Genomic DNA, 72,089 nt, shown 5'->3' on the forward strand with positions numbered 1-72,089 from the left:
AGTGAATCAGGTCCTGTGACAGAGTTGCTGTGTGCTTATTGGGACCTCTGGAAGAAAGAGGAGTCAGTACCCTTAACTACTCAGCCATCTCTCCAACAGGGAAATGGAGCCTAGGCCTGTGTATTAGGAAATTACAACCATTAGGCATCTGTATCCCCTTCTAATTAATTCATTCATTCATTCATTTGTTCTTTATTTTGACATCAACCAAAGTTTGGGTCTTAATGAAGGAAGCAAGCACACCAACCCTTCAGGATGGATGAATTTGGAAGGCTTACTCTACAGGGTTTACCTGAGGCTTAAAGGAATGACTGTCCAGGACTGTCCTGAGGGGGGATATAGATATAGATATAGATATAGATATAGATATAGATATAGATAATACAGATATTGACATAGACATTGACATAGTTTTAGATATATAGATGATGGTGTCACAGAACTATATAGGTGGTTCCCCTTTTTCTTAACCCCGGTAGCACAACTGGGACAGTATTACACACCAACTTAGCTGGAAGTGGTTGGATATTCAGACAAGGAACACTTGCAGTCGCTACAGTTTTGCTGCCAGAGATTTTTGGTGGTGGTGATGATGATGGTGGTGGGTTTTTTTTGGGGGGGGGGCTTATGGTAGAAAGAATCTGTATTTTCTACACTGTATTCCTATCAGAGTTTCCCATCCCAAAGCTCCTCCTAGATCCTTCTTCCTCATCCACACAATTCTACCCTGGGCCTGTAGTTGTCAGTTGGAGATGACTTCAATGCTAGTGACTTTGGACTTGTCTCTATTTTACCTTCTGAGAACTGGGTTTTCAAACAACAACAACAACAACTTTTAAAGAGGGCAAAAACTGACAACTGACTACTGACTACACACAAAGATGCTGTTGGCTTCTCTTTGGAGATAATACTGTTTGTGTGAAACTTCCTAAATAAACCAAAGTCTAATTCAAACTACACAAGGGGGACACTGTAGCAAATTACCATTGCTTGGGTATATAGAAAGCAGTTTTTTCTTTCCTTTCTTTTCTTTCTCTTCTGTTTTTTAGAAATTCAGCTGGTCCTGGTGGTGCATACACCCTCCCTTAATTCCAGCACTACTCATTAAATACAAGTTTTCATCTCACAAACCAGCTCTAATTAAATGTTACAATTACTCTCTCTCTCCTCTCTGTTCCCTGTCTCTCCTCTCTCTCTCCTCTCTCTTCTCTCTCTTCTCTCTCCTCTCTCCTCTCTTTCCCTTCTCTCTCTTTCTCCTCTCCTCTCTCCTCTCTCACTCCTCTCCTATCCTCTCTCTCCTCTCTCTCTCCTCTCTCTCTCCTCTCTCTTCTCTCTCTTCTCTCTCCTCTCTCCTCTCTTTCCCCTCTCTCTCTTTCTCCTCTCCTCTCTCCTCTCTCACTCCTCTCCTATCCTCTCTCCTCTCTCTCTCTCTCTCTCTCTCTCTCTCTCTCTCTCTCTCTTTCTCTCCCTCCTTCCTGGGATCAATCTAAACAATGGACTATTTTGTGTAATCTTAAGTAGCTCCTAGCTCAATATTTCAAAACAAATGCTTCTTGTGATTCACATTTCATTTTAAGGGTACTTTCTAGATCAGAAGACCTTCCTCAGAAAAGCTTCCTTACCATTCTCCACGAGTAAACTGGATTTCTTCCTCGAAAGAGGGCATTAAATTCCAATGGTAGGTGGTTGAGAGCCACCATCTGGTTGCTGGGAACTGAACTCAGGACCTCTGGAAAAGCAGTCAGTGCTCTTAACCACTGAGCCATCTCTCCAGCGGCCCCACCCCAGTCTAATTTTTAAAAGACAGAGATGTGAGGAAAATCAGAGGGCTCAGTTGGAGTAAGCGTGTGTCAGATGGTATGGGTGCCGACAATAGGATTTATCTTACTCAAGGTTACATGTGGCATGATGGCCATAAGGGTGGGGCAGACAACCACACGATTAGTGAAAAAATTAAACTATAGCCTGTGATACAATTCTCCCTGTCCCTCTCAGACATGAATAAATATTGAAATTAAGCTAAATGGACAATGACATGAAGCCAGGTGTGGTGCCGGAGGAAGGCAGGCCTGATCTAGGTACTGATTTCCAGATCTATGTGCAGAAGCCCCTGACTCAGCTTAAAAAAATGAAGAGGAAAATAAGACATGCGATTAACTTACAATAAACTGAACAGAATTTTTTAAAACACACTTAGAAAAAGAGGGAGGGAGAGGCAGTAGTGGGGTTGCCTGGCTTATAGAGAAGGGTCAAACACTGTTCTGCCATTGCCTCCTCAGTTGAACACACACACAGAGGAGACAGAGAGAGACAGAGAGAGAGAGAGAGAGAGAGACAGAGAGACAGATAGAGAGAGACACAGACAGAGAGACACAGAGAGAGACAGAGAGAGCGACAGAGAGAGACAGAGACAGAGAGACAAAGAGAGAGACAGAGAGAGACAGAGACAGACAGAGACAGACAGAGAGAGAGACAGAGAGACAGACAGAGAGAGACAGAGACAGAGAGACATAGAGAGAGACAGAGAGCGACAGAGAGAGACAGAGACAGAGAGAGAGACAAAGAGAGAGACAGAGAGAGACAGAGAGAGACAGAGAGAGACAGAGAGAGAGAGAGAAGCGGGAGAGAAAGAATAAAAAAATCAGGGGATTAGGGGGCTGGGTGGGGGCTGGGTGGGGGCTGGGACCTACTCGGCCTGCTCTGCCTGCACAGGCTCATGCTGCCACCTACTGTCCAGCTAGCCAACCTTCCTTTAGTCTGTCTTCCCAACCACCAGTCAGCCATCAGATGCATGGAGATTCTCAACTGAGACCTGGAGAGTGAAAAAGCCCAAAAGAGTCCATTAAGCAAGCACCTTAGAGCCTCCTGTAGCATCCAGTGCTGCAGTTGTAACTAAACTCTCCTCCAAAGTCTACTACAGAGACATGCCTGAAGAATGTTGAAATTGTTTCAAATGTACATGTGTCCTCTGAGGGGAATCCACTTTTTTTTTCTGTTTTTTTTTAAAGTTGTTCCAAAAATGCTGAGGGACACCACACTGTGTGTGTGTGTGTGTGTGTGTGTGTGTGTGTGTGTGTGTGTGTGTACTGAAGGGCATTTTTTTCTGTTTTTTGTTTGTTTGATTTTTGGAGACAGGGTTTCTCTGTGTAGTCGTGGCTGTCCTGGAACTCACTCTGTAGACCAGGCTGGCCTCGACCTCAGAAATCAGCCTGCCTCTGCCTTCCGAGTGCTGGGATTAAAGACATGCATGACCACTGCCCGGCCTCTTCCTTCCTTCCTTCCTTCCTTCCTTCCTTCCTTCCTTCCTTCCTCTCTCTCTCTCTCTCTCTCTCTCTCTCTCTCTCTCTCTCTTTCTTTCTTTCTTTCTTTTTTTTTTCAGAATATATCTCAAACAGGATGGATTCACTCCATGTAAGCCAATCTCCCTGGCAGATGTCTCACAGTTTTGTCGCCTCCAACATCTTGGAGTCCGTAGGGTGACCTAGGCTTCACTTTATCTCTCAGGGTCTTCATGCAGGGACTCAGGATTAGGGTTCCCTCTGAGGTCCTTTGTTGTGCATGCTTGTGATTTTCCCAAGAAAGGATCTTATGTTCTTTCTTGCTTGAGAAAGAGTACATACACAGCATAAAACATTTGGTTTTGCTGAAGAAGTCAGGAGAGGGCCATATTCTCAGACTGGAAAGGGTATCACTTAATTAACCCCTTTGTTTTTACTGTTTCTTCTACCAGTTCTATCTACTCTTCCTGGGTCTAATCTCTGCAGTGGTTGAGTAGTTTGTCTTGTGGGTTGGTGAAGATATCTGGAAATTTTAATTTATGTATAGTTTTATCTATGCACTTCCTGTCTGAAGACTTATCTATTGTGATGGTTTGAATAGGAATGGCCCCCATAGGTTCATGTGTTTGAATGCTTGTCCCATAGGGAGCTGCACTATGAGGAGGTGTGGCCTTATTGAAGTATGTGTGGCCATGTTGGAGAAAGTGTGTCACTGTGGAGTTGGGCCTTGAGGTTTTAATAGAAGTTCAAGCTACACCCAGTGTGGACACAGTCTCCTGGTGCTGCTTATAGATCAAGATGTAGAACTCTCGCTGGGCGGTGGTGGCATACACCTTTAATCCCAACACTTGGGAGGCAGAGGCAGGCAGCTTTCTGAGTTTGAGGCCAGCCTGGTCTACAGAGTGAGTTCCAGGACAGCCAGGGCTACACAGAGAAACCCTGTCTCAAAAAAGAAAAAAAAAAGATGTAGAACTCTCAGCTCCTTCAGCTCCATGTCTGCCTGGATGCTGCCATGCTTCCCACCATGATGATAATGGACTGAGACTCTGAAAATGTAAGTCAGCCCAATGAAATGTTTTCCTTATAAAAGTTTCCTTGGTCATGGTGTCTCTTCACAGCAATAAAACTCTAAGATACCTACTCACCCACTTTCTTTTGTACAGTGAAACTGTTCTATCAGTTTCTGTCCCCACCCCCAAATTATTTATTTAATTTTATTTTCTGTTTTCTAATTCCAAATAACCTCTTCCTGAGTTTTAATTCACCCAATCTAGATTCTTTCCTTCCTGATCATTTTAGCACTTGTCTATGTTTACTGGGTATTACTCCCCAATTTTTTCTTAATTTTGAGTCTTCTTATGGTCACATTTGTGTATGTTTATCCACACAGCAAATTGTTCTCAATATGTATGTCAGTATTACGTTTTTTTAAACCTGGGCAGCTGGCCGATACACATTTAGCATTTAAGATCTCTGTTCATACACCACTGCTCGATTGCCTGGTTTAGATGATTTCACTTTGTTTCTCTGGGGCCACGACTCTTAATGTATGTGCATATTAGCACTCTTCAGTCCTTTGTGTAGTTCTTTGTTATGTAGACAAAAGCAGGAGCTACATTTTCATTACTGTGGTATTGTACTGATGTCTCTGTGATGAATGAATCATTCAGGATAGGTTTGTTAACTTAAAATTAAGTACTAATGAATCAAAATATTTGCATTGCTTAATGAGGGCAGATCATACTGTTTGTTTGTTTATTTATTTATTTATGGTTTTTTTGAGACAGGGTTTCTTTATGTTGCCCTGGATATCCTGGAACTCACTCTATAGACCAGGCTGGCCTGAAACTCAGAAATCCCCCTGCCTCTGCCTCCCAAGTGCTGGGATTAAAGGCGTGCACCACCACTGTCTGGCTAGATTATACTGTTTATAATTACAAGTTTTGCTGGTAAATATTACTTTACAGTGGATCCTAGTACAGTTTTTAGAGTTAGTCTCTAGAATATGCAAAATTTTCTTCAAAGTATCTTTGCAAATTTAATTTCTTAAACTTTGGTCACATATACTCTGAGAAGCTAAGAATGTTGAAAAAACAAAACAAAGCAAAATCACTGCTTTTTAAATCACTTGTTAAGAAGCTTCTTAATTCTCTATAGCACCTTACTAAAATGGGAGGAAATGAAGGAGGAAAAGATTGCAGTATTTACTATTTTAATTTTCATTATTTCGTCTTATTATTTGGTGTCTTTGTTTTCCTCTGGTGTATGGCTTAGGACTTAGTGGTCCTTTCTGATACTTTTATTAGTAGGGAGGGGCTGACTGCACAAAGACCCTTGGCTTTTGTGGTTGTGAGCCCTCTGGGTCTTTTGTCTGGGCTATAGCCTGCAGCATGTGTATTGATCTCCAGGGTACAGCCCAGTGCAGCATTTCTCCAAGATGGAGCCAAATACAGCAGGGGGAACCACTGGCTCTATCACCTTGGTGGGACAGAATCAAGGTGAGACTTGAACATGACCTCCAGCAGTCACTGGAGTCCACGGATCCAGTGATGGCATGGGTAGAGTGATAGTGAGTGAGTGAGAAAGTGGGACAGAAAAAGAGGGGCCTGGTCCTGGGGCTGTTTAACTGAGAGCTGGCCAACCCAACCCAAGGGCTACATTTGCCTTAAGCACCTGCAGTCCTGCAGGACTGTAAGACTGGTTCCCTTGATGTGTTTCTCTCCCAGGTAGTCTATTGGCAAGCTGGCATGTGGGCAGGGTGTGTGTTTCCTCGTATCAGGTCAGTGTGGCATAGGTTAAGGACTTAGGTTTTGAAGCTAAAGAGATCCAGTACAGTATTGGCTTCATGTATTTGAATGATCTCTTTAAAATCTGAACCCCAGTTACTCCGTCTGCAAAGTGGCAAGACTAATACTTCCTCGAGCATTCTATGAAGTTTAAAAACTAGCATGGTCCTTGGACACATAGTAGGCTCCGAATGGCAGCTGCTGTTGTCAGGGCCAACCGAGAACTGTAGGTTTCCCGTGTCCTGAGATCACAGAGGACCAGCTGGACCTTGGCCCAAACCCCTCCACTCTCAGGCCTCCTTTCCCATCCTGTAGATAAGATCTGAGCTGGCAGACACTGGCAGGAGAACCTGCTGTCCAGGACGTGTCCATGCCTGGATGGTAAGTCACTGGCTGCATCCCTGCCTGCACTGTGATTATAGGGTACTGAGAGAGCTGTACCCCCTGATAAAAATGAGGCACCAAAAGGAACCAGAGGTTTTGTTCTCTGAGCCATTATATTGTGTCTCTTTCACCTCCCCCACTCCCCTTCTCTATCTCAAAAAAAAGAAAGAAAGAAAGAAGGAAAATGGAAGAGATGAAGGGCTGTCAGCATCAGATCACAGCAGGGGGTCCAGGAGTTGGCAGCTTTCCAGTGCCTGCACAGAATTCCCTCCTCTTGCTTTCCTCATCTCAACCTAATTAAGATAAATTGGAGTGCATCCCTAGAAACAGAGTTTTCTGCATCCCTGCCACCCATCAGAGCCCTCCCTCAGTGCAGTCTGTGAACACTCTCCCTGTCTGATGCTTCCCTCAGAAGATAACCACCGAAGTGACTACCCCATTGTCCACTGCTGTTGTTGGAGTCTCCTTCCCCAATCATCTCTTGGGTCATGTCATACTGCCACCCTGGAACCTTCAGAGGGTCCTTGTAGCTTGTTTTCAGGCTCCTCAGTGTAGCACAAGACTCTTCAGAATTTGACCTTGGCCTGCCTTTGCCTCCTAGACATATGTTTCCAAGTAGCAGTCAAGTCTCTGTTTCCTGCATGGGTCTATAAATTACCTGCCTTTGTGCCTTTAGTCACATGGCCTATTAGCTTGGAAAGCCTTTATCCTGGTGGGATTAGAGCCATTCTGCAGGTCTTAGTTGAAGTGCCAACTCTTCCAAATACTGCATCTTGCCAGGGAACATGCTCCTGCCTCACCTGGCACACAAAAGATTCAGAATTAATGTTGAATTTGCTCACAGACCCTCCTGTGTCACTGTGAGGGCCTGCGGAACTTAAAATAGCAGTATGAGCTGTCTGTCTTGCATGTGGGAAGCCAACCTGAGGCATGGTGGAACAGATGCTTGGCCCTAACCACTGGAGTAGACATCACTTTGGGGGTGGTTCTTCTTGGTTCAGAGTAGGGAATGGGGGATCAAAGTGGCTGGAGGCATGTAACTGGTGTCAGGGGGTTCAGAGGGCTTGTCTTCTCTGAACCTTTTGAGGAACACATCAATCCTCACCTCAGCTCTCTCACTGTAGCTCAGTGGAGGCCTTCAGGCTTGGCATCCTGTTTGGCCTCCTCCCTGGCACATTCTGCTGGTCCAGGTTAGCCATATAGGGCCTCATTACAGCCTAAATGAAGAAAGCAAGTGAAGTGCAGAGTTAGGACAAGGGACACCTATCCTACATCCCAGTGGAAGAGCCAGGGCATCTGGGGTCTCTGCTGAGCAGGGAATAACGTTCAGCCTAGCTATCCCCTCTAAGAAAATCAAGATGGTAGCTAAGGGAAACCACTTCCAGGCCTGCCTGCCTTCACTTACTGATGCAGAAAAATGTGCAGACCCCCTGCCGCTGTCCCCCCCCCACATACATGTAGAGTTCTGTTCTTGGCTGTGGAAATGTGGCAGGGAACCAGACAGATACACCTTTGCCCTTCTGAAGGTGGTTTCTAGTCAGTTGACATCATAAACAGTTTCTGTAGTAAAAAGACATGTTCCCTTGTGTTTGGGGAATAAGTGGGTTGGAGGAAGCAGAAGGTGGTGAGAGTGTGGTGGGGACATCCCAGAGAAGGAGACATCTGAATGACAGTTAAGAGGCAGGCGAATTGGTGGTGTGGAGATCTGAGGAAAGAATACTCAGGTAGACTGAACACCTAGGCTGAATTCAGGCTCTGAGGTAAGAGAACAGAATGGGTCCTGGCCAGAGTGAGTGGGGTAGAAAGGGAAGGAGGAAGAGATGGATGGATTTTTGTAAGAACTTCATCTTTTACTCTGGGGGCCGTGGGAAGCTGTAGGTTTTTTTGGTTTTTTGTTTGTTTTTGTTTTTCGAGACAGGGTTTCTCTGTGTAGCCCTGGCTGTCCTGGAACTCACTCTGTAGACCAGGCTGGCCTCGAACTCAGAAATCTGCCTGCCTCTGCCTCCCAAGTGCTGGGATAAAAGGCATGTGCCATCAATTATTGATCATTATTGGTTATCAATCAGTATTGATAATTATTGATTACTGTTCACTCTTTATAGATCGGCATTGATTATTGATCGTTATTCCATCACTGTAATCCCACCTGCGGTCTGCCTCCCAAGTGCTGGGATAAAAGGCGTGTGCCACCACCACCTGGCAATCTGTAGGGTTTTGCCCAGAGCACGGACTTGGCCTGCCTCATGGGACAGGATGACTGCAGTTGTCTTTCTGGAGTTCATGGTCTCTCTGAGGATGCCCCAGCAGACTGAAAAAGCTCCCTGCCCTATTTTCCCTGTGCCTTGTTCAGCCTCCATCACTAAGCCCCAAACTCTAACCACTGAGACTTTTACTGGGGGTTGGGGTGGGGGTGGAGGGCCCTGGATGGGGCTGGGTTTGTTACAGTGTTTTGCTGAAGTCTGCTTAGATGGCCAGTTGAGAGCTTCATAGGACTAAGTAATCAGGGAATTTGCCAGCTGGTGTTAATGGGTTGTTTGCAATTGGCCATGGTGGCCGACGCTAAGTATTGTGGCTCAGGGCTTTCCCCATGGGCTGGTTGAGAAGCAGTTAGTATCTATTGCTCTGTAGACCAGGCTGGCCTCAAACTCAGAAATCCGCCTGCCTCTGCCTCCCGAGTGCTGGGATTAAAGGCGTGTGCCATCAATTATTGATCATTATTGGTCATCAATTAGTATTGATTACCATTTATTGATTATTGATCAGCATTGATTATTGATCCTTATTCCATCACTGTCATCCACCTGCCTCTGCCTCCCAAGTGCTGGGATTAAAGGCGTGGGCCACCACTGCCCGGCCAGTTTTATTATTTCTACTCTGCTGGGCCATGGTTTTGGAAGACAGGGCACATCTTTGCTTTCCTTTGGCAAAGTGTCTGTGCTCATAGTCTGTGAAGTGTGCAAGAAAAAGAACGATCTGGACAGAGGTGATGAAGGTGGTATTCCGGGCAAGTAGTGTCTGTTATGTTTCCCAGGATAGATGGGCTGAGTATGTCCCCTGAGGTTGCAGTGGATGTGGAAATTCCATGATTGTCCTAGCTTGGTGATCCTGACAGAGGAGGATTGCTTCCTCTCACCCCAGCTTCTCTCCTTTCCTTTGTTTATCTCTGTGTGTGCAGGATGGTGTGAAGTACGGCTCCATGCAGAGGCTCACAGAGTCCAGGATGGACATTTGAGCTTTATTATAGTTTCTGGAGATGGCTGAATCTGGAGGTGGCTGTAGATGCATGGTCTGCAGAGGAGGCCAAGATGGTAGGGAGGCATCCATTGAGGTAAAGGCACACCAGGCAGGCAGGGGACAGTACTGTAGGTGTCACAGACATGGATGATGACTCTGCTCTGGGGCAATGATGCTCAGCACATGGCAGGGTGAGGAAAAGCCCAGGCAGAGGCAGTAACAGGGAGGGAGCTGGAGGCAGAGAGTGAGTGTGTGCCTGTGCCTTCAGAGTGGCATGTGTGTGTACAGAACGTGCATTCTGGGCACATGCAGAACAGTCGTAGCCTACTGGGTCATGGTTGGGCAAATGTCCAATTTGATTGGGCCACAACTGGGATAAATTTCTGTTGACTCAATCTAAAACTTTGGAAAGATTTTCTAGAATGGCTGGAGGTTTCAGGCACTGCTTGACCTGAGGAAAACTCTTTGGAGGTCTTGGGAGGACTGAGTGCTTTCAGGATAAACTTCCAGCTGGAGGCACCTTCACTGACTTGAGCCATCCTGAAGAGGGAGGAGAGAGAGAACCAAACGACAGTTCTCAGACATGCAACAGGGAGGCCCATGCTGATGGGCACTCCTCCAGAGGAGATGAAACACACATGGCGCGAGGCCAGCCTGGTCTACAGCGTGAGTTCCAGGACAGCCAGGGCTGCACAGAGAAACCCTGTCTCGAAAAAACAAAAAACAACAAAAAAAAAACCCCAAAACCCTGATGTTTTGGGAGGCAGAGGCAGGGGGATGACAGTGATGAAATAACTATCAATAATCAATACCAATCAGTAATCAATAAATATTAATCAATAATTATCAATAGTAATTGATAACCAACAATGATCAATAATTGATGGCACATGCCTTTTATCCCAGCACTTGGGAGGCAGAGGCAGGGGGATGACAGTGATGGAATAACGATCAATAATCAATGCTGATCAATAATTAATAAATGGTAATCAATACTAATTGATAACCAATAATGATCAATAATTGATGGCACACACCTTTAATCCCAGCACTCGGGAGGCAGACGCAGGCGGATTTCTGAGTTCCAGGCCAGCCTGGTCTACAGAGTGAGTTCCAGGACAGCCAGGGCTACACAGAGAAACCCTGTCTCAAAAAACCAAAAAAAAAAAAAAAAAAAAAACCAAAAAAACAAAACAACAAAAAAAACTTAGCTCCCACACTGATTCATTGCACAGAGGAGATTCGGTCCCTGCCCCCCCCCCCCCCGCAGTCTTTTAGATTTTATCGTTTGTCATGACCTGGTGGCCCCATGTCAGCGATGCAGACTCCTGCATAGCCCAGGGGAGGCTGTCTTCCTTGCAGTGCTTTACAAGAGCATCAAGGGCTGTTTTAGATGTTCCCCTGGCAGGCTTTTCTCCAGTCTTTTCTCTGACCTCGGCTCTGAGAGGACCCGGGTGTGACCAAAAGCATTGCTACCTTGCTCTACTGCTGGCACAAGCAGCACCCCACTTGAGCTGCCTGCCCCTTAAAGCCCGCCATCCCCCTTGGGAACACAGAGGCGGGGCTTGCGCAGCTGCGGGAGTCTCTCAGTGCGTGTGGGAGTGGAGGGGGCAGGGACGGTGGCACGCCCCGTGGAGGCCAGAGAGTGCTTTCTTACACCTTTCATCTCTGCTGCAGTTTCTCTACTGGTGCGCAGTAGGCATTCCCATGTGTGCAACAGCATGGTGTTTATGTGTGTGTGTATGTATGTGTGTATGTGTGTGTGTATAAGTGTGTGTATAAGTGTGTGTATGTGTGTGTGTGTATGTGTGTGTGTATGTGTGTGTATGTGTGTGTGTATGTGTGTGTGTATGTGTGTCTGTATGTGTGTGTGTATGTGTATGTGTGTGTCTGTATGTGTGTGTATGTGTGTGTGTATGTATCTATGTGTGTGTATGTGTTTGTGTGTGTATGTGTGTGTATGTGTGTGTCTGTGTGTGTGTATGTGTGTATGTGTGTGTATGTATGTATGTATGTGTGTGTATGTGTTTGTGTGTCTATGTGTGTATGTGTGTGTGTATGTGTGTCTGTGTGTGTGTCTGTGTGTGTGTCTGTGTGTATGTGTGTGTGTATGTGTGTATGTATGTATGTGTTTGTGTGTCTATGTGTGTGTATGTGTGTGTGTGTATGTGTGTGGGTGTGTGTGTGTGTATGTTTCCCTGGTGTCTCCGTCTACACGAGTGCTGTCATGTTTGTTGTTTGCTCCAACCTTCTCTTTCCTGTTTCACAGTTTCGTCCTACCGTTGTGGTTTGCCCACTGCACACATATTAATTATATAAAGACTCCTAAAAAAACAAAACAAAACAAAAAAAAGCCGGGCAGTGATGGCGCACGCCTTTAATCCCAGCACTTGGGAGGCAGAGTCAGGGGGATGACGGTGATGGAATAACGATCAATACTCAATGCCAATCTATAATCAATAAACAGTAATCAATAATTACCAATACTAATTGATGACCAATAATGATCAATAATTGATGGCACACGCCTTTAATCCCAGCACTCGGGAGGCAGAGGCATGCGGATTTCTGAGTTCCAGGCCAGCCTGGTCTACAGAGTGAGTTCCAGGACAGCCAGGGCTACACAGAGAAACTCTGTCTCGAAAAACCAAAACAAGAAAAATTATATAAAGACTCTGTGCGTAGATGTTCAGTGCCTTCTGAGCAGTGACTGTCACTCAGCAGCCTGGGCTCCTGGACACGCTCACGTCGCCACCTGCTGGCCACAGGTGGTATAACAGCCTGTGATGCCTTCAGAATGATTCTAGCTTGGTGTGGGGCAGGGGGATTCTTTGTAGGCCATGGTCTGTGTCGTGCACACAGCATGGATCTGGAATATGTTTACAATAAACCAAATACATTTATCTTTTCTGCAAGCACGGCGGCACTTTGTTGGTCCACCCGCCCTTTCTAGTGTGAGGTTAGAAGTTAGGGATCTTACAACCTGCTCCTAATTAGAACCCTTCCTTGGAAGAGAAGAGAATTTTATTACCCCACTACCTGACGTACTAATTACTTAGTATTTTCAGAATTCCTATGACAAACATCCAACTACAGCAAGTCGAGTTTCAATGACACATTTCTTTTCTTTCTTTCTTTCTTTCTTTCTTTCTTTCTTTCTTTCTTTCTTTCTTTCTTTTTTTTTTTTCAATACAGGGTTTCTCTGTGTAGCCCTGGCTGTCCTGGAACTCACTCTGTAAACCAGGGTGGCCTGGAACTCAGAAATCTGCCTGCCTCTGCCTCCTGAGTGCTGGGATTAAAGGTGTGCACCACCACTGCCTGCCCAAAATTGTCTTTATTTGCTGATGACACAAGTGGACCAAAACTTCCCAAATGTAATTCCTACAGCTGATAAGCCCTTTCAGCAACGTTGTTGTATACATGATCAACTAAATAATACAAAGAAAATGCAGTGGCATTACAAATGAGTTTACCAGTGCAAACAAAATAGAGAGACATCATAAAGTTTGCATTGATTGTTGACGCTTGTCACATTTTTCCTCATAATAAATAACCTTGAGTAACTCAGTGTACATGCATTAGGTACGATCTGACCAAATTATTTGTAGTCATAGATTACTTTTGCTATTCTTGAGGGTCCTCAAAGACGTCTGTGATACACAAAGGCTTTCATAGATTGCTTTCATGCTGAAGAGTTTACTCTTACATAAAGTTACCAGAAAGTACACAACTTTAACACATTGACTACATTTATGGTGTTTCTCTGCATTACGACTTTATCTCATGGTTTCTGGGACGACTGCCACATGCATAGGCTTTACCACATTGCTTATTCATAGTGTTTCTCTCCAGGATGTGTTCTTCTATGTTCATAGATGACTGTGTTGTGAAAAGGTTTTATCTCATTGATAAAATTTGTAAGATATGTAATCAATATGTGCTCTGTTATATATTCAAATATGTTTGTAATATACAAATGTTGGGAAGAAGCAAAGGAAACTTGCCCTAAGGACTGCCTTTTGTTACCACTCTTCATTTAATCACGAACTGAAACTAAATTTAAATTCCAGGTCATAGGGGACCTGTGTACTTAATATCTTACCAGCTTTCATTATTCATGGTTTGTTCCCTAAAACATAACAAGTGCTCCTAACCATAATTTCTGTTATTCATGTTTTATTCCTCAAAATATAATGCATGTTTCTAACCACAAAAGAACAAGTGGCTGTTATAGTGTAGACCATACAACCTACATTCTGTATCATTTGACATAGAGTAAAACAGAAAAAAAAAAACGTGATTGGGAGAAAAATGTAACCGTAACTTGACATAGGAGTTTGTGGTTTTGACTTTTGGAAGCTATATACATTTCTGGTTCAGGATGGTGGTGAGGCTGGGGTATTGCAGCTGAGCTTCTGAGTGTAATTTTGTGGCCCTGATTTATCAGCTGTGACTTGATTACAATGAATTCTTATCATTTGCCTTGTCCTATGGTTGAGTTGTGTTGGATCTCAGTAGACTCCATGATGTAAAGGCTTTAGCATAGTATGTAAGCACTGTCCAATATGAATAGTTTCATAATGATGAAGACTACAGAGGTGTGCAATGGCTTCATTATACTAAACATGTACTTTAGGACTCTGTGTGTGTATCCTGAGTCTCAGAGGGCGTGTTTAAGACTCAGGGGGTGTGTCCTGAGTCACAGGTTGCATGTTTAGCACTCAGGATGTGAGTCCAGAGTCACAGGTGGCATGTTTAAGATTGAAGGGGTATGTTCTGAGACACAGGGTGTGTGCTTAAGACTCAGGAGGCATGTCCTGAGTCACAGTGGGCAAGCTTAAGAATCAGGTCTTGTGTCCAGGGTCACAGAGAGTTTGCTTAAGACTCAGGGTTGTGTGTCCTGTGACACAGGGAGCCTGTTTAGAACTCTGTCCAGAGTCACAGGGGGTGTGTTAAAGACTGAGGGTGTGTGTCCTGAGACACAGAGGGCATGTTTAAGACTGAAGGGCATGTCCTGAGTCACAGGGAGGCTGTTTAGGACTCTGGGGGTGTGTTTAAGACTCAGTTGGTGTGCCAGGCAGTGGTGGCACACGCCTTTAATCCCAGCACTCGGGAGGCAGAGGCTGGGAGATTTCTGAGTTCGAGGCCAGCCTGGTCTACAGAGTGAGTTCCAGGATAGCCAGGACTGAACAGAGAAACCCTGTCTCAAAAAAAAAGAGTCAGTAGGTGTGTCCTGAGACACAGGGGGCATGCTTAATCTCTAGCACATATTCTTTCATGATAATGAATACTAGAGAATTGTGCAAAGGCTTGACTGTATTAAATACACTCATAGGGTGTCTTAGTGTTTCCATTGCTATGAAGATAAATCATGAACAAGGCAACTCCAATAAAAGCAACAGTTTAATTGGGATTGGCTTACAGTTTCAGAGATTTAGTTCTTTTTCATCATAGCAGGAAGCATGGCAGGCATGCAAGAAAACATGATGCTGGTGAAGTAGCTGAGAGTTCTGCATCTTGATCCAAAGGCAGCCAGGAAGAGACTGTCTGTGAGGGAGCTAGTACGAGGCCCATTCTGCACTGGGTGCAACTTCAAAGCCTTCAGTGATGCACTTCCTCCAAGGCCACATCTCATAATAACTTCCTCCCACTCCCTGAGACAAGCATATTTATACTACCACATTCCACTCCCTGGCCCCCATATGATTGTGCAACACATGAGACCATATTTTAAAATAGCATAATACAAAATATGTGAGGTTCAAATTAAAAAGTCCTCATCATCTATAAAAGTCTCAAAAATGTTAAAAGTTCAAAGTTCAAAGTCTCTTCTGAGATTCATCCAATCATGTAACTATAATTTCCTATACTTTCCAAAAAATAGCACCTCATATTCATTCAAATTCACAGGATATAGGTCACCATTCCTAATCACCATTGTGAGGAAATACTGGGCCAAAAGAAAACCAAAAGCCAGCAAGGCAATCTCAAAACTCTGCATCTCCATGTCTGATGTCAAAGCAAAAGTCTTTCTCTTTGGCTGATTTTCTTTCCTGAAAGGAGTTTTCTTGAGAATGTATCCCATAGCTCAGGAATCTAAAACTCTTGGGGTCTCCAAAGTAACTTCAAAATTACAGCTTCAAGTTCCAGTATCTGGGATCCACAGATGATCTTCTGTGCTCCTCAAAAAAAGCTGGGTGTCGTCTCCAGCTCTTCCCTCTATAGTAAACTAGGTTCTGCTTGACTCCACTCAACTGCTGCTGCTGTTCTTTCTGCTCATCCCATGGGACTGACATCTTTAATATGCTGGGTTCTTCTGTGGCAACGGTCTTGACTGCATTCCTCTCTTGTTCCCTTCATGGTGACAAGCCATAGCTGCACTGCATGAAACATTCATGCCTTAAAATTAGTGCCACCTGGGTGAGTCTTACACAGGCCTGAGTCAAGCTGCACCACAAAGTACAACCTCGGCTACCTCTGGAATACAACTTCTTTTTCCTCTCAGAAAATACTTACCATAAGTTGTCACCTCAGTGGTGCTGGTTTCTTCTTCATACCCACTAATTTTCTAACTACAGCCAACCAGCATCAATTGTCTCAGTCATCCCTTCTATTATTTCCTCTAAAAGCAGAACCACAAGGACAAACCAGCTGAGTTCCTCTGCTTGCTGGAGCTGGAACATGGCCCCTTCTATTATATCATCACCAGCTTTCTAGTTTTCAACAACTTCACTGCCTAAGCTCAGCTGTCATTGAACTTGCTGTGTAGATTAATCTTGAACTCAGATCTGCATGGCTCTGTCTTGTGAATGCTGGGTAATACATGTGTAACACTTTGCCAATACCTAAACTTTTTGTTCCCTAAAACGTGTTCTGTACCAGGATGACTTCAATCAGAAATCTACTTGACACTCATCTCCTGGGAGTTAAGGAATATACCACCATGCTCGTCCTTAAGTATTTTATTTTAGATCTTAAAATTAAAACCCAGAATAATAATCACAATCCATCAATTGTCAACTTCATACATACTGGTAATTCTTGTGTCCACATGAAAACAATAACTAGGTAATAATAATGTCTAACACAATATAGTTCTCCTTCATACAACTTCACATCCATAAGTTTAGTTGGATGGAATCTTGCACTAATGTCAACTTTTCTTTATTACCACTGTGTAGTTTTGATCACAGGATTTAGCTTCTTTCAACTTACTGGTGAGGCTTTCTCTTTTGACCTAACATTTTATTTTTTTCTTTCTAAGATTACTATGCTTGCTCAAAACAATCATCATAAGACTAAACATAGGTCAAAGGCTTTGCTTGGCTTTCCTGAGACTTGTTTTGTCAATGCAATTAACATCAACCTCTTTACAAAATCCCACAGAAAAGGGCAAAAGGCAGCAACATTCTTCCGCAAAACAGCATAAAAACTATACACAAAGTTCAAATTACCCTCAGTACATATGTGTTTCATATTCCTATTAGGACGGTCCTGTAAGTTCCACTTAATGCATATACAGATCCGTAAGTTCCACTTAATGCATATACAGATCCAAAGTCTAAAAATTCACATTGCTCCATAAAACAAAACAAAAAATCATGGTTGGGCCTATCATAGCAATACTTAAGTCTGGGGGACCAACTTCTGTCTTAGATAGAATTTGCATTGTTAAGGAGAGACATTGTAACCAAGGCAACTGTGTTAAAGGCAAATATTTAATTGGGCCTGGCTTGCACTTTCAAATGATTAGTCCATTGCCATCATAGCAGGAATGTCAGCATGCCGGCAGCCATGATGCTGGAGAAGGAACTGAGAGTTCTGCATTCTCATGAGAATCCATCCAGGAAGAGACTGTCTTCCAGCCAAGTTTTAGAAGGGTCTGTTTTGTACTGGCCTAAGATCCAGAGATAACCACCATAGTAATTCAATTCCTTCAAAAAAGTATCATCTCCCACAAGGCACATCTCTTAATATTGACACTTCTTAGGGTCAAACAAACTTAAGTCATCACAGTTTATTTCTACTATAAATTATTTCATGCTTTTAAAAATGATTAGGACATGCGGAGGCTTTAACATATTCATTACTTTCAGATGGTTTCTCTCTCATATGTGTTCATTTCTGTATCCAGAAACCACTGTGGCATGTAAACAATTTCCCAACTATAGTACAATAAAAAGATTTCTGCTCAGTATGTCTTTGGAGATGACAAAGATATGCACAGGCTTTACCACGTTCATTACATCTGTAAGGTTTCTCTAAAGCATGTGTTCCTTCAAGTGTTTGAAGAGTACAGTGACATGCAAAGGCTTTATCACATTGACTACATTCAAAAGGTTTCACTCTGCACATTTTCTTTTGCATATTCAGAGATGACTGTGTCCTGGAAAGCCTTTACTTCATTCATGACGTTCAGTTTCTCTCCAGTATATGTTCTATTATGATATTTGAGGCCACTCTTACATGAAAAGGCTTTACCACATTAATTACATTGATAAGGATTCTCTCCAGTATGTGTTCTTTTATGTCTTTGGAGATGACTGTGCCATGAAAAGGCTTTACCACATGGATTACATTCATAAGGTTTCTCTCCAGTGTGTGTTCTTTTATGATATTGGAGACCACTGTGACTTGAAAAGGCTTTACCACATTGATTACATTCATAAGGTTTCTCTCCAGTATGTGTTCTTTTATGATTTTGGAAACTACTGTGACCTGAAAATGCTTTACCACATTGATTACATTCATAAGGTCTCTCTCCAGTATGTATTCTTTTATGATATCTGAGAGTACTTTGGTCTGAAAAGGCTTTACCACATTGATTACATTCATAAGGTTTCTCTCCAGTATGTGATCTTTTATGAGATTGAAGATGACTGTGCCTTGTAAAGGCTTTGCCACATTGATTACATTCATAAGGTTTCTCTCCAGTATGTGTTCTTTTATGTTTTTGGAGACTACTGTGACATGAAAAGGCTTTACCACATTGATTGCATTCATAAGGTTTCTCTCCAGTATGTGTTCTTTTATGTCTTTGGAGATGACTGTGCCATGAATAGCCTTTACCACATGGATTACATTCATAAGGTTTCTCTCCAGTGTGTGTTCTTTTATGTCTTTGGAGATGACTGTGACATGAAAAGGCTTTACCACATTGATTATATTCATAAGATTTCTCTCCAGTATAACTTCTTTCGTGCCTACAACAATAATGGGCACATGTGAAAGCTTTACCACATTCATTATCTGATCAATCATTTTACCAATATGAATAAATTTTGCAGTTGGTGTAATAATAAAGAACACTCAGATCTTAAGGTTTTATAACTTTGATGTTCACAGTTTCTATATTTCTATATGATGTATTTCACATGCCTGAAGATATCAGGGTATTAAAACACTGATTGTTTTCTTAGTTTTTCCTTTAGTGTGAATCACACCACAGCAGCACTATGAGCCAGGACTAACAGAAGAATTTCCAAACTTCTAGTACCCTTAGAGATTTTCTGCAGTGTGACTTGGGGATGTCCCCAGTAAAGTCAGAAAACCAATTATTTGCAAACACCTATCATATTCAGAAAGTCTACCAGAGGCAGAATGCTACATATCTTCTCATTTTTGGAGTGAAAAGAGGTATGTTGCTTCTTTCAACATCCCTATGCTCAAAAGGTTTTATCCATTCTGACACTTGATATACCCATTAATAGAAGAACAAGTGAAAGGTTTACATATTGAATTCACACCATTCAACATTTTGTTCTTTGTAGACATGTGGTATATGGATTAAGGTTTCTCCACGACTTTCTTCACTCTCACTAACTGACCACTCAATAAACTTAGAAATGTCACTACAGGAATATGAGTATCACCAAATTTACTATTTGCTTATTGGATGGCTTTGGATATATATTTATCACTACTCAAAGTGCAACATCTAAATATTATGAGACTATTCAAATTGGTTGTTCCACAACATAACTCTAATGGAGATACAAGTCAAATAAAATAAAATAAAAACTTGCTTTACTTTAGAGCTTCCAGAACACATTATAATTTCCTCACAGGCATATTTGTATCAGCTTTCAAATGAAAACTACCTTTTACATCTTCTAGAACTTTGACGTTGTTCTTCAATATGATGAACTTCCCAACTGTAACCTAAGACACAGTTCCAAAAATGAATGATATAGTATTGGAAATTAGGTAAAATTCAAGTTACTGTGAATTTTGACAGCACTGAACCTGATTTATTCAGCTCAATCTTCCTTGTTCTCAATTGAAATTACAGAGGCTCATCAATCACCAAGAATCACTTGTTCCATTATTTTTAAAAGCAAAACAAAATTTACAGTGTTACCTATAGCACTGAGGTTTTGGTAGGTCTCCAGCATCACATCTTTGTAAAGATTCTTCTGGGAAGGATCCAGCAAATTCCACTCTTCTGCAGTGAAGTTCACATGCACATCATCATAAATCACTGCATCCTAAAATATCACACACATGTGTACAGCACAAAACATGATCGTGACATCACTGTAAATAAATGGATACTTTCTAGACAATATATTAATGTAATTCTTGTGCTTCCTCCACTTATTTTATGAAACAGAACTTATTATGTAATCAATATGTCATTTTAGAAGGAAATTGAATTATAAGTTTCACCTATGTCGCTTCTGATCCATTTGAATCGGATAAATCCTTGCAACACAAATGGCAACTGAGAGGGATATACAGGGGCAAACAGATCTACTGTACTGAGCAAACATCGGAAAAGCTGTATGAACAATTACTAACTACAAAAATGATGGGCAAGCTGCGAGTATTTGCTCATGTCTTTAATCACAGAGGTACAGGCAGGTGTATGTCATTGGTCTGGATGCCAGCTTGGTCTATGTGATGTGTTGCAGGACAGTAAAAGTTACATATTAAGATCCTCCCTCCCCAGCAAAAATGAACCAAGGAAACAAAAATGATAGAGAGCACTCACAGTTCTTTACTGAAGTACCTATAAAGAAATAAACATTCACTGCAGTTCTGTATTCATCTTGCAAAAACATGATGTGAACCAGTTTAAACAGCAACATTAATTAAAGTTTACTAGAGGGGAATGCATATTTAAACAGTTAAAAATGGACAGATGAAAATATTAGTAATGTATATGTTGATCAGAAATAAGAAACATGGAGCAGGAAAGATAGCGCAGGAGTGATATTCATGATATTCATATTCATCCACACAAGCACAATACTCTTATTCAAAAATTTTAGAACAAACACAAGAGTTAGGCAGAAGAGCATACACCTGGAATCCAATGAGTCTCATGCCTTAGGCAGTATTGATGTCACGAACATATGCCATCTGGAGGAATACTATATATATATTGCCAAATTTTAAAATTAAAGATGATGATTAAGAGCTGCAGAAAAGCATAGGCCTATTTTACAATAACATGTCAGGTGACTTTTGTGGTTTCTATATCTACTATCACCACAGGAAGGGCTTCACAGAGAAATTTAGTCTTGAGAGCAATAAACAAAATTTATAAAGTTAAAAATATAAAATTACCAGGCTTGCAAAATAGCTTAGCAGTGAATAGCAAATGTTTATACTGTATCTTACGTGATTTAGAGACTGAGAACAAATGGCAAATGTATGGGAGCATGAGAAGAAAGTGGAAGAATCAGTTTCAACCACAACACAGTAGACACACAGAATAAAATATGTCCTGTTTGAAAGAAATGCAGGGGTAAAGCTGGAGCAGAGACTGAGGGAATTGTTAATGAAAACTTGCCCAGCTGGAGACCCTCCTTATGGACAAACACCAATCCATGACATTATTAGGGATACGCTGTGATGCTCCCACACAGGAGCCTTGCATAATTGTCCATTAAGAGGCTCCACCAAGCAGCTGACTTGAAACAAATGCAGAGAACCACAGTCAAACATTGAATGGTCCTTGGGGACTGTTATGAAAGAGTTGGGGGAAGGATTGATGTCCTGAAGAGGATAGGAATCCATGAGAAGATCAACAGACTCAACTAACCTGGACCCTTGGGGACACTCAGAGCCTAATCTACAAACAAAATAATACACACAGTCTAGACTAAGGCCCCTGGAACATATATAACAGATGTGTAGCTCAGTCTTCATGAGGGTCCTCCAACAACTGTAGCAGGGGCTCTCCCTAAACCTGCTGTCTATCTGTGGAATCTGCTCCCTGAACTGGGCTGCCATGTCTGCCTTCAATAGAAAGGATAAACTTAACTCAGCAGAGACTTGATGCACCGTGGTGTTGAGATACCCAGGGGCCCACACCTTCTCAAAGAAGAAACAGGATATTGGAGAGAGGGACTCTGTGCGTGCAGAGGACCTAGAGTAGGGACTCCACTAGGTTCATAGCCATTTTATTTATAACAGCTTGAAACTGGAAAAATACCAGATGTCACTCAACCAAAATATGGATATAGAAAATGTGGTTCATTTACCAAAGGAAAAACTATTCAGCTATAAGATACAAGGACATCATGAATTTTGAAGGCAAATGGATACAACTAGAAACTATTATCCTGAGTGAGGTAACCCAGATCTAAAAGCACATGCATGTGTGTACTCACTTACAAGTGAATAATAATCATAAAATAGAGGAAACCCACACTACACTCCATAGACGCAAAGAAACTAAACAAGAAAGAAGGCCCAAATGAGCATGGTTGAATCTCACTTAGAATGGGGAGTAAAGCAATCATAGGAGACAGATGGAAGAACAGATAAGAAAGGGGAATCAAGGAGAACCAGCAACAGGTGTGGTGAGAGACAAGAGAGGGCCAGAGTGGGAATGTGAATCAAAATCTGCAGCTGGCTGAGGGGAGGGAGTACATTTAGGGTATGCCAGAGACCATAAATTGGTACCAAGGAGTCTAAGGTTGATCTTAGCTGAGATGCATAGCAGTTAGATATGGACACTGAAGAGGCCACATCCTGCATAAGGCAGGACCCTTAATGGAAAGTTAAAGACCGAACCAGTCCAAAAATCTTTCTACCCAAAATTTGTCCTGTCCACAGGAATACAATCTACAACGTAGATTCTGCACAGCAGCAAAATAACCTTGTTGTTGTTGTTCTAACTTGCTACTCTGCTGCTGTGATTGAATCCTCTAAGCAAAAGCATCTCAGGTAATAACTGGTTGTTGTACATGGTTCTCTCAGATCACAGTCTATCATTTTGGGAGCTTAGATTAGAAACTGAAAGCAAAAAACATGGACAATTAACTCAGCCATTCTGGATTTCTGACGGGGCTGAAAACTTATAGCCTCATAGCCAATCCTGGCTATTTACCTTGAGAGAAAATTTTTGAGTGGATGGTTTTCAGCTGACATTCATTCCAAAGCCAAGGAAAAATCCAGGTTCAGAACTGAGAGTTTTAGTTAGGATAGATGACAGAGGTTCTGGTTAGTCAACAAAATGATGGACTGGGTATTAGGACTATCTTGTACCTCACTGGTACAAATTGGCATAATTATGCTCTAATTGTATTTTGAGAGAAAAGTTGTATTTTAACAGGAAGGTTGATATGTAAGAGGAACTAAGGTGGGAAAGAGTACTGAGAGGAAGAGAAGAAGTAAGGAGAGGAGGAGAAAAAAGAGAGGAGAAGCTAGGTGATGAGAGAGAGAGAGAGAGAAAGAGAGAGAAAGGGGGGAACATGGAGGCAAATGTTCACGTGTCTCCACCAGTCAAAGATAGTGTATATATCTAGGTTGAATATTGGGGTACACTTCTGATTCAGCATTAACAAACTTATAATGCCTTTAATTAATATTTTTAAAAAGGTGTATAAAAGCAAAAAGGAAAAAAGGGCATGGGATAGGGGTTTTCTTGGGGGTGGGGGGTGGGGAAAGGGGATGGCATCTGAAATGAAAATAAAATATACAATGAAAAAAGCATGGACAAATACTGTCTCCTGGCTTGCTCTCTTGCTCACTATCTCATGCTCAGCCTGCTCTCTCATCCAGCCCAGGACCATGTGCTTAGGGATATTGCCACCCTCAGTGAAAGAGCCTTCCTAATAAATCATCAACACTACCTCTCACAGACATAGCACCCAGCCATTGTGATGAGGGCATGCCCTCAATTGAGGGTCCTTCAGATGACTGTAGCTCTGAAATGCCGAGAACTGAAAACTACTATGACACAGACACAATAATAAAGGAGGAACTTGTTACAACACAAACCAATGACTTAACCATATCAATTACAGGAGCTCCTGCCACCCCATCAGGAACTTGGAGTTGTGGCTGAACAAGGACAAAATAGGGAGGGCACCTGGCTCAGAGCAGGGAAGGATACACTGGAATGGGGAGCTCAGAGGCTGTGCTGACCAGGGGTGAGCATCTTTAACCCTGGGTTCTCAGGCCAGTGCTACCAAAGAGGAGGCTAAAACAGCTAGAAGGTGGACAGAAAAGCAGATTGTCACACACAACACAAACGACCACCAACAAAGAACAGGATCTCTGACCAAAGGAAGATATGCTAAATTTTTGACAATCAATGAAGAACAACCTCCCATCTTATGACAGCTCCAAGTTCAAAATTACAGAGTCACATATGAACTGGGCAAAGGGTAGTTCAGGAGGTGGGAAATGAGGTCTTTGTCTTTCTACCCTGTAAAATAAGGTAGGCAGAGCCTGATTTTGCCCTAGATGCTGTCTTGAAGAGCTCTCTGTCATGGACTAGTCAATGGGTCTAGGTCCTGTTGTTAAGAAGGATTTAACCTAAGGTGTGGGGCTAGTAACTAAATCGATTAGGATGGAGTCTGTCTCATTTCCTCAGTGAGAGAATGACAAACTTCCACAGCCAAAATAGACAGCCACAAGTGGGCTGTAAAGGCTACCCAGCAGATTCTTCCACTTGGACAAAGGAGAAAATGAAGACAGGATGGCAGCTGTGAGCCCTGTAGCAGGGTTTTAAGTCTGCTCTAACCTTCCCAGAAATTAAGACCAGAGAAACACCATCCACTCTACCAGGCTCTGGAACATCTTTGAAGCACTTTGGGGCTGCGACTCTCCAGCGTATCCACTGTAGCAGGGTTCCACGTTCAATTTAGTCATCTCCCTCCACAATACTCAAGAAAAACCTGAAAACCAAGGCACACTATCTCAAATCTGGCAGACAAGCCACTGACCCAAAAAGAATGGTGGATATTAACAATCGGCTTTTCAATCCTTTAGTTGGGAGTCCTGAGGGTCTTGGGTCAATGCACTAAGATGTTATGTCCAGGTCACAGAGACCCCAAAGACCAACAAGTAGCCTATTGTAATGCAAACACATGGAGGTCTTTATCATGAGCTCTGTAATAAGGATTCTCATCAGTCAGCCTCACATGAGATCAAAACTGAGAGTCTAGAGGTGGTGAGTATTGTAGTTACAGAAAGATTGGGGCATTAACATATAGGTCAGCAACTTAATATTTTAAAAGCTGCATGTCTGGCATAATCTGCAGGAACCAATCAAGGGGGCAAAATCATCTGACAAACATGATGGGTAGACTAACTTTTCCTCTGTAAGGTGTATTAATTATCTTATATGTAGCTTAACCCTGCAGTTGTACCTTGACTGGCTGTTGACAAGGGGGGATTGTCATAGGATGTTTGCTCAAGGGGACTTTGTGCACTCTCAGAAACAGAAGTGATTGGGGTTTACAAACTCATCTTTGGCCTGAGGTCCTGATTATTGAAAAACGTTCTTGTTCAACCACAAGCCATGCATGGCAATAGAAAGGGTACTTTGTCCAAAGACCTGCCTCACTATCTGTTACTGCAGATCCTAATATCAGTTGCACTTACTCTGAGACAGAATACCAGTGGAAGTTGCCTCTCCCCCTGAGCATCATCTTATAGATAAGATAGACAATGCCCACCTGCCCTTCCTTTCCTGCCTCATCCCTGTGTCTCAGCCCCACTTGGGCAGACAGTCCCTGTTCAACCACATGCTTTACCTGCCAGGACACAGGTAAGCTTTCTATAGATCTACCACACTGTCTGTTATCCCAGATGTAATGATCACAGTTTCCCCTAGCACTGTACTAAACACCAGAGGCAGCTTTACCTCTGTCCTGTCTATGTCTGCCTGTGGATGCTAAGATCATCTCTTCCTGCCCACCTTGTGTCCCTGCTCCCAACATTACCCAGCATTCCCTATTGAAATTTAAAAATTAAAAATTAAATTAGTTTCTTTCCTTCTTGATCATTAAACTAAATTCATTAAATTAATTTTAATTTAAAAAATTAAATTAAAGGGAATTAAATAGTTCTTCATCATTAAAAGATAGAATTATTTCTTCACGTACCTTTTATTTCCAGTAATGCCAACCTATGGTTAGAAAAGTATTTATAAGTATTTATATATTTATATATAATATACACATTGTATATATTTACATACTTGTATATATTATGCACATTACATATATTTACATATTAGTATATATTATGCACATATCTGAACATTCGTATCTCATCGACATATTTATATTACGGCACATGGATCTGAATATTTGTTTCTTATACACATATTTGAATATCTGTTTATTGTACACATTATAGGTATATAATATATATAAATACGTCTGTAATATATATAAATATGTCTAATATATATATATATATATGTCTATAATATATATAAGTATGTCTAACATATGTCTACAGCAATATATATAAATATGTAATATATATAAATATGGCAAATATATATATGTCTATAATATGTATAAGTATGTCTAACATATGTCTACAGCAATATATATAAATATGTAATATATATAAATATGTCTAATATATATGTCTATAATATGTATAAGTATGTCTAACATATGTCTACAGCAATATATATAAATATGTAATATATATAAATATGTCTAATATATATATGTCTATAATATGTATAAGTATGTCTAATGTATATGTCTGCAGGAAAATATATAAATATGTCTGTAATATATGTAAATATGTCTGCAATATATATATAAATATGTCTGTAATATATAAATATGTCTGTAATATATGTAAATACATCTGTAATATATATGGCTGTAATATATGTAAATGGCTGTAATATATATAAATGTCTAATATATATAAATATGTCTGAAATATATATTAATATGTCTGTAATATATATAAATATGTCTGTAATATATATAAATATGTCTGTAATATATATAATTATGTCTGTAATATATGTAAATATGTGTATAATATATATAAATATATCTGTAATATATAAATGTCTGTGATGTATAAATATGTCTGTAATATATATAAATATGTCTGTAATATATATAAATATGTCTGTAACATATATAAATATGTCTGTAATATATATGTGTCTGTAATATATATAAATATGTGTATAATAAACAAAAATTCAGATATGTGTATAAATTCGCTGGACCCCCCCCGAAATAATAACTAATTATTATTAATCAATAATTTCCAGTGCTTTCTTTGCCGCATGCCTTGGACAACCGTGTCCGCCAGGGTCTCAGGGCCTTACCTCGTCCCTTATGGTTTTGGCTCCGTGTTGTGTCGGCTGGGAAATAAATCATCGGAAAATTGATAGAGATGATGAAGCCGCATCTCCGAATTCATCAATCAGATGCATCAAGTATAAAACATAAAATATAAAAATAAAAATAAAATATAAAATACATCGAATATAAATTCTAAAATATAAAATTAAAAATTAAATTAAACTACAATAGAAAAAATATTAAATATAAAACATCGATAATAATTATAATGTAAGTGTAAATATAAGATATAAAATAAAAATAAAATAAAACGACACATAAAATTCGGTAATATATAATTTAAAATACAAAATTAAAAAGAGTAAACTAAAATGGAAAATAATATAAAATACAAACTAAAACATACAATATAATATAAATATTAATATGAAATAAATAATATAAAATATAAAAAGGAATAAAACAAAATTTAAAATTTCAAATATATGTAAAATATAAAACATAAATATAAAATATGAAATAAAATGAAATATAAAATAAATCAAATATAAAATATAAAATAAAAAATAAAAAAGTAAAGAAAAAAATATTAAATAATAGAAAATATGAAATTAAATGTAAATATATAAAAATTATAATTTAAAATTAAAATATATAATAAATATGAAATGTAACTTATAAACCATAAGTATAAAATATAATATAAATATAATGAAAATAAAATAAAACATAAAATACATCAAATATAAAATTAAAAAATGAAAGCAAAATAAAATAGAAAATAATATAAAATATAAAACATAAAACATAATATATAACATGTAAAATAAAATTTAAATATATAATAAAATATAAGATGCAAACTATAAATATATATGTAAATGAAAATAAAAAACACAATTTAAAACATAAAATAGAAAATAGAAAATAAAAAACTAAAAGTAAAGTAAAATATAAAATGATATAAAATATAACATTAAATATAAAATATAAAATATCATAAATTATATATATATGATATATTATATATATATAATAAGAAATAAATATTAAATAAAATATGAAATAAACTAAAATTTAAAATATAAAATGTAAAATACAAAACATAAATATAAAATATTAAATAAAAAATACAAAATATATCAAATATAAAATATAAAATAAAAAATAAAGTAAAATGTAAATTTAAATATAAAATATAAAAATTATATACATAAAATATAATGTAAATATAAAATATAAAATAGAAAATAAATATAAATTAAAACAAAATATAAAAGAAATAAATTTAATCTTTAAAACATATAATAAAATATAAAGTGTAAAATATAAAACAAGTATGAAACATACTATGAATATAAATATAAAATCAAAATAAAATATGAAACACATTAAATATAAAATATAAAATATAAAAATAAAAGTAAATTGTTTTAAAATGATGTAAAATATTATACTACATGCGTCACTTCCTGTCAGACGCTGTTTGACAAATTGTGCTTCACCGTACGTCATAATATTGATAATAAATAATAATAATTTGTCTCTCTATCGCTTGTTTTGTATTTTATATTTTATTTTATTTGTTATGTTATATTTTATATTTTATTTTATATTTTTATTTATTTTGTTTACTTAATTTTATATTTATACGTTATTTTATTCCATTTTTATTTATTTTACTACATTTTTATTCGTTATATTTTATATTCATATCTTATTTAGATTTTTTCGTATTTAATTTTATATTTTCATTCATTTTCTCATATTTTATACTTTGCATTTTACTTCATTATAATTTTATTTCCATATTTCGTTGCACATTTTATATTTATATTTATACTTATATTTATTAGGATCCTCCCAAGTTGACTATTGATTTGCATTGACTGCTGTCGTCGATTATGGATCCGTATTGGTTATTAATTATCGATAATGGATTATCGATTATTGATCGGTATTGATTACCGATTAGCAGTAGCTGCTGGTTATCGATCATTGGTTATCATGGTTACTGATCTTTTTAGCATCGATTATTCGTCATTGATTAGTACTGATTACCGATTATCAGGATGACTGACCGTCGTCATCCCATCACCGTCATGCCCCTGCCTCTGCCTTTCGAGTGCTGGAACAAAGGCCTGCGCCACGATTCATTGATTAGCACGATTATTGATAACTGATTAGTATTGACAGGGCCGAAGCCGCCGCGGGGAATCACGGGATCGATTGCCGCCGCCAGCGCAAAACCCCGTCGCCGGCTGTGACGTCAGCAGTGCGACGCCTCCCGGGTCCTCGGCGGTGGCGGCGACGACGATCCCGGTGCGGCCGCTGACAGGACGCGGTCGGGTTCGCGGGACTCAGTCGCGCTCCCTGTGACGTCAGAAGCCCGCGAACAGGTCGGCGGGCGCCGCGGGGCATCACGGGATCGCGCGCCGTCGCCACTGACCTCGGGGAATCGCGCGGCCGCTGCCGTGCGCCGGAGCCTGTCCTCGTCGCCGGCTGTGACGTCACGGTCTGCGCGACCGTGTAGGCGGGAACCGCAGGGAATCACGGGATCGACCGGCGCCACCAGGGTTTGGTGGAGACGCCGCCGTGGGCCGGAGCGTGTCCTCGTCGCCGGCTGTGACGTCACGGAGAGCGCGACGGGGCCGGCGGGAGCCGCGCTGCTTCCATCCCGCAGGGTCAGAGGTGAGCCTGACCGGAAGTGCCCTCGCGGGAGCCCGGGAACCGGAAGCAGCGCCGCGTCTCCGGGTGGAAGGGCCTCGCCTCCTTTCCGGAGGGCCAGCCCCGCCCTCCCCGGAAGCGGAAGTGCGTCACAGAGGCCCTCGGCAGTGGCGGCGGGGGCGGGATGACCGCGTGTGCGGCAGCAGCGGACAGAAGCGGTGGGTGGGGCCTAGCGACGGTGAGCCGAGGCCCCGCCCACCCCGGGCCGCCCGGATCCGGTTCTATCTGGCTTCGTGTCTCCTGCTGCTCCGAACTGGGCCGAGGCCGAGGCAGGAACGCGGCGCCCGCGGGAGACACGGCGGCCGGGGCGGGGCCAGCGCGGGGGGCGGGGTCACCGCGGGGGGCGGGGTCAGTGTAAATTCCAGTTTATTTATAGTTCCTGGGTGGGTGGGGTTTATGGGGGGTGGCTGTGGTGACCTGAGTGTGGGAGGAGTCAGGTCGATGTAAATGGGCGGGGTCAGGCACTGTGGGCGGGGCCAGGGAATCTGGTTAGTATTTACAGATTCTGAGATCTTTTTATGCGTGTGGGCGGGGTTTATGGAGTAGGCGTGGCCTGTTAAGTGTGGGAGGAGTCGGTGTGTGTGTTGTGGGTGGGGCCAGGCCTGTTTGGGTGGGGTCTTTTTACACTGTTTTCCTGTTGGCGTGTGTGGGTGGGGTTATGCAAAAGGCGTGGCCTTGGTGTGCATGTGTGAGGAGCCTGGATGAAGGAAGTGGGCGGAGTCAGGCTGTGGTGGGAGGTTTCAGCTACTATAGAGTTTACAGTTCCTGAGTTCTGTGAGCTTTATTGTAATTTATGCTAATTTATGCAAGTCAGCTTCTTTCAGCCCCATCCTTTGCCCTGTGCTGTATTATAATTTAACCTAATTTATTTAAACCAGCTCCTTTCAGCCCCATCCTTTGCTCTGAGCTGTATTATAATTTAACCTAATTTATGCAAATCAGCTCCTTTCAGTCCCATCCTTTGCCCTGAGCTGTATTATAATTTAACCTAATTTATTCAAATCAGCTCCTTTCAGCCCCATCCTTTGCCCTGTGCTGTATTATAATTCAACCTAATTAATTTAAGTCAGCTCCTTTCAGCCCCATCCTTTGCTCTGAGCTGTATTATAATTTAAGCTAGTTTATGCAAATCAGCTTTCAGCCCCATCCTTTGCCCTGTGCTGTATTATAATTTGAACTAATTTATGCAAATCAGCTCCTTTCAGCCCCATCCTTTGCCCTGAGCTGCCCTAAGACCTATGCTAAAGGCCTCCAGCTGACCTGTCACTCTGTGCGGTGATGTCATTATGGGCGTGGCCAGAGGACGGTGTGGGCGTGGCCTGAGTGTCCCTGTCCAGACTCTAATGCCTAATTCTCTGTTCTTCCTCCAAGTGCCAAGTACCTAATAACTGATAGTTCTTCTGAGTTCTCTAGTCCAAGTGTCTTCTTCCTCAATGCCTAATTCCTACTCTGCCGAATTCCTACCCATAACCTAACTCATAATTGTACTCCAAGTTGTACTCTCCTAATTCCTACTCTTAATAATAATTTCTTCTGTCTGCCTCTCGCCTTTTCTATGTCTCACTTCTAAGCCACGCCTCTAAGTCATACCTTTAAGTCATGCCCTTAGGTCTTGTCTCTAAATCTGATCTCTAAGTCACACCCTTAAGTCACACACCTTTAATCTCACACACCCAAGAAAAGATCCTGGGTATCTAAACCAAGATGTGATCAGAGTGTGCTCAGCTGTTGTAGGCTGTTGTAATGAAGCCTCTTGTCAGGGTAGATGGCTCAAGATGGCTGCAAGGATGATAGTCACCTTCTGTCGGCTCCCCACAAGCCAGCTGGTTTGTGGTTGAATACAGGACTTCAATCCTATATGTGGTGGTATAGGGTTTAATGTGTTAGAAAACGGCTTCTATAAAAAGCAAATGCAAAACCAGGAGCAGATGCTCAGGAAAAACGTATTGTTCATTTTATGAAAAACATATGTTATTCACATAGTAAATAAATGACAACTCCTATGTTAGAGATGATAGGTTCTAGTTAATCTTGTAGAGAAAGTTACAGAACACCAGTGGATGTGCCTTTGTGTTCTTGTAATTTCAGTGCTTGATAAATGTCAGTAGAAGGCCATAGAAGTAGTAGGAAATTTAGACCCTGTTTTGAAAATAGATGAAAAACAGGAAAACAAAGAAAATGTTCATGTCTTTAGTTTGGACAAGAATTATCCTTTGCTCAAACAAATATAATGTTTATGGTTTAGCTTTCTAGAACTTAGATGAGAAACAGTAAGTAACAGAGAATTTGTAGTTTAAGCTTTCAAGTCAGATACATTAACTTAAATTCTTTTATTCTTTAGAAATCACATAATTAAGAAGATTGAGACAGAAAATAAAGAAAAAGCAAATGGGCTGAGCATCTGGACTGTTTTCACCTGATATGTATAAAAGAAAACCCTTGAGTTTCGTTATAGTATATGAAATATTTACATACTTTGCGTATCTATGTGTGCGCATGGATGGATGTAGTGTATAGGTGAGATTATCTAGTTACACTGGCTTAGTTTCTGGATATGAGGAATAGGAAACCAAATTTTCTAAAAATGATTAGTAAGTTATTGTTTAATCAAATGGCCGGCAGAAAGTTGAAATTTCGGTAACATATTAGTTTTAAGTTCTATAGAAACTTCTTGTCTGTTCACTGTTTTCCTATTACAGTGAGCTGCATGCGTCTCCTAAGGCAAGGAGGACGGACTTGCAGGCGCTACAGATCATCCAGAAGGAGATTTGGCAATTCCTTGCAGGTGCCTACCAAGAGCAGGCGGACCAACTAACGATACCTCAACGGTTCCAAGTGGGAGATTCGGTTTGGGTTCGATGGCATCAATTAAAGAACCTGGAACCGCGGTGGAAGGGACCCTTTGTCGTGCTACTAACCACGCCAACGGCACTGAAAGTAGACAGCATCGCTCACTGGATTCATGCCGCCCACGTCAAATTTGATACCTCCGTTCCAGAATCAAACCAGGCCATGAGATGGAAAGCCCACCATACCCCAAACCCTTTAAAGATAAGACTTTCACGCTCCTAGTTTTCCTTTATTTTGCCAATAAGAGGACTTCTTCCAGTCCCCACGCTCCCAAGTCATTAACTTGGGAGGTCCTAAACAGTCAGGGGGACTTCGTCTGGTCTGTCTCCGGAACGCATGCCCTCTGGACTTGGTACCCGGAACTGTACTCAGACTTGTGTAAGCTGGCAACAGGAGCACCAGGGTGGGACTTTGAAGGGGGCTACCCCTGGTGCTGCTTCAGCCTCCGTGACTGCAGACAGAGGGTGGTTGAATCCTCTTCTGAGTCACAATTCGTTTGTAGAATTGCAGAACCATCTCCACTTATTTCCATCATCCCAGGGGCTAACTTTAGTCCCAGTTTATACAATGGATTGACCTTTGCAGTAGCTTCAAAGACACCAGTGATGGATCAAACGTATCAAAAATGTTAAATGGGGGCTCACAGGAGAGGTATGCTGTTTGATCGGATGCCACTTTTGTGCTAAATCTGAGCCAGCAGGAAAAAGACATTTCTCCAGCATCAATTCAAAAAGGTATATTTTTCTTTTATCGAAAAAGAGAGGCTTTGATTACTTACTGTAAGTTCTCATGGGAAAGCACAAACCCACAGTGTCCTGGAGCCTCTGCCTCAGAGAGCGGTTCCCTGTCCATGTCGTGCATGGATCTGACTCCATAGCGCCGCTCTTGCCTCTGAAGGCCGCTTCAAGTTCTACCAAACTTTTTCTCAGTATCCAAGGAACTCTGGCTGGCGCTGCTTCTGCGGCCCCGCAGGCATGCCCCGCTGAGGGATGACCGGTGCCCAAAGGAGGGCGAGCCGGGGTCTCCTAGGGGTGCTGCCGCAACCCCCAATCGGAGGAGCCAGCTCAAAGAAGTAACCTTTTATGTCTGTCCTGGATCACACCGACCCCAGGCATACCGCTACTGTGGGGGAGGTTCGGACTTCTATTTGCAAGTCCTGGGACTGTGAGACGATTGGCCAGGCCCATTGGAAGCCCTCCTCTGGCTGGGACTATATCACAGTAAGTGCCAATTACACCCTGTTCCAGGAATGCTGGCTGTGCTTGAGCTCAGCACCCCCTTACTATGAGGGGGTTGCTGTGATTAAAAACCTTTTCAACCACACCTCAGTTCCTCAACTTTGCTCACAGGGCACCCAAAACAAGCTGACCCTGTCCGAAGTATCAGGCAAGGGACTTTGTTTAGGGACAGTTCCTCTTACCCATCAGGCCCTTTATAATAAGACCCTCCGGGTACACCCTGGGAACTATTGGCTTACAGGCCCGAACGGGACCCAGTAGGCCTGCAACATGGGACTGACCCCTTGCATATCGGCTCAGGTCCTCAATCAAACCAGAGATTTTTGTGTCCTCATTGAGCCCTGGCCCAGGGTTATCTATCACAGTCCAGGCTATGGTTCTAACTCAACAGTATCACCAACTTAGACAGGAGACCGAGTTAAACTAAGACAATAGTGAATGGAAGATTCCATTCCATGTATAAAGAAAATGGGGGAATGAAAGACCCCAGCTTAGCCGAGTTGTTTTGTTCAGCAGAGTTGTTTTGTTCAGCAGAGTTATTTTGCTCAGCAGAGTTGTTTTGCACGGCTGGAAAAATACTGGGCCCCTGAGCAGGTCAAAGATAGTGCCAAAACAGTGCACCTGGCCCCAGGCGGGGCACAGAAAGTACCCAGAAAAACACTAGGTGATCCAAAGAACAATAGAGACTGCCCCAGCACCTCGTTCCTGGAACAGGGTGTTGACCCTAGGTTGAACCTGGCCTTATTTGAATTGTCCAATTAGAGCCCTGTAACCATTCTCGCTTCTGTAAACCTTGCTTCCTGCTCTGAACCCCTATAAAAACCCCAATCACTAGACCACTAGACGGCAGTCCTCCACGGAGACACTGTCGTCCAGGTACCTGTTTGGAAGAATAAAGCCTCTTGCTGTTGCATCCGAATACCTGGTCTCGGTGTCTTGGTGACGGGTGTCTCTCATAGCGAAAGACCTGAGGCCTAGGTCTTTCAAGTTCTGTCTGACAGATGACAGTTTCAGACTTTCCCAAGAAAGTAGGCAATCTGCATAATGTCTGTCTGTTGCTTAAATTCACACTTTAAGTATAGTGAAACACTTGTCACTTCCAATCTTGAAACTATGGGAATACTCTGAACATCAAAAGTAAATCTTTCATTGTACTTTCAGACCTAGTAATCTTACTCCCCAGAACAGTACAGTTGCCAAAAGTTCAGAGATCTATAAATCTATGAGCTGGTGCTGTCCTCACCTCCTCAGATCCCCAGGCCTTTCCCACACTCACCTTCTATCTTTGTGTAGTTACTATACTGTAGTGTATATGTCATATACCAAAATATCCACATTTGATAATGATGCAACTGTTGTAAGTCTAACTTCATGGACTGTGAAGAAGCCATGAGGTGAGACATAGAGGCTGTGGGCTTAGAAAATGACAGGGATTCAGCTGGGTATAGACTCGCAAGATCACATAGAAACTACCAGGACTACCTGTAGAACATTTCCTACAAAACAAATTTGAATGGTGAAAAAACTAATATTAATATTTTCAATTTTCTACAAAACAAATTTGAATTGTGAAAAAACTAATATTAATATTTTCAATTTTTTACAAGACAAATTTGAATTGTGAAAAAGCTAATATTAACATTTTAATGGGTATTAAGGGAGAGAGTCAACAGAGAGAGTTTTTTATAAAGGACAGTTTGGCCTCACATAGACTTGGTGCAGGCTTAGAGAATTTGCCAAGTAAAGTTACATAGGAAATCATTTTAGTGATACTGTAATACTTTGCCTGTTGTACCAAAGAAACTACAGTAGTGTGTTTATAACAGAGATCTCTCTTTTCTTGTCATCTTGTTTGTAGTTTATTGAATGCTTTGCTTCCAGCCCTAAAACAACAACAACAAAAAAACAAAAACAAACAAACAAAAAAAAAACAGTATTGGAGATTGAAAGAAACTGGCCTGTCAAATGCTGCTATTGATTCTTACTTCAAAGATATTAAAAGTTTACTAGAGAGAAAAAAGGTGGTGGCTTGGGCTGACCAAACTACCAAACATTCAAACCAAAGTGATCTTCCAGGGATGTCTCTTCTTGTGACCTTCCCACAGCTTGGACCAATTCAGTCTATTCCTTGTTGTAAGTATTTTTATTTTATTCTATAAATGGAAGCTTATTTCTAAGATTTTTTTTATATTCCAATATACAGAACAGTTGGTTTCTTTTAAATATACTTGGTTATTTGATTACCACTAACAAAGAATCTAGCTTCTAAGTATTTTAATTAACAAGAATCTCCCAGGACCTACCAGCATCTATATATTGATGTTCTGAATAACTAGCAGTTTCATTTTCTTCCCATTCTTATTTAAATTTTAACTTCAATTAAGGGCTAAAGTATATAAAAATATTGTGCAATTTATAATAACTTAATCTTAAAATCAATAAACACTATAGAATTCACTGTTTCTATTTACGTTTGTTATCTCTCATCTTTCTACAGATTGTGAATAAGATATTTTCATTGCAAAGCCGACATATAATCTTGGGTTAACATGATACTTTTTGCAGTGTAGAATGTAGCAATGTGGATAGCCCTGTCTTTGAGATAGCCTGTAGCAATGTGGATTGCCCTGTCTTTGAGATAGCTAATGTTCGAAATTTGTTATGCTTATGTGCCTTCTGACTTGCACAGTCTGTCTTCCCTTGAGTTCTCTGTGTTTGTTCATAAATAAATTTTATTGGTTAAGCCTAGTTTTTGTGAGGTTTCACTTGTAGATTGGCACATTTTGTTCTGCAATTGTTATCAGTTACTTAGTTTACTGTAAACAGATTAAATCTACCTATATCAGGAATGCGCTTCATTTAAAAGTTTAAGAACTTATGAAATAAATTTGTAGTGATGTAATCAGGATTTTGGTGAGTTTTTTTGTGAATCTGATTATTTTTGTGGGTGTTACTTATGAACTTATGAAATAAATTTGTAGTGATGTAATCAGGATTTTGGTGAGTTTTTTGGTGAATCTGATTATTTTTGTGGGTGTTACTTAGAATTTGCATTGCTGTTGCCGGATACCTAAGAATGGATTTATTTTGGCCAAAGATTTTGCAAAAGATCAGTCCATAGTCACAGGGGCAGATCATACTGTGATTTGAGGCCACATTCTGGAGGAGTTGACAGAGAGAGAACCAGGAAGGCCAGAAGACCTTGAAATTCATGTTACTGCCTTTTCCACTGATGCCACACATCCTCCCACAACAGCACATTCAGCTGGTTTAACACGTGAACCTGGGTGAGACATTTTTTATTTATGATTTATTTTATTATTATTTTATATTCACACCATAGCCATGTATATTTGCTTCCGTGCATTCATAGAACATGATTTGAAAAACCATGATTAGAAAACCAAAACTTTTTTTTTTTTCAATTTAAGTACTTTATTGATATTTTGGCTCCCCTCAAATTAATTTTCCTGTTGTAGATACTTACAATATCAGATGCCTCAAAACCAAAACTGGGGAGCCCATGTAACAGTCAGAAATGTTGACTGTTGGATCATTTTGTGTCTTCAAGATACACTTGTATCAAAACTTTCCAAAATAAAAAAGATAGTGGCTGAACAATCGTGACCTCTAGTGTTTATGATAAAGAATGCTGTACCTAGTGCTTAGGAGGGCATATGTTTAATTTTTTAGTAAACTAAAATAGTAACACATTCTTTTTTTTTCTTGGATATTTTTTTGGGGGGGGGGATTTTTTTTTTCGAGACAGGGTTTCTCTGTATAGCCCTGGTTATCCTGGAACTCACTCTGTAGACCAGTCTGGCCTGGAACTCAGAAATCTGCCTGCCTCTGCCTCCCAAGTGCTGTGATTAAAGGCATGTGCCATCAATTATTGATCATTATTGGTTATCAATTAGTATTGCTGATTATTGATTACCATTTATTGATTATAGATCAGCATTGATTATTGATCGTTATTCCATCACTGTGATCCTCCTGACTCTCTGCCTCCCAAGTGCTGGGATTAAGGGTGTGTGCCATCAATTATTGATTGCTATTAGTTATTGATTAGAATCGATTATTGATTAGCACTGAATGATTATTATCGATTATTGATTATCATGATAATCGATCACTTTTGGTTATTGACTAGTGTTGATTATTGGTCATTGATTAGTATTTATTATTGATTGGCATGATTATTGATCATTATTCCATCACCATCATCCCCCTGCCTCTGCCTCCCAAGTGCTGGGATTAAAGGCGTGCGCCACCACCGCCTGACCATAGTAACACATTCTAAAGTAACACATTTCTTTAGAATGTTACTACTTGGATTGCCAGTAGCACTGATACATCATCATCTCTTATGTATCTTTGTATTTGAGTTAGTTACTTGGGGGTTTTGTCCTTATTTTGGGTTTTCAAGGAAGTTTTGGTTTTTAAACAGGAATTTAACTATGTAATTCAGACTTGACTGAAACTTGAAGCCAAGGCTGTCCTCAAACCCGAAATCCTCCTATTTCTGTGTTCTGAGTGTTGGATTATGGGTATATACCATCATGCCCAATGATTTATTAGTACTTTAATTTTGCTGGGTTTTTACCTGGATGTAGTCCAGTATGGAGAATTGTCTAGTGTCTGGCAGCCTGAGGCTCTTTATTACTCCTGCCCTCGGTGGCCCAGTGTTGCTGAGCTGTCTTGACAATGTTCTCTGGCCATGGTGCGATGGATTTTGTTGGTTGTCAACTTGATGCACCTAAGAAGAGGGACTCACGACTGAAAAAACTGCCTCTATTGGATTGGCCAATGGATGACCCGACCCGCAGGTTTCAGGTATTCGTAGGTATCGAGGGGGATCTCACCTGAAAAGGAACATGGGCGAGAAAAAGAAGTGAGACCAAGCAAACAGAGACTTGTCGGGGTCTGATTTTAATGCGATAGCAACTCTCAACTCATACAGTTCCTAACAAGGAAATGGGGAGGGAGGACAATACGAGGAAAAAGGAGCATATCGAAGTCAGCCATACATTCCCAGAATCCACCTGGCTACCTCACCTTTACCTGGGAGAGGCTATGTCACCACCCATATAAAATACGCAGAACCCCCTGATCTTACTATCTTCATCCATCTAGGGGGACATCCTGTGGTCTTTTCTCATATCGATGTCAACCACCTGGAGGGACATCCTGTGGTTTTTCTCATTGTGGTACACTGCTGTTCCATTATCAGGAGCAGGCAGCAAGCTGCACTTAATGAACTGTCTTGGGCTGCACTTCCTCAAGCAAATATCCGTGGAAAGGTTTCTACAAGTCTCCAGCAAATGGACATGTCTATGAGACATTTTTCTTCCTTGCTAATTGTTGGAGGAGAACCAGGTCCACAGGAGGCTGTATAAGGAGTCTGGCTGAACAGAAGTAGGGAACAAACCAGTAAGCAGCATCCTTCCATGAGCTCTGCTTTAGCTCCTGCCTCTGGGTTCCTGCCTTGAGCTCTTCTCTAGGCATTGATAGATGATGGACTGTAAACTGTAGGCTAAAGTCAACCCTTTGCTCTCTAAATTGTTTTGACCAAGTGTTTATAACAGGAACAGGAACCAGACTTAAATAAGCAGCAAGCAGCCGTAGAGAAAAAATTGGCTGTTATTTTAGAAATCCTGAGTTTCCAGCTTCCACTTTCACTTGTGTCTCTTGACAGAATTTTTAGCAATCCAGTGCTTTAAAACTGATGTTTTGGGAGGCAGAGGCAAGGGGATGATGGTGATGGAATAACTATCAATAATCAATGCCAATCAATAATCAATTAATGCTAATCAATAATTATCAATACTAATTGAAAACCAATAATGATCAATATTTGATGGCACAGTCCTTTAATCCCAGCACTTGGGAGGCAGAGGCAGGCAGATTTCTGAGTTCGAGGCCAGCCTGGTGTACAGAGTAAGTTCCAGGACAGCCAGGGCTACACAGAGAAACCCTGTCTTGAAAAACCATCATCATCATCATCATCATCATCATCATCATCATTAAAAACAAATGAAAAAATATAAAAAAATATGTGCTAATCCAAACAAATACATGCAGATGGACATGGATACACTCATAAATAAACAATTTTTAATTGTTTATTTAATATATATATAAACACAATTAACCAGAAGTGCAATGGAAAGATTGCCAGGGCCAAAGGTTCAAGGAGTTTGCTGTGAAAGTGTGTCCCCTGTCACAAGACACATCCGTAAAGTCTCACCAGCAGACATTACCCAAAGGTGAGCTGAACAAAGATGATACCAGTGAACATGCCAAAGTGAATAGGGGAGAGCCTGTGAGGTCTCAGTCCTACACCAAGAACTATAGACAACTAAGAAATGGTAGAAGTAAAGGAGGTCCTCTTCCCTAGGGAATTGTCCACTGCCAAATGGTTAGCCCAGAAAACATACATACATGTAATATTATATGGCTGAGCAGGTCATATATACTATATATATATATATATATATATATATATATATATATATATATATGTTTTGTTTTTCTTTAACTTTGTTGTTTGGTCCTACTTTATTGAAATATATATATATATATATATATATATATATATATATATATATGTAATTATATTATATAATATATATTATAATTATATTTATATATTAGTTTGGTCTTACTTTATTGGAATATATATTATATATATTTATATAATATATATTTATATATAATATATTATATAATATATATTAATATATTATATATTATATTACATATAATATATTAATATGTATATATTATACATATATGTATTATATAATATATTATATTAATATGTATTAATATATAATATATTATATATTTATGTTATAAATATATATTATATATATATATATATATATATATATATATATATATATATATATATATATAAGTTTGGTCTTACTTTACTGGAATATACATATTCCAATATATATAATATATATATTATACTATAAATATATATAATATATATATTCCTATAAAGTAAGACCAAACTTAACAAAGTTAAGAAAAAAACAAAACAAACCCAATTAAATGTTTAAAGGGAGACTCGTCCTAGAAATGTCTGTGTGACTCACTCCTTTGGTACCAGTGTCTGTAAAATGGGTCAGTGTGCCATGGAGCCATGCACTGTCTATTTCCCCTCAGTGTCACATTCATGTTTTTTACCCTCGTGAAAATCGATGTAAAGACTTTGAGCATTTCCACTCTGCCTGACAGCACCTCACTGCTCGATTATATCTTGCATCTGCAAGTTAAATAAATGTTATTTTTATTTCTTTGTTTATTCATTTCTTTTATTCATTTTATTTAATTAATTTCATTTATTTATTTATTTCATTTATTTATTTATTTATTTGTTCTCTACTACATATCATGAAGGAGACAACAGGGTTCCTTCCTGCTCCTATTGTACCTGCACAATCTTCGCTATGGTATTACGAGGCTTCCCCTTGACATTCCTTTCTCATCCTAGAGGGAGGCGGCAGCCATTCCTTATACCATAAATGGACTTCATGGGGTTCTTTTTATTTCCTGCTACTCACTTACACACTTCAGGTTAATAATTCTCCACACTAAACGTTTTCTGATAGAATTACTGTGTGGTTTCTCAACTCTGATTGAAGTTTCACCACTCTATCATGGGAACATATTTGAATATCTGTTTATTATACACATGCGTGAACGCATAACAACACATACTGACTCCGCATCTCACGAATTAATCAGTGAGATAAAACCCCTTTCATAACACCATCATTGATGAATGTAGAACAACACATCCTGGAGAGAAATGGCATTCATATATAAATATGTCTGTAATATATATAAATATGTCTATAATATATATAAATACGTCTTTAATATCTATAAATATGTCTGTAATATATAAAAATATGTCTATAATATATATAAATATGTCTATAATATATGTCTATAATATATATAAATATCTCTATAACATATATACATATGTCTGTAATATATATAAATATGTGTATAATAAAAAATATTCAAATATGTCTAATATATATAAATATGTCTATAACATATATAAATATGTATGTCTATGATATATATAAATATGTCTGCAACATATAAATATATGTATAATAAACAAATATTCAGCCGGGCGGTGGTGGCGCACGCCTTTAATGCCAGAACTTGGGAGGCAGAGGCAGGCAGATTTCTGAGTTCGAGCCCAGCCTGGTGTACAGAGTGAGTTCCAGGACAGCCAGGGCTACACAGAGAAACCCTGTCTCAAAAAACCAATAAATAAATAAATAAATAAATAAATAAATAAATAAATAAAAAATAAATATTCAAATATGTCTGCAATACATATAAATATGTCTATAGTATATATAAATATGTCTGTAATATATATAAACATGTCTGTAATATATATAAATATGTCTAACCGGGCAGTGGTGGCACATACCTTTAATCCCAGAACTTTGGAGGCAGAGGCAGGGGGATTTCTGAGTTTGAGGCCAGCCTGGTCTTCAGAGTGAGTTCCAGGACAACCAGGGCTACACAGAGAAACCCTGTCTCAAAAAAACAAAAAAAAGAAATTATATAAGAAATTATATAAAAATTTTAACTTGGGCGTCTGTGTGTGTGTGTGTGTGTGTATTTCTTTAGGATACGCAGACTCTACTTGGAGAAATGAGACACTAGTGGAATGGGCCCTGGCTTGAACTCAGTAAAAACCTTCAACTAGCTTCCATAACACTAGGTAAGCTTTATTTTAGGGTGCCTACAAACCACATTCTTCTCTGACTTTAACATCAAAAGTCTCTTCCTATGTATAAATATTGCTCCTCTCACACACCCATGGCTGGTGACACCCCCATAGCCATACCTCCCAGACCTCAGGGAGCACATCACCCATAAATCATAGTTTTTCCAATATCCATGCAGCTGTCCTTTTCTTTTTACTAAGAAAGCTAATGCTGTGTAGAGGCCATATTCAAAGCAAGAAAAGGCATTTCTGGAGTTTGTTCTTAGCACAGATGCCTTTGGGAAGACCCTCACAAACGTTTTCTTCTTTCTCCTACAGCCATTTCCTGGCGCCTTTGCAAACCAATTCAGCACTGTGGGAAAACAAGTCAGCCAAAAAACTGCTTTAAAAACTGTGCTGTAAAGCTGGGTACAATGTCTCATACCTGCACTTGGGAAGCTGAGGCAGGAGGACTGCTAAGAGTCTCAGACCAGCTTGGGCTACAAGTGAAACTATATCCAAAAAAAAGAAAAGAAAAGAAAAAAAGAAAAGAGAAAGAACCCCCCCACACACACACACCAAGAAAAACCCAAAAGCAAAACAAGGAGGAAACAGAATAGCAGGATGTCCTGGTGTTTGTGGCTCTGGTTTCTTTACCTGGCCAAGGCACCGGTCATCAAAACCAGTGTTTGCCTCACATTCCTGCATAGCATACGGGACTCATCCGTTTGGAAGCAAGACATGTGTGAGGCATTTTGTTTAGGATCACATTTAACTGAAGCCTTCCCCACAAATCAAGTTTTTTATAAATAATATAATAATATTATATTATTAAATATTTTAAATATTATAAAATATACTATAATATAATAATATTATAATATGATAAAATAATAAATTATATTATATAATATATTATTAAGCATTACAAATATAAAATATAATAATATAACAATTCTATGATAATATAATATAATAATATAATATATAATATTATTAAACATAAATACTATAAAATATAATAATAATATAATAATAATATACGTTTTCTCTACTCTGACTATATCAACAAACAAATTCCTTAGAACTACCATGTGGAGCAGAGGCCACAGAAATGGCTACCGTCTGGCCACCCTGGAGAGGTTTATATGATTTTCTTCATGTCTGTACGTGCTTTTCTTCTTAATGCTCTGGCCTTGCCTACTCACTAGAAAGGTCCAATCACACACAGATGCTTTCTCTGTTCTTGTTGAGACCCACACTGCCGCCTGCTTGGGAGCCACTATGTTGAGGACCACACTGCCCAGCTTGGGGGCCACTGTGTCCCAGACCAAGCTGCTGCTCTGGTCGGCAGGTCAGCGTCTAGCAAGAGAGAGAGTGGGGATGGTGGGGCAAGAGATGCAAAGAACAGAGACAAGGCAGGGTGTGTGTTCAAGTCTCTAGTCTCTTTTATTGTCTCATCTATTGCAAGGAGATCCTGGGTATTTACACGCTTTGCCACGTGCCTTGCAGGCATGGACACCACGTGAGACTTGCTGGTGTGGATACCACGTGAGTCCTGTAGGCATGGATACCATGTGAGTCTTGCAGGCATGGATACCACGTGGCTCATAGGTTTTCTAGGCATGGATACCATGTGGCTTGCAGGCGTGGATATCACATGGCCTTGCAGCTGGGGGCACTGAACAGCAAAACCAGCTATGTGGGAAAACCAAAATGTTATCAGAGTGTGCTCGGCTGCTGTAGGCTGTTGTAATCAAGTCTCTTCTCAGGGTATACGGCTCAAGATGGCTGCACAGATGATAGCCACCTTCTGTTCCACAGGTACTGTCCTCACTCTGTCCAGTTCCTCATTTGATGTCCCCGTCTTCTCCAGATACTAACGTCACAGAGTGCCGATGTAGCCACAGCACACCTGTAGAAGATCCTTTCTCTCTTTTTTACTTTATTTTTTATTGGATATTTTATTTACATTTCAGATGCCACCCCTTTCCCCATTTCCCCCACCCCACCCATAGAAAACCCCTATCCCATGCTCCCTTCTCCTTTTTATTCAAGACTCAGATTAAAGTCACTTTTGGGGTTTTAGTTAATTCCAGATATAATAGAGTTAACCATCAAGACAACAATCTCAACTCTGCCCCATGTCAACTTTACACACAATCATATCTTCTTATGTCATGGTTAATTTCTAAATTGAGAAAAAAAGTCATAATAATGCCTAAATGTTACAATTTCAGCAAAAAAGAACACAATTTCAGCATTATGTATTGCACCAGGTTACAATTATGCCTAAAATGATTGAACAAGCACAGACACATAAAAATGTTATAATGCATTGTGGGAACATTTTTCAGTGTAGCAACATCAAGTATGATAACCATTGATATTCTCTTAATTAATTTCTAAAATTGAAGAAAGAAATCACAACTGTCTGTAGAAATACAACATTAACAAAATATGACAGGAACACTCACATCAGTTATAATCCTCATTTGTACAATTAGTCATGTGGCCTTTGTTTATATTTATAATGACCTTCCCTCACTACCCATGCAGTATTTTCTCCAACCTTGGTAATAACCTCAGCAGGAGGAGTGATTCATACATTCATTTCTGATGGTTCTGTGCCCTTTGTAACCCTGTCTGGAGAAGGCTGTTGTAGGCTTCCATTGATCTAAATTACAAGACGTTTAATTGCTTTTAATCATCAAGAGATACCATAAAACACAAGTTCTCAACTTGTGGGTCACAACCCCTGTGGGAATCTAAGAACCTTTTCTCAAGTGTTGCCTGTGACCAACTGCAAATCAAATATATTACTGTTCATCACAATTGCAATATTACAATTAGGAAGCAGCAATATAATTCATTTTATGCTTTGGGTGTCTCCATAATATGAGGAAATGTATTCAAGGGTCCCAGCATTAGGAAGGTTGAGAACCACCACTAGAGATTCTGCAGTCTAGACATAAGCCTTTGTAACTCCATTTGGAGAAGCAATTTAACTTCCCCATGGTGATTAATCAGCCTTTCTAACACTGTTATTGCTTTATTTTTTTAAATGTTATCCAAACTGCTTTTTATTAATTAATTAATTAATTTAATATATATGAGTACCATGTATCTGTCTTCAGACACACCAGAAGAGGGCATCAGTTCAAATTAAAGATGGTTGTGAGCCACCATGTGGTGGCTGGGAATTGAACTCAGGACCTCTGGAAGAGTAGCCAGTGCTCTTAACCACTGAGCCATCTCTTCAGCCTTCTGTTATTGCTTTCTTATCTTGTTGGGTTAAGGGCCTTAGATGCCCAAGTTGACCACTGGGAAGACTGAAGGTTTGTTGTAGTTCTTGGAAGGTGAGCTCACCTCTCTATAACTAATAGGAACAGGTGTGGTGAGAGACAAGAGAGGGCCAAAGGGGGAAAATGAATGAAAATCTGCAGCTTGCTGGGAGAAGGGGTTATACTTAGGATGTGCCAGAGACCACAAATTGGAGGGCACCAATGAGTCTATGGGGTTGATCTTAGCTGAAATGCATAGCAGTGAGAGATGGACTATGAAGAGGCCACATTTGCAGTCAGGCAGGACTCCCAGTGGATAGTCAAAGACACCAACCAATCCTAAAACCTTTCTACTCAAAATTTATCCTGTTCACAATCTACAACATGGACTGTGTCCAGCAACAAATAACCCTTTCATATCATTTTGTTGTTGTTGTTGCTCTAATTTGCTACTCTGCTGCTGTGATTGAAACCTCCAAGCGAAAGCCTCTCAGGTAATAAGTGGTTGTTGTACATGGTTCTGTCAGATCAGTCCATCATTCTGACAGTTTAGATTAGAAACTGAAAGCAAAAAGCATGGACAAACACTGTCTCCTGGCTTGGTCTCTTGCTTGCTCACTGTCTCATGTTCAGGCTGCTCTCTCATCCAGTCCATGACCACTTGATTAAGGATACTGCCACCCTCAGTGAAAGAGCCTTCCTAATCTCTAGGTAATTGTGTCTGGGAAACGCTGAGAGGGTTCCTCCAGGGTGAAGTTAAGTGCCACAGCTGTGGCTCATTAAAGACCTCTTCCAGGGTTCCTCATGGGTACAGTCCCAATGACACAAAAAAGTCCATGGGTTTTTACAGGCTTTAATGTCATAGCAGATGGTGGTTGGATCTGGATGCACCCCCCCCCAACTCAGGGCAGACCTTAGTTAAATAGGGAGGGAGAGAGGGGGGAGGGGCTGGGGAAGAATGCTTAATTGGCTCCACCCATGGCCTTCAGGTACCTCATTATTATGTAAATCTCTCTAGGACCTGAGTCCTGTTCCTCATGACTGATGGTCATAGACCTCTCTGTGGGAGAGGCTGTGGAGAGGTCTGAAACTAAAGGAAAAGAACCAGGGCCCTGGAGCAGAGCTGAACTCCTGCTGCCCAATAATGGTCCAGGGTTCCATGCTCATGCTCAACCAAGCAGCCAACTGCTTCTCACAGCCCACTGCCCCACTGTCCCATATTAATCAATCTTCAACACTATCTCTCACAGATATAGCAACCAGCCATTCTGATGAGGGTGCACCCTCGATTGAGGCTCATTCAGATGAGTGAATCTCTAAAATTTTGAGAACTTAAGACAACTCTGACCCAGACACAATAACAAATGAAGAAGTTGTAACAACCCAAAACCAATGAGCTAACCATATCAATACAGTAGGCCATGCCACCCCAGGAGAAAACCCACTACTACAGTTACTATAGTTGTTTTTTGGGGTTGAGATTGACTGGAGCAGGAACAGGGATTTCCTTACTTGTTTTCTTTAGATCAAAGCAATTTATTGTGTAGAAAGTTGTTCAGTATGTGGCCTTATGATGTTTTTTGTTATTATTGAAGTCTAGATTAGTCTAGTGATTTGATAGGATGCATGAGAATATTTCAGTCATCTTGTATCTGTTGAGGATTGATTTGTGACAGATTATATGGTCAAATTTAGAGAAGATACCATGAGTTTCTGATATATATATATATATATATATATATATATATATATATATATATATTCCTGTCCAGAAGGACATTAAACGGGGGTCTGGGGAGATCACCTGAAAAAGAGCAGGGGGTAGCAGGCAAAGATGCAAAGAATGGCGACCTGTGTATACCCTGATTAGATTGCAAATTTTACTATTTCACACAAGGGTTATATACACAAAAAGGCAGGATGTGGGGAGGGGGATGACACAGGAGTGAGGGTGTTCAGGGGGAGTACAGATATCTTCCAGAACAGAGTGTCAGTTGGGCGAAGGTTCAGAGGACAGGTCACTATAACTCTGCCTATGATTCACTTGTCCTTATCTAAATTGGTACTATCCATCAAGGCTGCCCAAGGTCTATGAATACTCAGGCTTCCACCAAAGATGCTTGTTTACAATAGCTTCTAGCCATCTGTTTCAGTGCTTTTCCACAGAGACCAAAGGCTTTGTCCTATCAGACATGCATGTTAGTCCTACCACTGTCTTCATGCCTATGGTTGATTTCAGGCCTTTAGTGTATAGGCAGAGATGCCCCTGATATATACGTGTGTGTGTGTGTGTGTGTGTGTGTGTGTGTGTACATTGTATGTCTCCCTTTTCATTTCTGATTTTAGTAAATAGGATATTGTCTCTGTCTTTTCATTAGTTTGGCTAAAATTTATATATATATATATATATATATATATATATATATATATATATATATATATATAATTGTAGGGTGAAATGTTCCATATGAAAGAGTCTGAGGAAGGACTTAAGGCAGTGAAGAGGATGGCAACCACATAGGAAGAACAACAATGTCAACTAACCTGGACACTTCAGGGCTTCCAGAGTCTAAGCCAAAAACCACACATCATACAGGGCATGGTTCATGGCACTGGGCATGTGTGCAGAACAGGACTGCCTTGTCTGGCCAAAATGGGAGAGGATGCACTTAACCTGTAGAAACTTGATGCCCCAGGGAAAAGGGAAGCTGGTGGAGGTGAGGTGCTGGTGAGTAGGTGGGTGGGAGAGAAACCTCTCAGAGGCAGCAGGGAAGAAGATGGGGAGAAGACCTCAAGGAAGAGGAACTAGAAAAGGAAGCAACTTTGGAATATTAATAATTTTTAAAATTTTAATTAAAAAAGAAAAAAGAAACACAATTGAAAACAAATATATACTTACATTCACATTGAAAAAGGGTAGGCAGTTTCCTGGCTGAGAAATTGGCATCAATTCAGTATTCTTTGAACTGGCTGTTATGTCCAATGTTAGCTTCTGTGATCTGTAACATGACATACACAGCTACAGCCAATGGGCTGTGTCTCAATCATCTGACCTGACTTAACACTGAAAGTGCATTGGCCGTATCTCCAAAGTTGGAAATTCAATATTCCTTCAATTATGCTAAAGTTCCAAAATTATATACCTATCAATCTAGTGTGTCTTCATTCACCTGCCATGAATAAATGCAGGCTGCCAAATTAGAAAACTATTACCCTGTCATCATCAGTTTTATTTTTATGTTTTTTTTTTTTTTGTAATGGTGACTCCAGTGTTAGGGATTGGAAGTGACCTTCCTTGAGTAACTCAGTGTACGTGTGTTGGGTAAGATCTGACCAAGTTTTTTGTAGTCACAGATTACTTTTGGTAATCTTGAGGGTCCTCAAAGACTACTGTGATACACAAAGGCTTTAATAGATTGATTTCATGTTGAAGAGTTTACTTTTATATAAAGATACCAGAAAGTACACAACTTTAACACATTGACTACTTGCATGGGGTTTCTCTACATTATGACTTTTTCTCATGGTTTCTAGGAGGACTGCCACATGCAAAGGCTTTACCACATTGCTTATTCATAGCGTTTCTCTCCAGGATGTGTTCTTCTATGTTCATAGATGACTGTGTTGTGAAAAGGGTTTATCTCATTGATTACATTTGTAAGATATGTCTTCAATATGTGTTCTGTTATATATTCTAATGTGTTTATGATATACCAATGTTGGGAAGAAGCAAAAGAAACTTGCCCTAAGGACTGCCTTTTTGTCACCACCCTTCATTTAATCATAAACTGAAACTAAGTTTAAGTCCCAGGTCATAGGGGACCTGTGTACTTAATAATATTTGACCAGCTTTTATTATTCATGGTTTGTTCCCTAAAACATAGTAACTGTTCCTAACCATAATTTCTGTTATTCATGTTTTATTCCTCAAAATATAATGCATGTTCCTAACCACAAAAGAACAAATGGCTGTGATAGTGTTGACCATACAACCTACATTCTGTATCATTTGACACAGAGTAACAATAGAAAAAAAAATGTGATTGGAGAAAAAATGTAACTGTAACTTGGCACAGGACTCCATGGTTTTGACTTTTGGATGCTATATAACTTTCTGGTTCAGGGTGGGGCTGAGGCTGGGGTATTGCAGCTAAGCTTCTGAGTGTAATTTTGTGGCCCTGATTTATCAGCAGTGACTTGATTACAATAAATTCTTATCATTTGCCTTGTCCTGTGGTTGAGTTGTGTTGGATCTCAGTGGACCCCATGATGTAAAGGCTTTAGCACAGTATGTAACCACTGTTCAGTATGAATAGTTTCATAATGATGAAGACTACAGAGGTGTGCAAAGGCTTCATTATACCAAACATGTTCATTAGGACTATGTGGGTATGACCTGAGTAACAGAGGGCATGTTTAAGACTCAGGGGTGTGTCCTGAGACACAGGGGGATGTGTGTAAAACTCAGTGGGTGTGTCCCGAGACACAGCATGCATGTTTAGCACTCAGGAGGCGAGTCCAGAGTCACAGGGGGCATGTTTAAGATTGAGGGGGCATGTCCTGAGTCATAGGGGCAAGATTAAGAATCAGGGGCCATGTCCAGCATCACAGAGAGTTTGCTTAAGACTGAGGCAGACTTGTCCTGTGAAACAGGGAGCCTGTTTAGAACTCTGTCCAGAGTCACAGGGGGTGTGTTTAGGACTCTGGGGGCATGTTTAAGACGCAGGAGACATGTCCTGAGACACAGGGGGCATGTCCTGAGTCACAAGGGGTGTGTTTAAGACTCAGGAGGTGTGTCCTGTGTCACAAGGGGGCATGCTTAGACTCTAGCATATATTCTTTCATGATAATGAAGACTAGAGAATTGTGCAAAGGCTTGACCTTATTAAATACAGTCATAGGGTTTAGGTCTTAGTGTTTCCATTGCTATGAAGAAAAATCATGAATGAGGCAACTCCTATAAAAGCAAAAGTTTAATTGGGACTGGCTTACAGTTTCAGAGATTTAGTCCTTTTTCATCATAGCAGGAAGCATGGCAGGCATGCAAGAAAACATGATGCTGGCAAAGAAGCTGAGAGTTCTGCATCTTGATCCAAAGGCAGCCAGGAAGAGACTGTCTGCCAGGGAGCTATTAGGAGGGTCCATTCAGCACTGGGTGGAACTTCAAACCCCACCCCCACAGTGATGCACTTCCTCCAACAAAGCCACATCTCATAATAACTTCCTTGTACTCCCTGAGCCAAGCATATTTATACTACCACATTCAACTGCCTGGCCCCCATATGATCGTGCAAACACATGAGTGTATGGGGACCATATTTAAAAATAACATAATATAAAATATGTGAGGTTCAAATTAAAAGGTTCCATCATCTATACCAGTCTCATAAATGTTAAAAGTCCAAAGTTCAAAGTCTCTTCTGAGGCCATTCTAATCATGTAACTCTAATCCTCTATATGTTCATAAATATAGCACATCATATCCATCCAAATTCACAGCATATAGGTCACCATTCTTAATCACCATTGTGAGGAAATACTGGGCCAAAAGAAGACCAAAAGCCAGCAAGGCAATCTCCAAACTCTGCATCTCCATGTCTGATGTCAAACTGTTCTTTAGATCTCCAACTCCTTCCTGCCCTGATCACTGCAGCACAATTCTTCCTCTATGGCTGATTATATTTCCTGAAAGTAGTTTTCCTGAGAAGGTATCCCACAGCTCTGGATCCTAAAACTCTTGAGGTCTGCAAAATCACTTCAAAATTACAGCTTCTTGTTCGAGTATCTGGGATCCACAGATGATCTTCTGAGCTCCTCAAAAGAAGCTGGGTCACTTTTCCAGCTCTTCCTTCTGTAGTACACTAGGTTCTGCTTGACTCCACTCAACTGCTGCTGTTGTTCTTTCTGCTCATCCCATGGGACTAACATCGTCAATATGCTGGGTTCCTCTGTGACAAAGAGTCTTGACTCTGTTCCTCTCATGCTTCCTTCATGGTGCCAAGCCTTAGCTGCACTGCATGAAACATTCATGCCTTAAAACCAGTGCCACCTGGGTGAGTCTTACACAGGACCGAGTCAAGCTGCACTACAAGGGACAACCTTGGCTACCTCTGGAATACAACTTCTTTCTCTTCTCAGAAAACACTTAGCAGAAGATGTCACCTCAGTGATGCTGGTTTCTTCTTCATCACCACTAATTTTCTAACTACAGCCAACCAGCATCAATTGTCTCAGTCTCAGTCGCCCCTTCTATTCTTTTTTCTAAAAGCAGTGCCACATGGACAAAGTTCCTGAATTCCTCTGCCTCCTGGGGCCCAAACATCACTCCTTCTATTACATCATCATCAGCTTTCTATTTTTCAACAACTTCACTACCAAAGCTCGGCTATCCTTGAACTTGCTCTGTAGATGAACCTTGAACTAAGAGATCTGCATGGCTCTGTCTTCTGAATGTTGAGTAATACCTGTGTAACACTTTGCCCATACCTAAGCTTTTTATTACCTAAAACTTGTTCTGTACCAGGAAAACTTGAATCAGAAATCTGCTTGATGTTCATCTTCTGGGATTTAAGGTGTGTACCACCATGCCTGGACCTAAGTATATCCTATATCCTTTTAGATTTTAAATTGAAAACCCAGTATAGTAATCACAATCCTTCAATTGTCAATTTGACACATACTTGTATCTTCTTATGTCCACATAAATACAATAATGAGTTAATAATAATGCCTAACATTATACAGTTCTCATCCATACAACTTCACATCCATATGTTTAGGTGGATAGTATCTTGCCATAATATCACCATTTCTTTAATACCATTGTGTGTCTTTGATCATAGGATTTAGCTTCATTCAACTTCCTGGTGAGATTTTCTCTTTGAAGCTAACATTTCATATTTTTCCTTTCTAAGATTACTAAGCATGAGCAAAACAATCACCATGAGAGTAAACACAGGCCAAAGGCTAGGCTTGGCTTTCCTGAGACTTCCTTTGTCAATTCAATTAACAAAATTAACCTCTTTACCTTCAGATGAGAGCAAAAGGCAGTAACATTCTTCATGAAAACATTATAAAAACTATATACAAATTTCAAACCACTCTTAGTACATATGTGTTCTACTAGCATGAGCTATGAAGTTCCACTTAATGCATGTACAAATCCAAAGTCTAAAAATACACATTGCTTCCAACAAATGCATGGTCAGGTCTACCAATAAGTATACATAAGTCTGGGATACCAACTTCAGTATCACATAGAATTTCCATCGCTAAGAATAGACACTGTGACCAAGGCAACTGTTTTAAAGGCAAATAGTTAATTGGGTCTGTCTTACACTTTCAAGTGTTTAGTTCATGACCAACATAGCAGGAAGAATGTCAGCATGCAGGCAGCCATGATGCTGGAGAAGGAGCTGAGGGTTCTGCATTTTCATGAGAGGTCAGTCAGGAAGAGACTGTCTTCCAGCCAGGTGGTAGGAGAGTCTGTATTTTACTGGCCAGAGCTCCAAAAAACAACACCCTAGGAGTTCACTTCCTTCAAAACAGTAACATCTACTCCCACAAGGCCAAATATACTAACATTGTCACTTCTTAGGAACAAGCCTATTCAAATCACCAAACTTTATTCTTACTACAAATTCTTTCATGCATTTATATACAGTTAGATCATGAAGATGCTTTACCACATTGATTACTCTCAGAAGGTTTTTCTCTAGTATGTGTTGATTTTTGTATTCAGTGAATATTGTGGCATGTAAAGGACTTTCCAACTTGAGTACATTCACAAGATTTCTGTCCAATTCGTGGTATTTTATGTCTTTGGAGACTACAGTGATAGGCACAGTTTTCTCCACGTCTGTTATATTTGTAAGGTTTCTCTAAAAAGTGTGTCACTTGAAGTATTTAGAGAGTACATTGTCATGCAAAGACTTTACCTCATTCATGGCATTCATGCAGTTTCTCTACAATATGTATCAGGTGATGCCTGTGACATGCAAGGGCTTAGCACCATGATGACACTGAGTCATTCTCTTGAATATGTTCTATTATGTAGTCACAGAATAAAGTGAATTGTCAGTTTTTCCACAGTGATTATATTAATGAGGCTTCTCTCCAGTGTGATTTCTTTGAGTGGGTGTAAAGAACTCTGACATGCAAAGGCTTTACCACATTGTTAATATTTAAGCAGGTTTCTCTCTGGCACGTGATGTCTCTTGTCACTGCAGATGACTGTGACTTGCAAATGCTTTACAACACTGATTGCATTCATAAGGTTTCTCTCCTGTACCTGTTCTTTTATAGTAATGGAGATGCTAACGTTGTGAAAAGTCTTTACCATGTTGATCACATTCATGAGGTTTCTTTCAATGTGGGATCTTTTATGTTTTCGAGATTAGTGGGACATGCAAAGGCTTTAGAACAAAGATTACATTCATAGTTCTGTCCAATATGGGTTCTTTTATGTTTTGGAAAAAATCTTTATGGAAAGACTTTTACCACTATAAAGTCCTCACAAAAGGGAGGAACTCCCCCCACCCAAGCCTCAGGAATTCATGGTCACCCAATAACTCAGAAGACACAGAAGTTGATGTAATCAGCAAGCGGTATATTTTGACCAGCATGCTGAGGTCAAGACCTGGAACCAATGCAGGGTCTGTGGGGTTTGACCCTGAGCTTTGGAGGCAGAGGGAATTTAAAGGTAAAACCACAAGGAAAAAACCATAATCCAGGGGGAGTCAAGGAGGGTTATTGGAAAGCACCTGTGGAAAGTCCCAGCCCATTATTCAGTTTGTGACAGGGTCTAAGTAACAGTCAGGGAGAATATTCTGTATAGGCTATTCTCAACAGCCTATTCGTACTCAACCATCTTGTGGTCAGCCAAATTTCTGAAACACAGAGTTCACGAATGAGCTGACCTGTACTCTTGGTTCCGCTCAGCATGCTAGAAGTTTTTGAAAATTTTTAACACTTTCACCACAATGATTACATTCATAGGTTTCTTTCCAATATGGGTTGTTTTATGGTTTTGGAGACAAAATTTTCTGAAAAGGCGTTTACCATATTAATTACATTCAAACAGTTTCTCTCCAGTATGTGAACATTTATGTCTTTGGAGAATTTTCAATTATAAATGATTTTTTCTACATTGATTACATATCTAAGGTTTCTCTCTGGTATGTTTATTTTTTATGATATTGGAGATGACCCAGTTGTGTAAAGTCTTTACAATACTGATTACATTCATAAGGTTTCTCTCTAGTATGGGTTTTTTATGATATGGGCGATAACTGGAACTTGTAAAGGCTTTGCCCCATTGATTACATTCATAAGGTTTCTACCCAGTATGTGTTCTTTTATGTTTTTGGAGATTACTGTGTTTTGAAAAGGCTTTACCACATTGATTACATTCATAAGGTTTCTCTCCAGTATGTGTTCTTTTATGTCTTTGGAGACTACTGTGTTGTGAAAAGGCTTTACCACATTGATTACATTCATGAGGTTTCTCTCCAAGATGTGTACTTTTATGACTTTGGAGATTAATGTGTTGTGAAAAGGCTTTACCACATTGATTACATTCATAAGGTTTCTCTCCAGTATGTGTTCTTTTATGTATTTGGAGATTACTGTGTTGTGAAAAGGCTTTACCACATTGATTACATTCATAAGGTTTCTCTCCAGTATGTGTTATTTTATGACTTTGGAGATGACTGTGACATGAAAAGGCTTTACCACATTGGTTACATTCAGAAGTTTTCTCTCCAGTATGACTTCTTTCATGCCTGCAACAGTAATGGGCACATGTGAAAGCTTTACCACATTTATTAGCCTGATCAATCATTTTATCATTATGAGTCAATTTTACAGTTGGTCTCATAATAAAGAACACTCAGATCTTATGCTTTTATCACTATGATGTTCATGGTTGTACTTGAAAATACCTGTGATGGTAAGAGTATTTACTACATGGCTCGCATTTATAACATCCTTTTTCTATATGAGATTTCTACATGATGCATTCATAGGTCAGAATAAAATGGAACAACTAAGAGCATTAAAACTCTGATTGCATTCTTAGTTTTTCCTGTAGTACGAATCACACCACAACAGCACTGTGAAACAGGATGAACAGGAGAACTGGAAACTTCAAGTACCCATAAAGATTTTCTGCAGTATGAATTTGGGTAAAGTCAGAAAACCAATTAATTGTAAACACCTATCATATTCAGAAAGTCTACCAAAGGCAGAATACTACATATCTTCTCATTGTTGTGAAATAGACAGAGGTTGGTTTTTTTAGTATCCCTATGCTCACATGGTTTCATCCATTCTGACAATTGATACCACCATTAAAAAAGTGGAAAAAATGAAATGTTTCCACATTGAATTCACATGCATTGACTTTTTGTTCATTATAGACATGATTAATGTTTCTCCAAAACAACATTCTCGATTCTCATAAACTGACAAAACAATAAAATTAAAAATTTCACTATAAGGATACGAGTGTCACCAACTTTATCATGGACTATTTGATTATTAGAAGGTTATGGATACATGTTTATCACTATTCAATGTGCAACATCTAAATATTATGAGACTATACAAATTGGTAGTTTCACAACAGAGTTCTAATGGAGATACAAATCAATTAAAGGAATCTCTTAAGGCATTGTTTCCTTCTCTTCTTGCTTACAGAAATGCCTTGCAAACACCAAGCAGATAACTGACATGAAGGTACATAGTTTTGGGAGAATATTATAATCATAGTTACAATAAAATGACTCATATTTTACACACTTGCTTTCCTTTAGAGCATCCAGATGATATTAAAATTTCCTCACAGGCATATTTGTATTCGATTAAACATTAAAATTAACCTTCATGGCTGGACAGTGGTGGTGCACACCTTTAATCCCAGCACTTGGGAGGCAGAGGCAGGCAGATTTCTGAGTTTGAGGCCAGCTGGTCTACAGAGTGAGTCCCAGGACAGCCAGGGCTACACAGAGAAACCCTGTCTTGAAACCCCCTCCCCCCAAAAAATACCTTTCATGACGTCTAGAAGTTTGATGTTGTTCTTCAGTATGATGGACTTCCAAATTATAGCCTAAAACCAAGGTACAAGAAAATCAATGATGTGGTATTGGAATTAGGCAAAATTCAAGTTACTCTGAATTTTCACAGCAATGAACCTGATTTATTCAACTCAATATTACTTGTTCTCTATTGAAATAAGAGATGATCATCAGTAACCCAGAAACATTTTTCCCTTATTTTGAGAAGCAAAAAAAAAATTCAATCTTACCAATAGCAGTGAGGTTCCAGTATGTCTCCAGCATCACATCTTTGTACAGATTTTTCTGGGAAGGATCCACAAATTCCACTCTTCTGCAGTGAAGTTCACATGCACATCATCGAAACTCACTGCTTCCTAAAATATCACACACATGTATACAACACAAAGCCTGATACTGACATCAATACAAAGTAAGGTTATGCTTCCTAGACAATATAATTAAATAATTCAGGTGATTCCTCCACTTATTTTCTAACACACAAATTATAATATAATCACTATGTCAGTTTAGAAGAAACTTGAAATATTGACACTTGAACCCTTGACACAGGGTTCACCTGTGTCACTCCTGAACCCTTAGAATAGGATATAGCCTTGCAACACAAATGGCAATTGAGAGGGATATGCAGAGGGAAACAGATCAACTGTACTTAGCACACATCTGAAAAGCTGTATGAAAAATTACTAACTACAAAAGTGATGGGCAAGCTGTGTGTATTTGCTCATGTCTTTAATTGCAGAGGTACAGGAAGGTGGATATCATTGAGCTGGATGCCAGCAGGGTCTATGCAATGAGTTCCAGGACAGCAAAAGTTACATGTTAAGAACCTCACTCTGCTACAAAAGTAAAGCAGGAAACAAAAATGACAGAATGAACTCACAGTTCTTTAATGAAGTTACTGCAAAGAATTATGCATTCACTGCAATACTGTATTCATCTTGAAAAACATGCAGTGAACCAGTTTAAACAGCAAAATTAATTATATTTTACTAGAAGGGAATGTATGTTTAAACAGTTAAAAATAGACAAGTGAAAATATTAGTAATGTATATGTTGATCAGAAATAAAGAATGTAGTTCAGGAGATATAGCTCAGGAGTTGAAAGCTCTTGCTGGTCTTCCACATAATGGTGGTCAATTTCTGACATACACATGTGGACCAACTCCTGTCCATTTCTTCATGATCATAAATTCTGAGGCCATCTTCTGACAACAGTAGAGAGGAGGCACACATTCATAGTCATGCACACACGTATAACACACTTATTTATCCAAAATTTCAGAAGAAACACGAGAGTTAGGCAGAACATCATACACCTGCAATTCAATGACTCTGAAGAATCAGATAATATTAATGATGTGAGCTGAAGCCATCTGGAGAAATAGAATATAATCTATATATTTTGCTGAATTTCAAAATGAAAGATGTAGACTAAGAGCAGCACAAAATCATGTGCCTACTTAACAAAAATATGTCAGGTGGCTTATGTGGTTTCTATATCTACAATTAGAACAGGAAGTGCTTCACAGGGATATTTGGTCTAGAAAAGCAAAAACAGAATGAATAAAGTTAAAATATAAAACCACCAGGTTTGCAAAATAGCATAGCATTGAACAGCAAATGTGTGCAGAGTATCTTATGTGATTTAGGGACAGAGTCCAAATGGGGAATGTATGGGAGCATGAGAAGAAAGCTGAAGGATCAGATTCAACCACAACACTGGAGACAGAACAAAATTTGTCCTGGCTAAGAGAAATTCAGGGGTAAATCTGCAGCAGAGACTGAAGGAATGGCCAATGAAAACTCATTCAATTGGAGACATACATGGACAATCTCCAATCCATGTCATTATTAAGGATACTCTTTGATGCTCCCACACAGGAGCATTGCATAATTGTCTATTGAGAGGCTCCACCCAGCAGCTGACTGAAGCAGTAGTGGATCCACAGTCAAACATTGCATAGACCTTGGTAACTCTGATGGAAGAGTTGGTGGAAGGATTGAGGGCCCTGAAAAGGATAGAAACTCCACAGGAAAACCAGCAGACACAACTAACCTTGATCCTTGGGGACATTCAGAGACTGAGCCACAAACAATAACACACACAGGCTGGACAAAGGACCCGGGCCCTTAAGTAGCAGATTGCAGGTCAGTCTTCATGATGGTCCTACAACTACTGTAGCAGGAGTTGTCCCAAAGCTGCTGTCTATCATTGCAATTTGTTCCTTTAACTGGGCTGACACTTCTGGCCTCAGTAGCAAGTATGCACATAACCCAATACAGACTTGATACACCATCATGGGTACCCAGGGGCCCACATCCTCTCAAAGGACAAACAGAAGATAGAGAGTCTGTGAAGGCAGGTGACCTAGAGTAGGGACTCCACTAATTCAGAGCCATTTTATTTATAATAACTTGAAAGTGGAAATAATACAGATGCTGCTCAACCAAAATATGAATATAGAAAATGTGGTTCATTTACAAAAGGAAAACCTATTTAGCTATTAAATACAATGACATCATGAATTTTGTAGGCAAATGGATACAGCTAAATACTATCATCTCTGTGAGGTAACCTAGATTTAAAAGCACTTGCATGTATGGACTCACAAGTGAATAATAATCATAAAATACAGGAAACCCACACTATACTCCATAGATACAAAGAAACTAAACAAGAAGGAAGGCCCAAATGAGAATGGTTGAATTACTCCCACTCAGAAGGGGGAATAAGCAATCATAGGAGGCAGATGGAAGAGAGAGAACTGGATGGGAGAGCAGATAAGAAAGAGGAATCGGGTAGAAGCAGCAAAAGGTGTGGCAAGAGACAAGAGAGGGCCAGAGGAGGAAAATGAATCAAAATCTGCAGCTGCCTGGGGAAGGGAGGGGGTACATTTAGGATGTGCCAGAGAACATGAATTGGAGGGTAACAAGGAGTCTATGGGGTTGATCTTAGCTGAGATGCATAGCAGTGAAATATGGATGGTGAAGAGGCCACATCCTGCAGTCAGGCAGGACCCCCAGTGGAGAGTTAGAGACACCAACCAATCCAAAAACTGCTTTACCCAAAATTTGTTCTTATCCACAAGAATGCAATCTACAACATAGATTGTGTACAGCAGTAAAATAACCCTTTGATACCATGTTGTTGTTCTAACTTGCTACTCTGCTGCTGTGATTGAATCCTCTAAGCAAAAGCCTCTCAGGTAATAAATGGTTGTTCTGCATGGTTCTGTCAGATCACAGTCCATTATTTTGGGAGCTAGGTTAGAAACTGAAGGCAAAAAGCATGGAAAAACTCTATCTCCTTGTTTGCTCTCTTGCTTGACCACTGTCTCATGCTTAGCCTGCTCTCTCATCCAGCCCAGGACCACTTGCTTAGGGATATTGCCACCCTCAGTGGAAGAGCCTTCCTAATCAATCATCAACACTATCTTTCACAGACATAGCAACCAGCCATTCTGATGAAGACACACCCTCGATTGAGGCTCCTTCAGATGACTGTAGCTCTGAAGTGCTGAGAATTTAAGACAACTATGACACAGACACAATAATATATAAGAAAGTTGTAACATCCCAAAACCAATGGGCTAACCATATCAATACAAGAGGCCATGCTACCCCACGAAAAAAGTTGGAGTTTAGGCTGAGAAAGGACAAAATAGGGATGTCACCTGGCTCAGAGCAGGGAAGGATACACTGGAATGGGGACCTCAGAGACTGTGCTGCTCTGGGGTGAGGTGTCTTTAACCCTGGGTTCCCAGGCCAGTGCTACCAAAGATGTGGCTAAAGCAGCCGGAAGGTGGACAGAAAAGCAGATTGTCCCACACAAATCAAATGATCACCAACAAAGGACAGGATCTCTGGTCCAAGGAAGATATGCTAAATTTGTTAGAATTGATGAAGAATGACTTTCCATCTTATGACATCTAACAAGTTCAAATCTACAGAGTCACATATGGACTGGGCAGAGGGTAGTTCATGAGGTGGGAAATGAGATCTTTGTCTTTCCACCCCATAAAACAAGGTAGACAGAGCCTGACTTTGCCAAGGATGCTGTCTGGAAGAGCTCTCTGTCATGGACTAGTCAATGGGTCTAGGTCCTGTTGTTAAGAAGGATTTAACCCAAGGTGTGGGGCTAGTAACTAAATCGACTAGGGTGGAGTCTGTCTTATTTCATCAATGAGAGAATAACAAAGTGCCACACACAAAATAAACAGCCACAAGGGGACAGTAAAGGCTACCCAGCCGATTCTACCACTTGGACAGTGGAGAAAATGAAGACAGGCAGGTAGCTGTGAGCAGTGTAGCACGGTTCCAAGTCTTCTCTACCCTTACCAGAAATTAAGACCAGAGAAACACTGTCCACTATACCAGGCTCTAAAACAGCTTTGAAGCACTTTGGGGCTGCGACTGTCCAGCATATCCAGTATAGCAGGGTTCCAGGTTCAATTTAGTCATCTCCCTTCACATATAATCAAGAAAAACCTGGAAAATAAGGCATACACAAAAATCTGGCAGAGAAGCCACTGACATAGGAAGAACAATGGTTCATCTTAACAACCGGCCTTTTAATCCTTTAGTTGGGAGTCCTGAGGATCTTGGGTCAATGCACCAAGTTGTTATGTCCAAGCCACAGAGAGCACAATGACCAACAAGGAGCCTATTGCAATGCAAACACATGGAGGTCTTTATTATGAGCTCTGTAATAAGGATTTTCACCAGTCAGCCGCATGTGAGATCTAAACTTAGAGACCAAGTCTAGAGGTGCTGGGTATTTATTGTAGTTACAGTGAGATTGGGACATTAACACACAGGTCAGCAACTTAACATTTTAAAAACTACATGTCTGGCATAATCTGTAGGAACCAATCAAAAGGGCAAAAAATCATCTGACAACCATGATGGGTAGACTAACTTTGTCTCTGTAAGGTGTATTAGTTATCAATATGTAGCTTAACCCTGCAGTTGTACCTTGACTGGCTGTGGACAAGGTGGGCTTGTCATGGGATGTTTGCTCAAGTGGACTTTGTGTACTCTTAGAAACACAATTAATTGGGATTTACAAACTCATCTTTGTGCCTGAGGCCCTTATTATTATTGAAAGATGCTCCTGTTCAACCACAAGCTATGCATTTAAGTAGAAAAGGTACTTTGTCCAAAGACCTAACTCACTATCTGTTACTGCAGATCCTAATATCAGTTGCACTTACTCTGGGACAGAATACAAGTGGAAGTTGCCTCTCCCCCTGTGCATGCCTCTTATAGATAAGATAGACAATGCCCACCTGCCCTTCCTTTCCTGCCTCATCCCTGTGTCTCAGCCCCACTTGGGCAGACAATCCCTGTTCAACCACATGCTTTACCTGCCAGGACACAGGTAAGCTTTCTATAGATCTACCACACTGTCTGTTATCCCAGATGCAATGATCACAGTTTCCCCTAGCACTGTACTAAACACCAGAGGCAGCTTTACCTCTGTCCTGACTCTATCTCCTTGTGGATTGCTAAGATCATTTCTTTCTGCCCACTGCTTCTCCCTGCTCCCAACATTAGCAAGCATTCCCTCTTGAGGATACCCACTAAACATGTCAGTAAAATAGGCTACATCAGGCAACTTTCTCTATAAATCCAGACATCAAATAGCAACCCAGGAGCAAAACTCCCACCCAAGCAAGACAAATCCAGAAATCAGTACCAAGATCGCTTCAAACCCAGAGGCCTAGACACCAGCATAGGAATATAATAAATATCAGCCAGAAAAATAAGTCACCAAAAGCCCCAAGCTATCCTATCAGAGCAGGTCCTGAGAAATTCAAACATGCAACAGATATGGTGCAAAAGAGGTTGTTTGGGGGCAGGGAGATGAGTGAGAACCTGGGGAAGAGATAGAGGCACAGAAGAGGACGTGCAGACAGACAGACAGACAGACAGACAGACAGAGACAGACAGGGGGCAGAGAGAGAACCCTGGGAGTAAACAAAGAGAATAGAGAGGGGCATGAACTGGGACAGGAAACAAACAGAGAGAGCTGTGTACCTGGTGGTCCCTGTATATAAAACACACCTGACAACAGCAGCAGCTGATGGAGTCAGGGAATGACTTAGCTGTTGCTAAGTCCCTGAGAGCAGAGCATTGAAATTGCCTGTGCACTGACAACTACAGAGACAAGGTTCACTCAGAGAACAGGAAAGAAAGAGAGAATCTCAGACATTAAGAATGACTATGACAAAATGGATACATCATCAAAAAATGTGGATTTGAAAAATTTTCTGGCCCTAAACAACCAGAAATTCTGAAACATATGAGAAGGGAAAACTACAGATGATTGGAATAGAGAAAGGTGACTATCAGCACAAAGGGGTGATAAAAATATTTTCAATGAAATCGTAAAGGAAACTTTTCCTAAACCAAAGAAGATGACAGTTAATGTACAAGAAGCATCCAAAACATGCAACATATTGGAGAAAAACAAAAGTCCCTTTACCACATAATAATCAAACACTAAACGTAAAAAATAAAACAACATAAAAAACTGTTCCAGAAAAAAATTAACAAAAACTAAATAAAACAAAACCAAGTAACATATAAAAGCAGATCTATTAGATTTATGTTGTCTTCTTAATGTATACTATAAAAGACAGAAGAGTTTGGACACATGAGATGCAGAGTCAGAGAAACCACCCGTGTTTCTACAGGAAAGCAACTGGTCCAAATGTTTTGTGCAGATTCAGAATCAGTCATGATAGTGATGTTACTCAGAGGTCACCTCCTGATCTAACATGTGAGCAGCATCACCAGGGACCTCACAGGTGGTCACATCTGGCTAATGCTTCCCATGCAGCCCCAGAGAGGACCCAGCACCCCAGCTCCCACTGCTTAGCCACCTGCCCCTAACCATTGTGGGCAGTGATCCTGTGCTCACCATGACTCGATTTCAGACTTTCCCTGAGGTCTCCACACAGCACCAGACAGCAGGGCTCAGAGAAGGGCACAGATGACCATTCAAGCCTGCACAGGCACAGTGAACTTGCAGATTGGCACCCGGAAGAACCTGCCTCCTTGTCTGATTGGCAGGTCTGCCTGGAAGCCTTGATTGGCCAGTGAGTCTTAGCACTCCTCAAAGTTAAAGTGAGCTTCCGGTCCAGGGTCAGACTTTTTCCAGAGCTGGGGGGGGGTTGGACCCCATTAGCATTTGTTTCTGTCTTCAAAGAGGAATCTCATCCCACCCAGCCCTGGGGGAGAACCCAGCATTCCAGCTCTGGCTGTTCAGCTGCCTGCTCCTCCCCTCTGAGAGCAATGATTCTGCAGATACCAGGACCTGACTCCAGACCTTACCTGAGTTTTCCTCACAGCACTTGCCTTCTTCTTCCTGTAATCAAGGTGAACAGCTTCCATAGCCCAGTACTCAGTAGGCAGTGGAGGCATAAATCTGACCCACAAGAGGAAGGATGTTCCAGCTATTTCTTAGCATTCTGTCTAAAGTCCACCCCAGTTACCTGGCAACAGCTAGGTATGCTCCTCCCCACGGTTACCTGGCAAATATAGTGTAGGACTGACGCCCTGTAAATGTGGCTACTTGCCCCTTCCTCTCATTTGATCTCTTGATCTCTTGTTCTCTTTTTCTCTTGCCCTCTTGGGCTCTTCCCTTCCTGCCTCTCTCTCCACATGCTCATGCCTGACCTCTACTTCTCTACTCTGCCACTCCCTGCTTTTCTCTGCATCTACTACCCTCTTAACTCCCCTCTCCATGTCCTGAATAAACTATATTCTATACTGTACTGTCTTGTGGTGGGTTGCTTCTGGGGAAGAGCTGTCTCAGCATGGGGCATGGTCCTTCCAGGGGAAGAAATATCTCAGCAGGAGGCATGAGCCTGCTGAGACATCCCCTTCCCCCACACCTCCCCTCACACCAATAGAACATATTCCATCTCTCTTTAAAGAGAGGTAACTATGGGGAGGAGGATACCTGGCTGTCACCAGGTAACTGTGAGGTAGAGTTTTAGACAGAATGATAAAACCATTAACACTAAAGAGGGATTTTAGGAAACAAGAGACTTATTTTGTGGCTTCATGCTGGGCTCAGGGAAACTGAAACTAGTTGAGAAGAGTGAAGGGTCAGTGGGAGAGGGGAGGGAGAGGGTGATGAATGACAAATATGAACAAAACACATATTAAAACATAAAAAAGTCACAATGAAACCAATCATCATGCATAACTAATATATTCAAATAAAACGTTTAAAAAGTCCATTTACTGGCCAGTTAGCATTCTTTAGGGTTTTATGATACATACACAAAACATTACCTCTCCCATAAATGCTGGTTTTGTTCTGCTTGTTTTGTTTAGGTGTGTGCACGTGTAAACATTTATGTACACATATACATGTGGCCAGAGGTCAACCTTGGTGTTGTTCCCCAGTGGCCATCCACTTTCTTTCTTTCTTTCTTTCTTTCTTTCTTTCTTTCTTTCTTTCTTTCCTTCCTTCTTTCTTTCTTTTCTGTGTTTGAGGTCTTTCAGTGGCCTCCCTCCCCCTCTCCTTCTCTCTCTTTCTTTCTTTCTTTCTTTCTTTCTTTCTTTCTTTCTTTCTCTCTTTTCTTTCTTTCTTTTTTTCTTCTCTGTATTTATTAATGGGAGAAGTGCTCTCAGTGGCCTGGAACTCATCATGTAGGACAGGCTGGCTGCTTAGTGAGCCCCAGGGAACTGCTTGTCTTAGTCTTCACACTTCTGGGATTACAGGTGTGTGCCTGCTACCATGTCCAGGTTTTCTGTTTTGTTTTGTTCTGTTTTAAGAAACCCAACTTTGGTCCTCTGGAAGTGCAGCAAGTACTCCTAATTACAGGGCCATCTCTCCTCATTACCAGTTTTCTGCTTTTTCCCACATAGGCACTGTATGATCTTCATATGTGTCCTGGGGATACTACTCAGGTCCTCGTACTTGCAGGGCAAACACTTTACCAACTGAGCTATCACTCCTCTCCATAAAAGTTGTTTTTGCATTTGTTTTAAATCACATAAAAATGAAAAGAGAAAAACCAGGGCTTGCACTAAGAATGTAGCTCACTAGTAGCAAACTTGTCTAAGGTCCTCATGTTGATCTCTAGAACAAAGAGTAAATAAAAATAATTTAAAACAGAAGAGAAAGTGAAGGGTAGAAATGGATATTTATTTATACTCACATATAAGTGGATGAACACAAGATTGTGTATGGCCTGAACAAGTGCTATCTATCTATCTATCTATCTATCTATCTATCTATCTATTTATCATTTTCTTTTTTTTTTTTTTTTTTTTTTTTTTTTTTTTTTTTTTTGGTTTTTTGAGACAGGTTTTCTCTGTATAGTCCTGGCTGTCTTGGAACTTATTCTGTAGACCGGGCTGGCCTCGAACTCAGAAATCCGGCTGTCTCTGCCTCCCAAGTGGTGGGATTAAAGGCGTGCTCCACCACCACCCAGCTATCAATCAGTTTCTAAAACAGGGTCTCACTATGTAGTTTTGGCTGTCCTGGAGCTCAGTATGTCAGCTAGACTGACTTTGCCTCCTGAGTGCTGGAATTGAAGGTGTGTGCCACTATGTCTGGCTCATTTTATTATTTAATAATTGGTTTATTTACTTTTTTATGTGTGGGGGTGTTTTGCCTGCACATATATCTATCTGTGCAGCATGTGTAAGAAGTGCCCATGGAGGTCAGAAAAGGGCATTGAGTGGATTCTTTGAAACTGGAGGTACAGATGATTATTATCTGCCATGTGGGTGTTGGGAACTGAACCTGTGTCTTTGGCAGGAGTGACAAGTACTTTTAAGGGTTGAGTCAAGACTTTATTACTTTTAGTTTATGAGAGTATTTTTTACATGCATATCTGTACCATGTGTATGCCTGGTGCTCATAGAGACTAGAAAAGGATATAAGATTCCAGGAACTGGAGCTACAGACTGTTGTGCGCACATCTTATGGAATAAAAAGAAAATGAAACTGTCTCTAAGATGAAGCTTCATAGCACAAAATCCCTACATGACAACACTGGCAATTTAACAGCTTGCTTTAATTTTTGCTCTAGAACAGAAAGAAGGGAGTGAGCAATGGAGAACAGAAGTAGACATCAAGATATCATCAAATTGGGAGCCAGAATCCATACAATAGAAAGAAAAGAATACAAAAAAAATTAATGAAACGTGGAGTTGGTCCTTTGAACCTTTTATTAGACAAAATGGAAACACTTATTAAAAGATAGAGAATATCCAAATTCATGAAATCTAAAATGATAATGGTGACAAAATAACAGACAATAAAGAAAGCCAGAGAATGGTAGAGACATAGTTTTAAAATGCCTAAACACCACAAAATTATACATTCTAAAAGAAAAAGCTAATCTCCTCAATAGGTTCCACTTATCAAAGTTAAACCAAACTAAGATAAATAACTTAAAGAGACCTAAACACCTAGAAAAAGAGAAGTCATTACAAGTCTGCCAACAAATAGAGGCCAGGGCCATGAGTTTTAGGGTAGAATCTTACGAGACTTCCAAAGAGAAGTTTATGAGAATACTCCTCAAAGTATTCAAAAATATAGAAAAGGAAGAAACCTTAGCTGATTTTATTTTGTGAACCCATGGTTACATAAATATCCAATCAATATAAAGACTCAGCTACAAAAAAGAATTACAGACCATTTTCCCTTAACACCACTGATGCAAAAATATTTAATAAAATAAAGTAAATTAAATAAAATTGAAAACACGTCAAAAGGTCATCCTCCATGATCAGTGAGGCAGGCTCCATTAAAGAAATCTAGGAATGGTTTAATATAATGTGCTTAATGTGTAAGAAAATAAAACAAGTGGTCATCTCATTAGATGAGGAATAATTCTGCTACAATATTTAATCCCACTTCATGACAAAATACATGAAGTGATTAAGGATACAGGAAACAAACTTAAACAAGGGGTGTGCATAAGACTCAGGGGGCATGTTTTGGGATACAAGGAGCATGTTTAGAACTCTGTCCACAGTCCCAGTGGGTGAGTTTAAGACTCAGGGGGTGTGTCCTTAGTCACAGGAGGCATGTTCTGAGTCACAGAGGCGTGACTAAACTCTAGCATGTATTCTTTCATGATAATGAAGACTAGAGAATTGTGCAAAGGCTTGACTGTATTAAATACACTCACAGGGCTTCTGTCTTTGTATTTTCATTGTTATGAAGAAAAACCATGTCAAAGGCAACTTGTAAAAAAAGCAACAGTTTTATTGGGACTGGCTTACAGTTTCAGAGATTTAAAACTTTTTTGTCATAGCAGGAAGCATGGCAGGCATGCAAGAAAACATGATGCTGGTGAAGAAGCTGAGAGTTCTGCATCTTGATCCAAAGGCAGCCAGGAAGAGACTGTCTGCAATGGAGCTAATAGGAGTGCCCCTTCTGCACCCTGTGGAACTTAAAAGCCTTCAGTGATGCACTTCCTTCGAGGCCACATGTCAACTTCTTTCTTCTCTCAGAAAACACTAACCAGAAGATGTCACCTCAGTGATGCTGGTTTCTTCTTTGTCACCACTAATTTTCTAACTACAGCCAACCAGCATCAATTGTCTCAGTCATCCCTCCTATTCTTTGCTCTAAAAGCAGAGACACATGGACAAAGCTGCTGAGTTCCTCTGCTTGCTGGGGCCCAAACATGGCCCCTTCTATTACTTCATCACCAGCTTTCTATTTTTCAACAACTTCATTGCCTAAGCTTGGCTGTCCTTGAACTTGCTCTGTAGATTAACCTTGACTCAGATCTGCATGGCTCTGTGTCTTGAATGCTGGGAAATACATGTGTAACACTTTGCCCATACCTAAACATTTCCTTACTTAAAACATGTTCTGTACCAGGAAGACTTGAATCAGAGATGTGCTTGATGTTGATCTGGAATTTAAGGAATATACCTCCATGCCTGTACTTAAGTATTTTAATTTAGATATTAAAATGATAACCCAGAATACTAATCACAATCCATCAATTGTCAATTACACACATACTGGTAACTTTTGTGTCCACATGAAAACAACAACTAGGTAATAATAATGCCTAACATGATATAGTTCTCTTTCATACAACTTCACATCTGTAAGTTTAGGTGGATGGAATCTTGCACTAATGTCACCATTCCTTTAATAACATTTAATATCATCGATCACAGAATTTAGCTTCATTCAACTTCCTGGTTACATTTTCTCTTTTGACCTAACATTTTATATTTTTTCTCTGTAAGATTACTATGGTTGCTCAAATCATCATGAGACTAAACATAGGTCAAAGGCTTTGCTGGCTTTACTGTGACCTCCTTTGTCAATGCAATGAACATCCACCTCTTTACCTTATCTTCAAGGACACTCTACAGACAAGGGCAAAAGTAGCAACGTTCTTCTGCAAACCATCATAAAAACTATACACAAAGTTCAAATCACCCTCAGTACATATGTGTTTCATATTCCTACTAGGATGGCCCATTAAGTTCTACTTATTGCATATACAAATCCAAAGTCTAAAAATCTACATTGCTCCATAAAACAAAACAAAAACCATGGTCAGGCCTATCATAGCAATACTTAAGTCTGGGGTACCAACTTCTGTCTTAGATAGAATTTCCATTGCTAAGAAGACACACTGTAACCAAAGCAACTGTGTTAAAGGCAAATATTTAATTGGGCCTGGCTTACAGTTTCAAATGTTTAGTCCATTGCCATCATAGCAGGAATGTCAGCATGCAGGCAGCCATGATGCTGGAGAAGGAGCTGAGAGTTCTGCATCCTCATGTGAAGGCATCCAGGAAGAGACTGTCTTCTAGCCAGGTCATAGGAGGGTCTGTTTTTTGCTGGTCTGAGCTCCAAAGGCCACCACCCGAGGAGTTCAATTCCTTCAAAAAGGAAACAAGTCAAATATCTTAATATTGCCACTTCTTAGGATCAAGCATATTTAAATCACCAGAGTTTATTTCTATTATACTTTCTGTTATCTTGATAGAAGACTAAATTCTTTAGTAAGTAATCCATCTATTAAGGCCTTTGTATATTACAATAGTCTTTGAGCACCTTCAATGATATCAAAAGTAATCTGTGACTGCAAATAAGTTGTATGATCTTACCCAACACACTGACATTGAGTTTCTCAAGGTTATTTATTATGAGAAAACAAATGTGACAAGCGTCAACAATCATTTCAAACTTTACAGAGACATGCACAGGCTTTACCACATTCATTACATTTGTTAAGGTTTCTCTAAAGTGTGTGTTTAAGTGTTTGGAGAGTACAGTGACATGCAAGGGCTTTACCACATTGACTACATTCATAAGGTTTCACACTGCACATTTTCTTTTGTGTATTCAGAGATGACTGTGTCCTGGAAAGGGTTTACCTCATTCATGACCTTCAATTTCTCTCCAGTATGTGTTCTTTTATGTCTTTGGAGATGATGGAGTCTTGCAAAGGCTTTACCACATTGATGACATTCATATGGTTTCTCTCCAGTATGTGTTGTTTTATGTATTTGGAGATGACTTTGTCGTGTAAAGCCTTTACCACATTGATTACATTCATAAGGTTTCTCTCCTGTATGTGTTCTTTTATGTCTTTGGAGATGACTGTGACTTGAAAAGGCTTTACCACATTGATTACATTCATATGGTTTCTCTCCAGTATGTGTTCTTTTATGTCTTTGGAGACTACTGTGACATGAAAAGACTTTACCACATTGATTACATTCATAAGGTCTCTCTCTAGTATGTGTTCGTTTATGATATTGGAGACCACTGTGACCTGAAAAGGCTTTACCACATTGGTTACATTCATAAGGTTTCTCTCCTGTATGTGTTCTTTTATGTATTTGGAGATTACTGTGACTTGAAAAGGCTTTAGCACATTGATTGCATTCAAAAGGTTTCTCTCCTGTATGTGTTTTTTTATGTCTTTGGAGATTACTGTGACTTGAAAAGGCTTTAGCACATTGATTGCATTCATAAGGTTTCTCTCCAGTATAACTTTTTTCATGGCTGCAACAGTAATGGGCACATGTGAAAGATTTACATTTCATTAGCCTGATAAATCATTTTACCAATATGAATAAATTTTACAGTTGGTCTAATAATAAAGAACACTTAAATCTTAAGGTTTTATCACTTTGATGTTCATTGTTGTACTTCCTTACTGTGGGTTGCTTTACCTCTTTGAAAATACCTGTGATGGTGAGAATATTTATTACATGGCTCACATTTACAGAATACTTTATCTATATGAGATTTCTATATGATATTTTTAACATGGTATAAGAAATATGGGATAACTCAGAGCATTAAAACACTGATTGCATTCTGAGTTTTTCCTGCAGTGTACATCACACAACAGCAGCACTGTGAACCAAGGTTTAACAAAAGAATTTACACATTTCTAGTACCCATAGAGATTTTCTGCAGTGTGACTTTGGGGATATTCCTAGTAAAGTCAGGAAACCAATTAATTGCAAATGTCTATCATATTCAGAAAGTATACCAAAGGCAGAATACTAGAAATCTTCTCATTTTTCTGAAGTAGATAGAGGTAGGTTGTTCCTTTTAGTATCTCTATTCTCACAGTATTTCATTCATTCTGACAATTCATACACCCATTAAAAAGGAAGAGTAAATGAAGGGTTTCCACATTGAATTCACACACATTGACTTTTTGTTCATTGTAGAAAGGTTAATGTTCCTCCACGACAACATTCTTGACTCTCATAAACTGACCTCACAATAAACTTAAAAGTTTCACTACAAGAATATGAGTATCACCAAATTTATCATGGAGTATTTGCTTATTAGAAGGTTATGGATACATCTTTATCACTATTCAGTGTGCAACATCTAAATATTATAAGACTATACAAATTGGTAGTTCCACAATATGGTTTTAATGGAGATACAAATCAAATAAAG

At 40.0% G+C, this 72,089-nt stretch overlaps 2 protein-coding genes across 3 annotated transcripts; one reads left to right on the plus strand and one right to left on the minus strand.

Moving 5' to 3' along the window:
* Positions 1-15,067: 15,067 nt before the first annotated feature.
* LOC143437405 (zinc finger protein 431-like) lies at positions 15,068-29,735 on the minus strand. 2 transcript variants are annotated; one of them, XM_076922241.1, is made up of 7 exons: positions 29,278-29,735; positions 27,240-27,322; positions 26,032-26,054; positions 24,707-24,819; positions 20,043-20,169; positions 19,783-19,843; positions 16,486-17,579 (listed from the first exon to the last, which is right to left on the minus strand). In XM_076922241.1, exons 4-7 carry the CDS (start codon positions 24,791-24,793, stop codon positions 17,555-17,557), a joined length of 300 nt encoding a protein of 99 aa, XP_076778356.1. In that variant the 5' UTR covers positions 24,794-24,819; positions 26,032-26,054; positions 27,240-27,322; positions 29,278-29,735; the 3' UTR covers positions 16,486-17,554. The 2 variants fall into 2 exon arrangements, with proteins under 2 accessions (XP_076778355.1, XP_076778356.1); XM_076922240.1 differs by lacking the exons at positions 16,486-17,579; positions 19,783-19,843 and adding an exon at positions 15,068-16,062.
* Positions 29,728-34,935, plus strand: LOC143437346 (uncharacterized; the record flags this gene model as incomplete). Its single annotated transcript, XM_076922143.1, has 2 exons — positions 29,728-30,101; positions 32,643-34,935. Coding segments are annotated over 2 exons (747 nt in total), but the record flags the coding sequence as incomplete, so codon positions are not given.
* Positions 34,936-72,089: the final 37,154 nt, after the last annotated feature.

This window comes from Arvicanthis niloticus, chromosome Y, assembly GCF_011762505.2.
Source record: "Arvicanthis niloticus isolate mArvNil1 chromosome Y, mArvNil1.pat.X, whole genome shotgun sequence".
Taxonomy (NCBI): Eukaryota; Metazoa; Chordata; class Mammalia; order Rodentia; family Muridae; genus Arvicanthis; species Arvicanthis niloticus.

Coding starts and splice junctions, on each gene's coding strand:
- LOC143437405 (XM_076922240.1), bottom strand. CDS start 24,793: ATGACTAAATTGAACGTGGAACCCTGCTACAGTGGATACGCTGGAGAG. Junction 20,170..24,706: donor CAAAGATGTTCCAGAGCCTG/GTAGAGTGGATG, acceptor GTGATATTTTAG/GATGCAGTGATTTATGATGA. Junction 16,063..20,042: donor CCAAAACCTCAGTGCTATAG/GTAACACTGTAA, acceptor TGTTTCATGCAG/TGCAGCTATGGCTTGTCACC.